This window comes from Labrus bergylta, chromosome 13 (assembly GCF_963930695.1).
Source record: "Labrus bergylta chromosome 13, fLabBer1.1, whole genome shotgun sequence".
Taxonomy (NCBI): Eukaryota; Metazoa; Chordata; class Actinopteri; order Labriformes; family Labridae; genus Labrus; species Labrus bergylta.
In genome coordinates this window covers 17165278-17231185 of record NC_089207.1, presented here as the reverse complement: position 1 = coordinate 17231185, position 65908 = coordinate 17165278, and the positions used below count along the sequence as shown (strand labels likewise).

Here is a 65908-nt window from a genome sequence, read left to right as displayed (position 1 = left end):
AGTAAGCTACTAAAATGCAAAAAGGTTGGTTCTTTTTTTTATTTTTATTAAAATGAAACAAAGCGTTTCACTTCATGGTCATACACGTGGAATATGAACACAAATAGAATGACATTATTAAAATAGCAAATATCCTCTTGTTAAGGTGGCCACAGTGGTCCTTCCATTAATCCTGATGGAAAACAAAGCATTAGTGCATCTGTCCTCAAAAAGTGGACAAAAGGGAAACTGGAACAATAGACATTTAAAGTGATAGTGACATGTTTTTGGTTAGCACTGAATGTTGAGGCAGGAGAAGAGATGAAACAGATCGTTTCAAGCTGGACGGTAAGGAGACTTGTTAGGGAAGTGAGTCCACATGCGCTGATTGACTGTCTACACTTTTATACAATAGTTACAACTCCGCCTGATGGAAGAAAGGGGACTGTACTGTAAACTGGGAATGGTGGGTCAACATTAAAATGTTTTTTGTTTTTTTTACTTCTGTGATGTTGTGTTTTTACTGCTGCTTGTGCTTTTGACAAAAGTATTATTGCGCTCCAGCGTTACAGCTCTCCTCCCCGACGTCTGGTTTAGTTCGCTCATGTCCACTCCTGAATCTAAGCTGGTTTCTCTGCTCTCCGCTGGCCTTCGCCTCCTCTGTTGCTCTGACACAGAATAATGGATCTCAGCCGCAGGTTTACCCTCCAGAGACACAAACCAGGCCCGAGGAGGCTGAAGTGTGGGGATTTTAGAAAGATCTGCAAAGGCATGCATTGAGTGTCTGCTGCCCACCATTTTGCTTAATGTTCCAGGGACTGATGCTGACTCTGGGAGGCTGAAGTGACTCCTGGATGGGCTGCTGGAGGTTGCAGCCTGAGAGTCCTCTAAAACCCCAAGCTGGTCCTCATTTTCTGCAGTTTGGTTCTGGGTGGCAGAGGGACCTTTTGGCAGAGTCTGTGTGAAGCTGTCCTTCCTCGGTGGCTCGGCTGCAGCGCCGTTTGAAGCCCCCGAGCGGGGAAGAGTGGCCGACTTGCTCCATTGGGGTTGCTCTGGCTGCTCCTCCAAATGGAAAAACGCTGGAGCGTGAAGAATGGCAACAGGCTGGTTGTAGAAAAACAAATTCTCTGTCAAGGATGCGGTGTTCAGATCCAGTTCGTTGCACTCCACAGCAATGGCCACAGCACCAGGGTTGGCTATGACATTGCTATTGTGCATAGAAATAACAGCGCCATTGTGCATGTTATCCCCCCTCTCTGTGAAGGATTGGTTCAGTCCGTCCTGTAGATGACAGAGGTCCCCTGAAGATACCTCAATGACATCATCGTCACAAGTGGAGGTGGTTTGGTCTTTTCTTAACACTAGAGGGATCTTCTTTATCTTATTTTCACTGGGTGAACTTCTGTGGATGAGACAGAACAATTGTCTTAAACAGTGCATCTGACTGTTGGTCATTTTAGCTCAAGCTGAGCTCAGAACAAAATTTTAGTAAATCTTTTACTGCAGATGAATAACACGGGCATGTGCAAATTTGCATCTTATTCTTGTATATGTTGTTCCATTAAATTTCATTATTTCACCTTGAGATATAAAATAGTGAGACAAGGTGTTACAAAACCCTTTTACAAAAGATAATCTGCAGATGGAGCCAGATTTTGAATGATCCAAGTCATTTGAATCTCCAGGTTATGTTAGAAATTCAGATACGACAACATGTCACATCCTAGAGTATCAGGAAGTGTAGTATTCTATTAGATTTGTTAACAACACATAAAATAATAAAGTCCCAGAGTCAACTTGTAAATATTTGAGATGAAAATCTGTTTTGCTTTTGGTCTGTTAACTGAATGGTGTTTTACTGATATTAAAGTAAGACATATTTAAGAAGCACTCCTCTGAAAATGAGAAAAAAAACCCTCCTGCCATGAAGCCCTAACTTTTTTTTAGTTTGCTCAGCTCGGCTTTAACCTAAAATCTGTCTCTACAAAACCTCCCGGATTTCTCCTAAAGCACTTTTCTAACTCCCTCAGTAAGCTCTACCGATGAAGCTTCAGGGCTCTGAAAAAGATAAGAGTGTGACCAAGATTTAAAGCCAATATCTCTGTTTTGGAAAAGTGGAAATACTGTACATCAGGGGTGGGCGACTGGCGGCCCGGGGTCCACATGCAGCCCCCCTCCTCTCTCAGTGTGAGTCCATTTCAAACATCAATTAATTTAAAAGATAAAAAAAAAAAAAAAAAAAATCTGCCATGAAGGATTGTACCGGAGCCTCCTATAAGGCTCAAAAAGTCAGAGTAAATTTAAAGGAGTAGCTATCCAAACAACTTTAAATTACTTGAAAAATTACTATGGACCACAGACCATAAATAATATTTATTTATTTATTCACAGTAAGGATGTTTATATGTCTAGGTGTGAGCTGAGGTGAAAATGTGAGTTCATTTGAAATGTTATGAATGTGAACGAGCAGTGAAAACCTCTGTTACCTGCGACAAAGCAATAATCCAACCAGAAGGCAGATGACAATAAAAAGAACTCCTCCAAGAATAACCATCAGGAGAAATGAATGACGCACAATGAAGTCAAGGGGGATGGTAAGTCCAAAGAGACCTAAAGCAGCAGAACAGGTTAGGGTGAAAAATACAAAATACACACACCATTAAAATCATTGCAGACACAACAATGAACAAGGTTCAATATGTATGACAGCATGTTGGCAATGTAAATAATCTTTGATTCCTAAGCTAGTTCCCCGTGCCAAATCCATTTTATTCTTAAAGTTAAACGTCAAAGCTGGCTGAGCACTTGCCTCTGTTGGCCGACAGAGGTGCTGCTATCCAATAACCAAGGTGAGGAGCTGTGAAGGTCCACATCAGTTTCCCTTCCACGGACACCACCGTCCCCAATCCTTTTCTCATCCATCCACCTGCAGTAAACAAACAACAAAATACATCAGTGATGCTCATATGAAATCTTCTTTTTTTTTTAAACAACATCATTCCTTTCTGTTTTGTAACTGTAAATGTGTGCTGTCAGGGAATTTTGGCAAACTTATTTTTATAACAGGAGTAACTAAAAGCAGAAACTCTTCATTTTTCTATGGCCTATCAACTGGTAATTAGCATCTTTTAAGAAAGGTGTGGTTGCCTTCAGGGAGATGTTCTACGGTTGATTGTATGTGGGTGTGGTTGTTTTCTGGAGTGTTTGCTTGGTGTAGTGTTTTTTGTTTTAAATGTTCTTTGATGAATGGAGACAGTAGGAGAGTTTGTCTCTATTTAAAGTCACTCTGAGCTACCTTTCTGGAGAGTACCATGTCTGAGTGAGTGATGAGTCATGTGGGTCTTAAGTCCAGGTGGCGTGAAGTCAAACTTCCCCTGGGTTTGTTGTTCTTAGCCCTGTGTTCACACTGACAGGGCAACGCTTCTTTTAGCGTGTTTATGTTTTACTCAGAGGCTCAAACATGTTTCATACATGTTTCTCTCACATGAACCCCATCCCTTTCTAACCGTTAACCCTTCTTCTTCTAATGATATTCATGCAGGCTGTACACTGTTTGATGATACAGGCCAGTAGTGTTTAAGTATCTAATTAACTGCGCCCCCAACATTTTGAAAGTTTGTGTCCAAAGAAAATATTGACTTCAGGAGAAAGATGAGAGTTCCAGGTCAGATAACTCCCTGGATAACTGTACAGTAAACCCTGCCACCTTGTGGGGGAAAAGACTTGGCTCCGCCCACTCAGGGACGCTGTATGTACTGTAGGGGCGTGATGGTGGTGTTTGGTGGCAAGAGAACAATTCAATGAGAATTAACAGACTTGCCAAACCTGTATGTACTGTTTGACTGGAAGAACAAGAAATTCGACCCACTACAGTGATACTGCTGTTACTTAAAGAGCTTATTATCTTATTCTCGTACCTTTCTTGGAGAGACAGGACAGTTGATAGAAACTGGGCCGTCAGCTTCAAGGACTACAGCCTCTGTACATAAGACAAACTAACCCCTCTGCCACCAAGTCATACATTGGCAACTAATCTTCTTTTGTTAATCTACATTTACAAAATAAGATCAGTCCAAAAAAAAAACAATCTTCACTGTCGCTCAAAGATGAAAACCTGAACCTGAATGTGACCGTCACTCACCAGTGGTGTGGTTAAAGAACCATGCAGGGACACTGTTTGAACTCTGGAGCCCACAGCTGTCAGGAAGGCTGAGGCTGATCTGTATGGGTCCGTTCACATGTAACTCTGTGTCTCCTGAGAAAAGCTGCACACTGACGGCCGCCACCGGACTCAGGTCCACACTGACATATCCTGAAAAAAACCAGGAGAGGGAATGAGAGACAAGACAGTCTGAATCAGTTCATTGCCTTTAATGTTTCTTCTTTCGTCTTAGTAGAAAATTAAACAACACAGTAAAAACTAGTGTAACTAATGAGCACATTAACCTCCTGTTTGATGTCAGCCCGTCTACCACAGTGTCTTTTTTTATATCACCACTAGATGGAACCAGAGTATTCATATTTGACATACACTTCTGTGATCTAAATTCTACAAAGCATTGCAACCTTCAAATGAAATATCGAACCAGGAAATATTGTCTAAAAGGATTTTTCAATTTTGGAGGGAAAAATATCTAAACACCTAAAATAAAATAAGAAATACGTCAAATAAAAAGTGTCAGATAACCATCACTGTACCTGATTTACTGCTCATGACGCCCATAGTATTCAGAAAGGCGTCATCCTGTGATGGCAGCTTGGGGACGGTCAGGTAGGCTTTAAAAGCAGTGACATTACTGCTCTCTGTCAGGTTCAGCAGGCTTTTGGGAAACTGGACAACAGGCTTCAATGAAGCATCTACTTTACATTGTACAAAGAAGGAAAAAATAGTTAACAGCAGAAAATGTGTTTTTTTTAAGATGACTGTATTTTCCATTTAGCTCAGCTCTTTTTACAATGTGTTTCCTTAAGTGTATACTTTGATAATCAGCCATAGGAGCAAAGAGAGAATGAGCAAGGAAGAAAAGAGAAAACCTTAAGTACCAGAGGTTTTTCCAGTGATCAGGACTGACTCATTGAAAAGCCAGATGTTCCCCTGGTTCACCCTTGGTAGAGACAGCGTCAAAGATGAAAATACTGCAGAAATGAATGAAATAGAAAGGGCAGAAATGCACAATTTAAATGAAGTAGTTAACTCAAAAATCTCATGTTTGTCCACTAGAGGGCAGTGCGACAAAGTGTTTTATCATGTCACATCAGGTCAACTGGTCACAGACAGGTGGAATGGGGCCAAAGATTCAGTTGTCTGCTATAATCAGAGATGCAAAACGCTGTTTGGTTACAGCTGTTCAACGATGTCAGAAGAAGAGCCAGACTCCAGATTTGTGTCAAAAAATCATCCTTAACTGTTTTTCTAGATGCTGCACAAACATTGCCCACCTGTGAAAGCCAACTTGTCCTTACAATGACAGCTACAAAGTTAAGAAAAACCCTGACGCCCATGATGGTAATTCTTTTCTCGTCTGTGTTAATACTGTTTATTGTGCCCTGGGATGCAGATCGTGAAGGATTTGATTTCACAGATATTTAAATACACTTTTGTGTCCCACTATCACACAAACAACCACATGATATGCAGCTGATCTTTCAGAGTATATCCTTAAAGAGCCGGACCAATATAGCAGTTGACTGGTTGAAGTTATGGGATTTACAAGGACGAGCAGTATCAGGGTTTTATTTTTCAAAATGGGCATCTATGAAAAGTTGCAACATACGGTGCAGAATTATGATATGGTCATTACATCAAAGTTTGCCCAGCAGAGCAAATAGTTACAATACCATTCTGCAGAGCATGCAGCAGAGCCTCACAGCTGAGCCCCCTGACGACATTTGAACGTCATATAGTTGCAAAATAAAAACATAAAAGGTCTATTTTCATTCCAGAACACACATTTTTGATAATAGCCGCCATCTGGGTAAATTTTCCCCCCTCTAAAAAAAGTATCAGTTAAAAAAAAAGCCATTTAAGCAAAGCTCTGTTAATAATGTCATTGTTTGGCTCAACTCTCCACAGGCCAGAACTGTGAAATAATAGCTCGAGGAGATTTTAATTGGAACTGGTTGCAGCTAGTATCTGATGATTTCCGAGCCTACTGTGACTAACTGAGCCTCTTTCAGGTTGTTGACAGTCCCACACAACCAAACTCTAAAAACCCTAAAAATGTGTTTTGATGTCTGATAATGTATTTTTTTGTATTTGCATGTTTGGCTGCTCGTTGTTTGTGTGGAACTCTGTTGACTGTGCTGCTGCCTCTCTTGGCCAGGATGCTGTTAAAAAAGAGATTTTTAATCTCAACGATTAAGTTACTTTCTTGGTTCAATGGTTAAAGGTTAAATAAAAACCGACAGGGTCACGGAGCAACACCATTTTGAAAGGAAGACTTTCATTCATAAACATGTGGTCACTTAATGAACAAATGAAGAGAAACATCAACTGGGATGTTTCTCTTTATTTGATTCAGCTTCAAATCTGTTGAGATTCAGCAAAACTATCGACATTAACCACATTCACACTCTCTTACATGGCATTCTGCTGGCTTTATATGGCAGCAGTGTGTGCATGTAGCCATCTTTGCTGGCCACGATTGTCAGAGGCATCCCCTCCTGGTACGGTATATAAAGCAAAACGCCCCCATCCTCCCCTGTCAGAGCTGCACTGGTCCTGGTGTAGTTGATGTAGACCTCCACCATAGCCTGCTGCAGGAACTGACGACTCAGCGCACTGTTGACCTGAACCTTCAGGTTAAAGGCAGAGTCTGGCGAGAACATAAAGATGGAGGTAAGACAAAGTTTGCAAAGCTGCTTTTAAGATTTACAAAACAACAGATTTCAGTTTGGCATTTATAAGTTCAATCAAGTTCATTTTTTCCGGGATCTATAAAGAATGGGAAGTTAAAAACATCTCATATAATACATAAAAACACAGAATGTACAACCTCTCAGACACACTCTCGACAACATTATAAAGACTTGTACAAGTACCTGTTATCATGGTCACACACATTTTTGTGCATTACGCTTTAGTGCCTTAACAGAACGGAGTTAGCTAAGTTTTCCAATTAACCCGGACGAGACCTTATTAACAACAAAACAGGAAAAAGTTTTTTTGCAGGATCCCTCCAGAATACCAAAAGTCCAGCACATTTAACAGAGATCCATGCAAGTATGGATGGTTAATTTGGCCAATTAAAATAAGCAAACGGCTGAATTCAAGCCAGAATAATGCTACATTTGTATGCAGAAGGCTAACAGGACATATTTTCCAATGGTGTGACTCACATAAGGGAGCCCAAATCATTTCCTGTTTTTCTTTAAGGTAGCTCAAAGAGAATCCCATTTAGTGCCTAATGATAATGTGACACCTTATCCACAAATCCAATTAGCCACTTTGACAATGTGCAAAAACAACCAGCAGTAAGTTGATGACAACAAAACTTCATTTCTCTGAGTCAGTGCTGCATAGTAATGAGGGACACACGGCATTAAAGCTGCACCAAACAATACTTTTGTTGGACAGTTAATCAAAAGACAATGGTGAATGTGAAAAGTGTCATTCAAAGTGACAATCACAAAGAATTAACAACAACACTGCATGCCCCCTCATCACCACAGAGCATATTGTCTTCATCTAATTGTTGTGTTTTTACATATGAAACTTCATTGTTTGGTTCAGTCTAACACTCTGTTCCTATCAGACCTCATTAGCAACACAAAAAAACTCAAATAAACAAAATACAGCAGACAACCTACAGTGGCAACCTAAATGGAATTCATTGGAATATAATTCTAAATGCTAAAGAGCAACATGCACTGATCAACCATACAATTATGAACACATATGTAATCCAATACAAGAGTTCGACCTTGTACAAAGCTTCTACGATTGTTGTTTTTGTTGAAATGGTCAGAAAGGGGAGAATTATTACAATCTAATATTTTTCTGAGAGAGCAAAATAAAAGGAACATCTTTTATTCTATGGACCATCCACAGTCCACTGCAACTTGATTAATAAAAAAAATAATTAATCCTTTATTAATCCCACGAGGGGAAATTCAGTTTTACACTCTGTTTAATGAACATGCTACACAAACATAGGCTGAATACACACACATGCACAAACAGGATCCTATGCACTAATGGAGAGGTCTTAGAGTGAGGGGGCTGCCCACAGTGAGCGCTACAGAGCAGTTTTGGGGTTAAGTGCCTTGCTCAAGGGCACCTCGGCAGTGCTCAGGATGTGGACTGGCACCTCTCCAGCTACCAGACCAATTTCCAGACTTGGTCCGTGTCAGGACTTGAACCGGCGACCCTCCGATTCCCAACCAAAGTCCCTACAGACTGAGATACTGCTGTCCCAAAAACAGGAAGTAGAATTATAGCCTTTAAAATTACTATTACATTCTGGTTAGTATGACTACTACACAGGCCAATAAAAACACAAAATGTGTAATTTGTGCTAGAGATGTTGAATTGGATTGCTGTAGAGTGTATAAGTCATAATGTTACGGCTGATCGGAGTATTTACCACAGGAGTTGGGGGAAAAAAGGTAGAGTCTGTATTGGACGTGAGCTTGTAAAGTAATGTTCTAGTCTTCTGACAACTCAAAGCACTTTTTACTCTGCAGGTCACACCTTCCAATTCACACCCTGATGGCTGCTATGTAAAGTACCAATCAGTATTAACTAATCCATTCACACACATTCATAGGCAACCAAAGAAGCAGCCAGAGCAACGTGAACCGCCGACCTTCAGGTTGAGAGACGACTGACTTTACCAACTGAGCCACGGCCACCAAATGAAGCTTGCCACAAAGACCTTTATGAAGTGGATGGAAATGGGCCATCTGAACCACTGGGGGCAGATGAGAAAAAGATCCCAGAAATGAATATGAAAATGAATGCCGATGATGAACATAAATGTGATTTAGGTTATAATGTGTGCACACCTGGGGATGACTGTGGAAGTGGCACACAGCATGAGGCTAGAACAGTTTGTAAATGATGTTTGACTGCACAGAAAAGTTGAAAAAGTTTAAGCACAAGTGCTGCCTGAAAACAATAAGTAATGAAGCCACTGAACAGGGCACTGATTTAAAGACACTACTGTACAAAGAGTACTGTGAAGAAGGCGCAAATCTCAGCCATACTGGCAAGTGCCAAGGTATTATCCTTCACCTACTGCCCTGTTACAAATATCCTCTACTGAACTTCACTCCCATCCAGTCTAGGCTAGAAAGGGAGTTTTGGGAGCGATCCATCTCAGCATCCTGGTTATCGTCAGACCTTAAAGTCACACAATAATGAAGTTATTTTCTACGAGGGACCATAACATTTCTTATTAGTTACTAAAAGCTGCAAAAGCAGCAGTCTATCCGGTCATAATGTCTTAAGCATGCTTCTCTAATGGTGACAAATCAGCACTGACTGCTGTGGTGGCTGAGTTTGTTGCTGGTCTCATTGCTTTAATCCTCCTGCTGTAAGATCTGCCAAAGCTTTACCGCAACACATAAAGCCATGCATCATGCCACCAGCTTTCACAACATTAAAGCAAGAGCCAAAACTAGATCATCCCATATTATTGGCCCTTACAATTCCCATTGATCAATAACAGACTAACGCCCGCAGCTGACAGGGATAACTTGCAATTTCAGCCACAATATGAAACAAACATCCACACTTGGCAAAGTTAGAAACGTCCCACAGGGATACTTAAACCACCGCAGAGCGACAAAAGGGTTTTTTTTGGGAGCAGTGTGTTCTGCCTTAGTGGCTGAAGAGAAGGGGGTCACTACGTTGGAAGTGGAGGTGTTTCGTGAGAGATTACTATAATCTCCCCATTTGGAGGACTGACGCTAGCCACAAAGAGGTTTATGAAGTGGATTGAAATGGGCCGTCTGAGCCACTGGGGCAGATGAGAAATAGATCCCATTCTGTGCATGATGATGTGGATAGAGTACTGGTATTATCAGACACATAAAACGACTGGTATCCACTAAAAGAAGTACGATTTCCAATGAGTGAAGCATTTTTTAAATATCTTTAAAATGTATTTGGTGTTTTCTTTATATTTGTATGTATAGCATCCTGAGGGTATTTCAACTGATCAAGCATTAAATAATATGTGGCTGCCTGCCCCAGGAAGGCAGAATTTTTTTTTCGGCCGTTTGCTGACATATAAGTCAGATTCAGCGTTACATTAGCCTCACTTCACCAGAGATTTAGTAACAAATCAACAGTCACAGAGAGGAACACAAACATGTTGACTGGTCAGTTTTGCGAGACCGACAGGCAGCATAAACAGATGGTCCAACAGAGACTTATCTCTGCTGCCGCACCCCCCCCCCCCCCCCCCCCTGCCCCCACACTGCCTCTACACAAAAGTGTGTGTGTTTGTGTGTGTGTGTGTGTGTTGGAATTAGGCCACAAATTCCACCAATTGAGGAAAAACACAAGTGCACCCTCTGACATGTGGGCCAAATCCTCTCTCTAAGTGCGAGTCAGCAGTATCAAGTTTGAAGTGAGACAAAAGATGCTTATAGGGCAGAGCGGCGCGGGGGGGGGGGGGGGGGGTGACTTAAGGACACATGCACTTCAGACCCAAATGACAAATGATTTATTTGTAGTCAAATTAAAGCAGCAGATTTAGAGGTTTAATAACTTTGGCAGGGGAGGATTAAACTTTGCCCATTATTAAGAAACAACAAGAATGTGGTTCCCAGCACGGGACGAATGACCATCTGGTTCGAGAAAAGATGCCACACGAAGATTTAATTTTCTTCCCTTGTTATTAAGGATAACTACAATGATGAAGTAATTCCTCTGTGCGTTTTTTACTCTGTGTACTGAAGGGACAAAAAAGCTAAAGGGGACGTGTTGGTTGGCAAGCGTGCGGGGCTGCGAGAGTCTTAGGGACAACACCATGCTCGAGTGCATTTCCAAGTATTTCAGCCAACAACTGGATCATGTGATGATGGATGGTAATGTACTCCTACAGCAGCATGAATTAGTCATGAATCAGTTGATGAGTGAACAGGGTCACAAATCCCTCTTTCAGCTCCTTTTCATCCCTCTGCTGTAAACAAGGAGGCTGTCATGGAAGTGCGTGCATCTGTGTGTGTGTGTGTGTGTGTGTGTGTATGTGTATGTGTGTGTGTGTGTGTGTGTGTGTGTAGGTGTGTGTGTGTGTGTGTGTGACACAGAGGGATGCACTCTGCAGAAAGGAGATGGAGAACATATTTTTACTGCAACAATTAACACAGCCAACAGGAGACAAAGGCGATCAATTGTCTGCTGTCAACACATGAACTGATTATTGACAGTGGGTGATATTACACACATGTTTTAAGTCTGCCTATTTTGAGTGTAAAGTACGGTGGCCGACAAGTGCAAAGGCTTGGTAATGGCTGAAATTCTTTACACTATGAAAAACATGCAGCATATTCAGAGAGGATACAAATGCAACGACTGAAAAAGCACTGCAAAGGAAACAAACATGCATCGCAATGCAAATGCAATTTTCAGAAAACATCGTCAACTCCAAAACCCAATCTGTTGTAGTCTGAGCTTTAATCATTAGCATCCCTTGTGGTAGACGCTCTACACCACTGGTAAGTGTAGCTTCCCCCAGAAAAGACCTCAGGTAGCCGCACAGCTAGCAGTGCAATGAACTGACACTGCCCAGCTTCAAGATCTGAGTACAGGGGACGTGTTAGCCCCGCAGCTAGCGCTAGCTCCACGGCATCCCGACACTGCCCTGACGAGACCCCTGCTCAGCTGTCTCATACACTCACTTCAGATCTTGTAGTTGCAGCACTCTCCGTCTTCCAACTATGCCACTTTCCTATCTAAACAATCAATTATCTCCCTCGTGTCCCTCACTCTCTCACGACAATAATAAACGGTCCACAGAGCACTCTAACAGGCCTTGAGCACTTCTGATGAAGACAACAATTGCAGCGTTTGTCTTGATGCACACATTTGCACAATATCTGTTTTTGACTTTGCATTTTGTTTGTTTTTAATGCAGTTGTTTTGTCTATTTGCAGCATTTATTGTGCTATTTTTTCTTCATGCAAGTCTTTTGGGCCTCTGCTGAGCCTTTGCACTTGACGGCCACTGTAGTAAAATGATGCTGAAGCAAGCTTTTTGTTCCTGTGTGAAAATACATACCAACTCTAAATATTCAAAATAAATACAGTGCTATCATATAATAGAAAGTGCACACAGAAGCTGATAAATGGGTGCGTTCTTGTGTATTGGTGCAGTAAAAAGGAGACAGATGGAGAAACCGTTCCTCATGAAGTGACAGCAGAGAGCTCACACACCACTTATGACTCATGAACAGATCAGTAGATTTCAGTACAAATCCTCATACAGATGGTCTGGGCTGACTAAATGAGGCCATCTATAATCTGTTAGGGGAAAAAAAAACACTGAAAATGAAGGGTGATTAATGTAAAAAAGGCAACATTTATCTTTATATTCCAGCTACAGTCATCTAGTATTCTGCTTCAGTTTAACACTTAAGGATCACAAACAATAACTCTTAAGAGTTTTAGCACCCATCCAAAGGTAGATTGGGTTTACAGCTACTAACCTGAACCGGGCTCGAGAACTTGTTGTTGGATCTGAATGGACTCTTGTTTCATGTGATCCCGGCCTGAAAAGTTGCCGTCATTGATATGCAGAGAGTGTCCGCTCGGGGTGAACAACTCAGCAGACACTTTCCCATTCTTGCGCAAAAACAGCGACAATAACAGACAGATCAATAAGCGCATGACTTAATGGACCAAAACGAGCTGATCGATCGGTGCCGCTCGTTTCTGATTGGTTCTATGTCCGATTTTTGTTTTGGTCTAGAATTTAAGACAAAAACAGAGATGCCCACAAAAACAGAGATGCCCACAGCACTGCCATCCTAACTCCTCCGCTGTCAGCCGCTCTTCAAACATGGCACTGAAACTCCGCCCCCTTTGTTGTCTTTAAGCCGCCTCGTGAGGCCCGAAGAGCTTTCTATCAATGTATCAATTCATCATCTTTCTATCAATCATAATAAATAAGACAACAAAAAACATGTCAAACGAATGTAGCCAATAGTTGCAGCGAATTCATACAACAGTATAGGCTTAGCAGCCTATAGGCGATAATACTGTTAAATTACATTTTATTATTTGTTTATTCATCTTTTTTTATGTCGGGATAACAAAGCTTGGTTTTCCCATGATAACAACTTTTAGCCGATTTCTCGATATCTTGAGGAAAAAACTTGTTTTTTAGGGGGGAAACCAGCGTTGTTATGCCGAAATAACGACTTAAATAATAATAAGGCAGTGCTTTGTCAATTGATTTATTTAAACATATTGCATGATGTCACTCATGTTCTCATGTCACTTGTCGACAATTAGCCTAATACAACACAAGTGAGTATATTTATTTATTTGTTTCTTGGTTTATTTGTTTGGATCACCACTACCATTAGTTAAATATAGAGCTCAGATATTCCTCCTGGGGTCCACAATAAAATAAAATGTACATTTAAATCATAATTAATCACTAAAGTCCATACAAACCATCACATGTCACAGTTAAGTTTACTTTCTGTAGACTGCTTTGCTATACCACAAAAGATGCACTTAACGATTTCAACCACTAGATGGTAGTAATGTAGCATAGGAACACAAACAGCGACAATAAAGGAATGTATTCAGTGGACTTGTGATTATGAGTCGTGGTGATGTTTACTGTATAATTGGTGGTATTGAGTACCTGCAGCAGTTCACAAGAAGTAGACTAGTAGTCATGATACAGCACACGTGTTAGACACAAATATGTCTGTTTACTGTGTTGTGGTGTAGGCTACAATTGATTTTTAAGGTCCAATGAAAACGAAATACATTCTGCCTCTGTTTTTTCAGTCTGACAAATGATTTAAGTGTTGATTGAATGATTATTCACAGTTTAAACTCCTGCATTGAAGGACAGAACAGAGAAAATGTACGTTCTCCCTCAGGACTTGTTCACTGTCTACTTCTTTCTCATGTTGTCATCCTCATCATCAAGAAAATATTCTAAATTTAAAAGCATTATTTTTTAAACGTCTTCCTCTATACTTTGACCAGAACAGCGAGATAAACTTGACCTGAGGGATGAATACAATTTCAATTAAGCTGCATCATTTCTGATAGGTGTCAGCTGATTTGAGATTTAGTGAGTGAAATTATTTTCATACTAATCAAGCCATGCTGTGACCCCCTGTGCCCCCGGTGGAAACATCTGCATGCATTATCTTTTTTACTCATTTATTCAGCCTTTTTTTTTTCTTCAATTTGTCACCAGTCTGATCATATATTGATTTATCTTGCTCTTGAGCTTCACATTCAGACACACAGTCTGAAACTCTGAAACTAAAACACGAGTTGACTCTTATGGTTTGACACGTGAGGGGGAAATTAGCACCAGGTTTTATTGTCTAACATTTAAGTCCTATTTTCTGTTTGACATTGATCTAAACTGTGATGTCAATAGTTTTATGTTCCATTGTAACTGTATTGGTAGACTGTTAAAGCATTGTGCAGTTTATTTTGTAGTTTGTGTCCTTTTTTTTAAATCTGTAAACAAATACTGACTATTCTAACAGACCCGATGGAATAACAGGCCTTTTTATAGTGGCGTCGATACTTCAACTTGAATATGGCATATTGATCCAGAGATAGCGCAGACAATAGACATACTGTATAACACTCCAGCAGATTGACGTTGTCGATGTCCACAATATTAATTGAAAAAATATTATTATCACAAAAATTGATTCAGAGCATCATAGAGAATACAAACACTGACATGGGTTAGAGATTACAGCAAACACAGCTCTTACCAAAATAAAAGCAAAATCTAGATCCTCTTGAGAGTGTTTCCAAAAGACCTCCAGCAGGTTAGTTTTCTTTTTTTATGATGGAAGAGGAGATGTGGTCAAAGCAAAAGGTTTTTGATGTGGATGGGTTTCTGTTCTGGTTGAACAGATCGTCTTTAGCCATGGAGTTCTGTGTAGTCTATCTGCAAAAAGTAAATTTTTGTTCCGCTAGTCTATAATGCAAGTGTGTTTTTGTTCATCCAGTTCAAAACATCTTGCACTGAAGTCAACCTGGAGACGTGTTAAATTACAGTTTCTTATCTTATCTTAGTTTGGATTCCAGATGTTTTTAATTTAATTTGGAGACATTGAGGGTCAGATGGTAGCTCTTACTTTCTAGCATATGTTAAAGATCAGAAGTCTGTTTTTTTGTTTTTTAGAATTAGGCAAAAAAAGACAGTTAATGTTAGGGAAGACATAAGTGCTTTGTAAGCTTCAGAGTGAAAGGTTGGTCAGGGCTTCAACCCATTCTTTGTGTCATTTTAGTTGTATGTGTGATAATAAACAGTCTGACATGAGTCTACATTTCCTGTCTATTTTTAAATCCTTTGTGTTTTTATATTTGCAAACCACCTCACCAAAAAATTACCTTTCAACACTTCATATCATTCATGGCCGGCTTCACTTTATTTCCTTCACGTTACACCTGAAGGTTGGCTTCCTCACTGATGTCCACCTGCGGAGCTTCCTGTCGCCAGAACCCTGAGTGAATCCTTCCTCGGCCGGGCTTCCTCCACCTCATAGCTCTTCTGTGACAGCGGCCTCAGAGAGGCACTGAGCTGACACATTTGTCCTCCCAGTTCTATTCCCCTCTGACAAAGTATAAATCGGAGACTAAACACACAAGCAGGAGGATGGATGACAGCCTCAGTCTCCAGGATCAATTTGCCACAAATTAGATACAGTAATGGTTCATTTCACCACATAAATAGCTGCATCAACGGGGACTATTTTGGAAATCTGTTCTCTTTCACCCTGGAAATCTGTGCCTGCTCTGAGCTCCATCCCTGGCTGCTTTCTTCAATTAATCTTATCTAAACACGCACACTTCCTCCCTGTTTCTCTTAACACAATGCTGCCTGGTTTATTAGCTTCTGTTAATAAAGCAAAGAGATTTTTCTGTTCTAGTGAGATTAAAAAAAAAAAAAAAAACTTTTTGACTTTTCTTTCCATAATTCACACTGGACATTTTGTTCATGGATAATCATTAAAATGAGCAGCCCATTACCTTAGAAAAATAGCATCAGCTTTGTCTTAAAATCAGAGAGAGAGAGAGAGAGAGAGAGAGAGAGAGTGAGTGGGGAATGACATGCGAGAAAGGAGCCACTGGTAAGATTTGGCCCAGGCTCTACACTTCGATGATTACAGCTAATGCACTTTGGGGTGAGCAAACTAAGCACTCAGTCAAAGGCGCACTGCAAATTATTCACTTTAATAATAATTAATTTCACTTTCCACATACAGCTGGTTGGTTTTTAACCTTGCGTTCGGGTACACAACCAGCTCCATCATGAATGTAATTGTTCATGTACTTCTTGTCTATGCACTTTGTGTGTTACTTAAGAATACCTCTAGAGGGCGCGCCAAAGAGGTCAGGCTGTATCAACATACAGGATGTAAACAACAGACATAAGCTGTCTAATTTCAGGGGTAAGCATCCCTCAGACCCAGCCTACAAAAAATCCAACCTTCATAGCCTGTGTAGACTGCTCAAGCAGATCTGAAATGAGATGGTCTGGTCTATGGAGGATTTACCGTATGCATCACCAGCTGCCCCTGCACTCACCCTTTTAGCGCTGCCCCTGTCGCCGAGCAACCTCGACAGCTGCACTGGAACTAGCAAAGATAACTAAAGTCATGGAACTTAACCTGTTATGTGGGCGATCATTTTTACGTTTCAAGGCCCCTTTTGGTTTGTTTTTAAACATTTGCATTGGTCGCTATTTGACAGAGTTGAAAGCAGTCTGTGGCTGTGTTACTCAGCTTTGGAATTGGCGTGCAATGAATCTGGGGATATGTTTGGCCAGGACGGACCTGTGGAAAGTAGAACGCATTTGAAGAGCCTTCAACGCGCCTCTGTTACGTAATCTGTCTTCAAATGCACCCTCTGAAGGATGTTGCCAACTTTTTTTGTTTATAACTCACCCGTTTTGATTTTATAAAGGATACGACTTGTGCATGGTCAGGTGCGAGGCTGAGCTGACTGACAGACGGATACGATGTAACGGTTAGTCAAGAGACTTAAATCCTACCCTGTCGTTAGGTTGACTGAAAGTTAGGTTGAGACAGGATTTCCAGCATGGAGACTGCCATTGAGGGGCTTCCAAAGCCCCTTGCAATAGCCAATGGGTGACATGATTAAGGTTTCGTCCACTATTATTTACAGTCTATGGATGTAGCCCCTGAATTCAAACACATCTACGACACTGGAGGATATTACTGGTTAAGTTAATTCATTTAGAGATCTGTGAATGACAAATTTCTGTAGCCAGCTCAGACGACTGATGACTGGTGGACAGTTCACACCATTGACAATTACTCACCCCACTCCTTTTGACCAAATGGATGGTTATATGGTAAATGGACTTGAGCTTGTATCGCACTTTTCTAGAGTTCTGGCTACTCAAAGCACTTTTTTTAATGCATTTCACGTCACACGTTTACAGCATTTTACAACAGAGGCTGCTATATAAACTGTCTGTCAGGATACAGTAATCCCATACACTCATCGATGCAGTAGCAAGAGAATCTTGGGGTTCAGGTTCTTGCCAAAGGACACTTTGACATGTGGCTGCAGGAGGATCGAACCCCTGGTCTCTACCACTGAGCCACAGTTGCCCCAAAATAAAATGTATACTGTCGCCAGCATTTTAGATAGGCACGTTTGTTGCAGTGCAGTGGTAATAACACATTGTAAAGACGTGGAAAAATGCAGACTTGGTCTATCAGCTCGTCTTCAAAACATTCTGGCATAGAAGACCCTGGTGCCGCTGTGTTGACCTGCTCCACACAGATGCAGAGTTAATAAAAGAAAGTACATCTCCCGCCTATATCATATCTGTGTCTTCAAACTTGAATAAAAAGGTTCTTAAGAGTATTGAGCGCTTCTATGCTTCATCTAATGGTGTCTATCAATGAGAAGGGTGAAAAGGTCACAAATATCTATATTTTCTTTACATTACAGTTGCACTTGAAGGGCGACTGATGTAAGCCAGAGGGTAAGGCTCTATAAATGGATAAAAGGAGAGAAGCAGGATGAAATAGGATTTTTTTTTTGTCATAAGAGTCGGTGTTAGGCTTCATAAAACACACGTTACTAAACAAACCTTAAGACCTTTAACATCACTTGTGAGTTTTTTTTTGAAGATGTTAACTTGTTTCACACATCTTCTGGTAATATAGCCTATCAAAGCTATGTTTGAGAAAAGGACAGTCTGCCAGGTGACGTCTGCAGCCGCTGGAACAGATTAATGTCCGGCTGTGCAGCTGTGCTCTCTTTAAAATACCAGAGACGGACCAGAGGCAACAAAGTGATGTGAGAGTGTGAAACAGGAAACATGACAGAGTGATAGACTTTGTCACACGGTGAATAAAGCTCTTGCCTGCAGAGACAGGTGCCTCACTTGCCAAGAACAAAAACAAACCACCATTGGGTATAATTCACCTGAGGCTGTTTTTCCAATTGTGTCTAACTTTATGTTAATAACATATTAAAGTCTCTCAGTCTCTCACTTCACTAAAATTTTGTTAAAAAGTAGATAAACAATAGGCGTTGCTATGGCAATGCCTTTTAACTACTGCACAGTCAATCATGAATCTTAAACTAACCTTCAACATGGACACACATGGACAAGAAAGATGTTTATAAATGTAAAGCTGGCATTAGATAAGCTGATGGTGGGGAAGTGATCAAACCTAGGGCCACAACACTTGCCAAGTTTTAACAAAGCTGTATTTTTTTTCCCAGTTTTTTTTATTTTTAACTCAAATAAAACCAAATTCAGAAACATGTTGACATTTTCATCAGTAAGTTTAAGCCACGCTGCCTTTAGCAGAAGGGGACAATTCCATAGTTCAACCAGCCAGCTACCTTCTGTGTATTTTGTCTAAAAATAATGCCAATCGAGGAGGTTTTCTGGCTTTAGTTCAGTACAAATGGAGGAGACAGAGAGGCGATATTGTATATTGTGCATGAACACAACAACACACGTGTGCTTTCAAACAGGTGGAAGGATACAGTTTCAACAAAAAACACAAAACTTTGTACCTGAATGGTTCAGGTAAAGAGTTCTATGTGTCACACTGTATGTACGCCTAAATGTTTGTCTTTTACAATAATACTCTCTACACCTTTAAATACCCTGACAGAGAGAATAGACTTGCATTCAAGAAGTATTCCTGTGTGTACACTGAAAGCTCAAACTGTCCCCTGTCTGTCTGAGGAAAAGGGCAGCCTGACAGCGGCACAAACAGAGAGATAAACTCTTATCTTTTGTCATTATGTTTGTGTCAGTTGCACAGTGCAATTTATTATCATATAATTGATCATTAACCTGTTTATTCACCAAAGATGATTCTCTCTCTTACCTACTGCTGCTACAGATTAAATATTTCTCCGTGGTGTTGGCCTGCAGTAGCGTCTATCAGCTGTCTTTAACTGGATGTCCTGGACTCCATCTCAGACTGTGGACGTGCACGTAGGTAAGTTTTTGCTGACTCTGCAACTAGACTGCTAAGAAAGTGGTGTTTCCCCAAAGTACAAGAGCAGTGCTCCTCCATCAATAACCACCACCACTTCCTGTTCTCTGACACCAGGACGTGACACGACTTTAAACCTGTGGCAGGCTGATGGTAAGGTATGTGAGCTCCAGGGTAAAAAAAAGGGAGGATTTCCTCCTCTGATTTATAATTTATTGACTTAGTGCAGCATGGATTGAAGCATTTTTTGTTCCGGAAAGTTAAATCGTGCATGCCGAGTGTACTGCAACAAAGTTTAGGATAAAAGTGTATGCTGGGTGAAGGGATTTGACCAGCAAAGCAGAAATGATTGAATGTCTCTTCCCTGAAGAATATCGCAAATTCAGTGCACAAACTTCATTACAGGCACTCAGCATCCCTTCTTATATTAACTAATAATCTCCCTGCAGGCTCCAAGAGATGGTAAATTTGCACTGATTCTCAGTAGAGATGTATGTATTAAGATTGTCCCAGCCTGAGAAATGAAAGCCCTCCCCCAGAGGCCTCTGCTGATTAAAACTCCTGTTGATTGTTTGTTAAACTGCTCATTTTCAGTCTTGAGGAAACAAATACTAAATCTTTTGCAAATTGTGTTTGTTTTTCTGAAATGAACTGCATTGGGAGATAAGCAGGGAAGGAGACAAGCTGAGCATAATGTTTATTGTTGGTGTTTTTTTTTCTTGTATTGTCAATGCCTCTGCTCAAGCAACTACCTCGCTGCAGAGCTGATATGCTCTCTGAATGATTGATAGAGTTGGTGAGGAGAGCATCAGCTCCAGATTGGTATGGATGCAGAAGCAAATCTAGGAAAACTGCGTTCCCAAGAGCTGCATGCAGAATCTCATTCTATTGCATTCTCAAAAACAGCTATTTCATTTCCATAAAGCCTTTGAGAAGAAGTCAGGGCCTGTTTCCTCACTTATTTAATTTAATCTGTAACCAGCCAAGACCTCAAACAGTTACCAGAAGCCTTTTTCTTATGCCACAGCAGTAAAGTTTTGCTTTAGCCCTGTTGTTATATTTCCAACAAATAAATATTAAAGAATATTTTGTATACTTTAAGTAATTAAAAGAAGTTATTTGAAAAAAAAAAAAACACTTTCAATGTTTAATTGAATGCTTTGCTTGAGGTGAAATATCACTTTTCAAAACATAAATGAAGTACCATACAAGCTGTAATATATCAAGACATTTAATAATATTTTTTCTTTTCCAAGTTTGCACACGTACCTATTTCTTAGGAAATTATTATTTAAATAAAATTAGGGGTCGGTTGGCCTTAATTCAGGCAACATCCATCCACTTAAAGATACTATATTATACTTATTTCCACCTTTCATGTTGTCAGTCTGTGAGACCTATAGAGTAGCTTTTGCATGATTTGCAGCTTTAACAAGCTCTGTATTTATCTTATAGGCTACTGGCGTCAGAAAAACTTGGGACTTCGGCCACCACCCTCACATGCCCTCTTTCTTCTGATTGGGTAGCTCTCAGGTGGGGGGCAGAATGCTGCAGGGCTGCCAGGAGAGGGCTGCTCACCAGTGAGAACAGCCTATGTAAATGTCTGAAACAAAAGTCTGAAACAATACATTTTAATAGATATAGGATTGGGTTAAATGTCTGCAATGTTCTGGAGTCTGAAAGGATTGCTGATCCGGCTGAAACTTAATTTGGAGCTTTCAGTTCTTGTCAGTGGATGGACTCTGCTCTACGTTGTTGAGTCTCACTTCTTCTTAGCAAGTCTGCAGTATAAATTCCATGGGCAACTTTCCAGCACACGAGGTCACACAAGCTAAATGCTTACAACTGGAATGCTCACTTATAGTTGCCAATGGCAGCGAGATGAAATAAAAGGTTAGCTGAAGAGGGATAATTTGATTGGCTTCCCTAAAAGATTATGTAAGGTCATATTATTTACAAAGATCCACCCAACACTAATCCATCATGAGCACAGTGCTAAGCAACATTGAGCAAAGTTACAGTGGCAATGAGAAAAATCTCCTTACTGATGTTAACAGCCATCTGCTGTGGCTGTGTTGGGGTTGCAGAAGGAGAGAGATATTAATTAATTAATTATATTAATTGTTTTGAACAAATGACCAAGTTGCAGGCAGGGGTAGCCTAGAGGAGCCGGTAGACTAGCAGTTAGGGCACGAGTCCCATGTGCAGAGGCTTTAGGCCTTGAGAGGGGGCGTCCTGGGTTTGAATCCGACCTGTGGCTCCTTTACCGCATGTCGTTCACCACTCTCTCTCCCTGGTTTCTGACTCTATCAACTTTCCTATCTACCAAACTGAGAGACATTTGGAGGAATAATATCTTTTAAGTAATTATTTTAACTTCCTATGAGCCTAAAAAATGGTTGAACATTTCCATCCATCCATCCATCATTATCTATACTGCCTTTCCCGTTCGGGGTCGCGGGGGGGGCTGGAGCCAATCCCAGCTGTCAGTGGGCAAGAGGCGGAGTACATCCTGGACTGTTTGCCAGTCATTCACAGGACTAACATACTCACATTCACACCTAGAGGCAATTTAGAGTCACCTATTAACATAACCAGCATGTATTTGGACTGTAGGAGGAAGCCCGAGTACCTGGAGAGAACCCACGCATGCACAGGGGGAACTTGCAAACTCCACACAGAGAGGCTCATGTCTGATGGGATTCGAACCAGGAACCTCCTTGCTAACCCTAACCCAACAGCGCTAACCCGTGCAGCCCTGGTTAACATTTCATATCTTAAATTCAAAGGCAATTAGAGTGCATTGTCACATGAGCTGAAGTTATATTTCGGACATTCATGACTACAGTCCGACCCAACTACTGTGCACATGAAACATATACACAGAAGTAGTATTTTAACATTGATTTGGAAAAAACATTTTTTGGAAAAATCTATGAGGTATCCAAAGCACAAGTTCTCGTGGCTTTGGAATGGATATTGGCAGATGAGTTTTATGAAACATCCATTGTGTCTTGAAGACTACTTTCCAAGCACATTTGGAGTTTTGATTTTTGTGGTTTATTGCAATGCTCCACTGTTATTGTCAGGATGTTAAAATCCTGCTCCACCTTTCTGTGAGAATATTCCTTCTACTCAGCTGTTTCTCTGCTCTATCCAATCTTTCCAATTGGCCTCTCTCCTAGTGCCATCGTGACAACCAAAAGATGAAAAAAGCTATCAACAAAGACAAACGATTCAACCTCTTTTTTTTTTTTTCATCAGACATATATGTTTTTAATGACTCCTACTTCGCAATCACACTGTCGCAATTGCTCTCCCATTGATACCATGGTTATTCCACTTTAAACCTCTCATCCGTGCTGATGTAATCCTAATGGGTCATGCAGCTACCCTTCAGAAGTAGTAAGATGCAATGAGATATATAATCCCCAAGGTAAAATGGTGCTGAAAACAGCAGGGGTAACTACTATACATAACTACAAATGGTGTATGATAGCTCAAATTGTCCCACTGACAAATTGCATACAACAAAACAGAAAAAGAATATCTATTATACGACAAAACCCCTGTGTGAACAGCAAGGCCGCCCAGAAGGGGGGTAAAGGGAAAGCTTTCTGGGGCCCAATCACATGGGGAGGGTCCATGGAGGTAGCAAAAAAAAAAACATGGTCCATCTAAATACACCTAAATACTCACCATGACCTCTTAAAGCAACAAAACACACGTTATGTATTGTTGCTTCAGTCAAAATGTTGCCTGTTTCAAAATGTAAACCCCCCCCACTTCTTAAAATGATATGATATATGAGAGTTACTGACATCAGCAGGCCCAGTGAACTTTACTGTTATGCGAGTTATGTTGCCATTTGAGGACCTGCACAAAGTTAGGAGGCAAGAAAAGAAAGAAGAAAGGAGCTGGATAGAACATTTCACCCGAACAAGAACTTATTTCAGTCAGCTCCAAAGGCTGATAGGAGCCAGGCAGAGGGAGGGAGCTAATGTTAGCCAGGAGGCTAGCACCAACAGTACTGATCGAATGTGCATACGTTGATTTAAATCATATCCTGGGAGGGCCCATTCACTGGGTCGTTCAGGGGTCAGCCATTTATGCGGGCTGGCCTGGTGATCAGAGGTATAAATACATAGACATTATCAAATGAAAGAATACAAATGCATGAGAAAGGTCTGAAAACGTAAACCTGACTAAAAACAGAAGCATAGTGCAATCCAAAGCACCAATCGGAACAAATAACAAATACTTGTGAAGACCAAAATTTGGCAAGGGAGTAAAATATTACTTAGGGAAAGTCCAGAGAGCAGGTCTGCTTATTGATAAAAGGAATTAAAAATATAAACAATGTTCATTTGTGAGGCAAGGCTGTGAACAAACCAAAATTTAGGTAATTAACTCAACTGTAAATAATCACAAAATCATAAAATGCTCTGAAATACGAAGTGTAAAAACAGAAAAACATCCAAAGAATTGAATATTCTGCTGGAGATGGAGTCTCGTTGAGTGACCTGGCACAAACACACTAGTTTTGGGCACAGGCCAACGTACCATTTGGCCTTTCCATTTTCCATTCACAGGAATCTGTCAGCCTGTCAACAATCTGTCCTGGAAAGACAAACCCTGCCGAGTCCGAGATCAGCAGCACACCCAGGACTAGCTTTGAGCCAAAATGTCAAAGTGATCAACAAGAGATGAGAAGAAAACAAGGATTTAATTACAGTGTTGTTGTTTTTCAAAGGTTTATTTTGGGGGCTTTTTATGACTTTATTAAGTGACAGGACAGTGGATAGAGTCAGGAAGCGGGTGGAGAGAGAGAGTGGGGAATGATGCGCGGGGAAAGGAGCTACAGGTCAGATTCGAACCCGGGCCTCCTACCTTGAGGACCATCCTCCATACATGGGGCGCGCGCTAACCACTAGTCTACCTGTGCGTTGATTGTAATAAGCAGTGTTTATTATAGCTAGGAAGGTTTCCTAGACTGACAAAGTGTAAGTTTCAGAGTGTCATATTGAAGATCCCATACAAATAGAGTTACAAGGCAGAAGAAAGGTGTCCCATTGTTTGATATCCTCAAACAGCTGATTGACTTTTTCCTCATGCTCCAAAATCGTTTCTAAACAGCTCTTAAATGTTAAATGTTGTGTCTGAAAGCATTAATTGTCTCATATTTTTAGTGACGTGTGAACTGAACATATTTTGTCAAATCTGTTTGTTAGCCCTAAAGTAAAATGGGTGAGTTATAGAAAAATAAATCACCTGTGGCTATCATTTATGAGGGAATCAGCTACAGAGACCAACACCTTTTTTCCTACCAAGCTTTGTTTCTACCGATAAGTTGGTTATTATATCACAAACCATAAGTGACGTCACCCATCTGTTACGGCAGGGGGCTCCAGAGGCTCATCAGCAGCAGTCGCCATGCTGGAAATCTCAACCTAACGACAGACTTAGAGCTGGAGCTGAGGCGGGTTATACTGTTAAACTGCACTCACCCGTCAATCAGGTCAGCTACACCCCTAACTATGGATAACAGGTATCGTGCATGAAATCGAAACAGATTTGTGTGCCCATGAGTACAATTACTAATCAGACCAATATCGTTTTTGTACCACGCTGCAGACATGTTCATTTACCTGCAAAAACTGGCTTTTTTTGAATGTGGTTTGTACTGTCTGTGACTTCCGGTGCTCTTGGAGGCGGCCTCAGGCAGACCTTCGGCAAACTGCAGGATTTTGCACTTCCGCATTGGCCACACAAGGAAGTGGTTTCATTCTTCAGTCCAAGAGTATGTAGCTTGGTTTTATTTCACTTAATTCTGCTTTCTTCCAACAAAAATTAAGACTACAGTAGGCAGCAATGGAGTTTAGTCGTGGAGACATTTCCATTGAGTTGTTTGCTTGATCAGGCCATTAGACAACATGGAGTGAGCGGAGCCAGCAGTATAAGCTTTATAAATAATTCCACTTGGAGATTGGACTTTTAATGCCTTCAACTCCACAGTTCAGTAACCAGGACAAGTGTCTGTACGTGTTTTTCCAGGGCAGATAAAAAAAAAGAAGCAAAATAAGCTCCCTGGATTTTGTTGAGTCGCAGTTAATAGCATTACCAATATTCACCTAATTCGGAAATACATTTAAATGAATGTCACAATGCATTGTATGATCCCCAGTAAACCAGAGACACTCATGTGTTGTTTTCCTCTTTGCTATAAGTGCATGGTGTAAAGAGGCTTACCCATGGCAAAAATAACGGCTTATTAATGCGGAACATCCTGAAAGGTTCCCTGTGCTTCTTCTTTCAGACAGTTAGTGAAATGAGAGAGATAGCTTTCTTTATTTTTGGTCTCTCCTGACCTGAAATAGAGTCACTAGGTGTGATTAATTCCACTCTGTGATGAACAATCTCCACAGACCCAGCGGGGGTCGATGGCTGGCCTGTGTAGGTATCACAAGCTGCTCAACTTCCCAGAGGGAAAACAGGGCAGAACAGAGAAATCTCCTCTTTCCTGCTTCATTTCTTTATTGGTCAGAATTTGGCACCAGGTAAGCGTTCTTCCCTCTGTTTATCTCTTCAAGGCTGAGGGGCCAAATCAATAAATCCTTCCGTGTGTATTATAAGGTTGGACCCTTTCTTTTTTTTTTTTTTTTCAGGAAACACCACAGCAGTTTTGTTGTGATACATATCTCGTAGTTTCATTCCCTGGAAATGATAGGCGACATGCCAAATAGGGCAGAGAAACGGGTCAGCATCAGGTGCGGCTCAGGATGGAAATGTTCCAAACTGCCGAGCCGCTCGCCATGCATCACAGGCTTTAATGGAGTGCAAAATTAATGTGCATGATGTTATTAAAATATGTGTTTTCACGCCTGTTGTGGCTAACATGGGATCATATTAAATCAATATGAGGCAGCTGACAGCTATGGAGCAGTGAATGGATACACAAGCAGAGCCCCAAATGGCCCTTTTGTTTCAGCCTTTCAATGCAGACTCTCCACACAGCACGTCTGATATTAAGACTTTTGCAAATATTTTTTTAAATATATACGCTTCTAACTCTAAGAAGCAGTTAATGGGACAGTGAGAGCTTTACAAACAATGAATATAAGTCATTTACTCACTCTTTTTAAAGCTCCGTTTTGTTGTCCACCATCTCCAGGGTAAAATGTAAACAGCCATTTCAGAGACTCTACACTGTGTTGGCAAGCAAGTATCTGCTTTTATAGTCTGCCATTCGGAGCTGTGCAGATAGCATACATGTACAATCAGTCAGAAGACTGAGAGCAAGAGCAGCTTCCATGTTTTATTAATCCCCGAGGGGAAATTCAATTTATGAACTCTGTTTTCGAACATGCTACACAACACATAACCAGCATTACACACACACACACACACACACTTAAACAGGAACCTATGAATGGCACTAATGGAGAGTGAATGTCTGCACACAAAAGAGCTTCAGAGCAGTTTGGGGTTTAGTGCTTTGCTCAAGGGCATCTCAGCAGTGCTTGGGAAGTGAGCTGGTACCTCTCCAGAAACCAAATCTAAGTCCATACTTTCACCTAACACTTGAACCGGCGAACCCCCCGTTTCCCAGCCCAAGTCCCTACAGAAAGAGTGAACTAGATAGAAAACAAGAAATGAGGTTGTGGTCTATAAAACACAAAATAAATGAGCTGACAGACAGCGAAAATACTCTTTTGGAAACTGCAAAATCTGTTAACAATAATAATAGTTTGGATTTATATAGTGCCTTTCAAGAAACCTAAGGACGCTTTACAATAGTAAGAGACAAAAAAAAAAAAAACTCAACCTCAATTTGACTGCCCAAGGCCTTCAAAGGACTTCTATCTTTTGTGGTCTTCAACAATAAAAGGCTCTTCAGTCCAGCAGACAATTGTTTATTATTTTCTTTTGGTTCTTGACAATGAGGGATCCTTCTACCTTTTACATGCAGTCATTTAATCCATTGTTTTTGAAGATCAATAAATACAGCTTCAAGTGATATTTTTTTTAGGAAACAATGTCTGGGTATATTTCAGCTCATGTCCTTGAATCAAATTCAATGATTAAAACCCATTTTTGGTGATTAAAAACTACAGTGTCTGTGTCAAGGAAAAAACAATGTGAGGTTTGACTTTTCATCGGGTTGTTTTTTTGGAAGAAAAATATTCATATCAAGGCCTTATTCTTGAAAAACATTCATTCTTAGAGGTATTGAAGCCCTTAGAAGTTAAAAAAAAAAGTTTCATATTTTTAACAACAGTAACTTTCTTAAAAGAGACTCAACGTGTCCTTTTTTTCTGATAAAGAAATAATCTAGTCAGTACTTGATATCCTTGCAGCTATGTGCCCTGATTATTACTCCTGCTGGAACCATGTCTCATTACATGTACATGTACACTGCACTATTCGCTAGATTTTTTTGCACCCAGTGTGATGATGGCAACACGCCTTTTACATCCGTATTCCAGATGAGCTCCAATGAGACGTGTTACCCGAGTTGAAATGACAAATAGTAGCCTTTCAGATTGAATCGATATTGCAAGAGCGCTCCTTCCAGGTAATATGATTTCAAGCATCCGGGAGTATCATCTTCTTCAGAGCATAGGATCAAGTCATCAGCCGCGATGCATGCAATAAAGTACTGAAGGTTTGAAGAAATGAGGATTCACAGCCACATCATTTCTTTTTCTTTTTTGTGGTCATTCGCCCACCTAAGTCTGTATTGCAACCACTGCATCCAATGTGACAAACACTAGAGTTGATTTACCTTTAAGCTTGTGCTTTGTTGTACTACATGTCTCATTTATAGATTTCTGTTTGCAATTTTTCACAGAGTACAGCATTTTGCTGTTGAAATATTTCCATAGTAAGTGGTCATTAGAAAGATTTGTGGCATCAATTGAACATTTCTGAATTTATTTCCTGAAAAAAAATGTTGCATTTTGCTGCACTTGCATCTAATGGTGCGCTTTGCTTTTCAATTTCCAGTGGTATGAAGTCTTGTTGCTGCAGAAATAATTCTTAGGGAAGTGTTCAATAGGAGAATCACATCCAGTTACATAGACTTATGTGAGCATATTTAATGAAAAAAAAAATAGAAAATTCAAAATGATAGAAATGACAGAAATTGGATAAACATGTTTTTAAAAGGGGCTTTATGTCCTGTAGATGCCCTTTTGCTGTGCGAGCAGGACATCTAAAAATAGCCTGCTCCCTGCTTTGTTAACGTTCTTGAAAGGGGATGAGCTGGTCAGATTGCATGAAGCAAAGAAGTGATTGGATGATGAATATCTGGGTAAATCAATACCGATGTCACAGCATCACTTAGGAGTAATCACTGTGGTCACTGAGAAGAGGCAAGACCAATCATGATCATTTTTGCTTTGGATTTTTGGCGTCTTATCCAACCTGTGGTTCAATAAGTGAAAAATTGGAGCAGGCATATAGATACCACACTGGGTTGTGATTTTTTTTGGTGATTAAGAAACAAAGAGAGGGTGTCATAATAGATGGTAAGGATCTTAGACTGGATAGAGAGTAAAGGAGATGGCCAGTCCATGTGAAAAATGGTATTTGTCACAAACAAAAATCTATTTATGACCAGAGAAAGTACTGCCGGTCTATTTTCCTTTTTGTTTACAAATCCCATCCTAAGCTTTGCTGTTGGCTCTAAACTTGTAACATTATTTTTTGCCAAACACGATCACTACTAACTCATAGATCAGCTTCTGCTGGAATAATAAGCAACATTTTAATCTCTCTGTGGCAATTTCCCATGGAGTACCGCAAGGCTCTGTTCCTATTTTATTTTCCCTGTATATGTGTTTTTTTGGGTCTTTTGGGTCCATTGTTATGTAATTGACTCCCGGCTGTACCTCAGAAAACAACCTTGTGATCCATGCTGATGTATCTCCTCTCTGAGCTGTATATAGAAAGTAGAAGTGACGGCAAACAGCCTCATCTTCGGTCAGAACGATAGCTAAGTTAGCTAGAGCTGAATTAGAAGAGTCTTTCATCAAGGAGTAGCAAACTTTTGTTTGTTTACTGTGGTAGACTCACCTGCCAACAGACTAGCATTTCCAACCGAACACTCACATTAATTTGACAAAAAAAAAAATAATGAACTCTTGGAAAAGGTTTGCATCCGGCTTGAGATTGTGATCGTGTTTATATTCTGAAACTTCTCGTATAATTAACACTGGAGACACTTGAGTTAGGAGAGATTATCTTATTTAGTGCTTTAAGAAATACTCTCACATGCTCTGTTGAACACAGCAGTCAGAACAATTGAATGCCATTCTATTCAGCTGTCTTCCATTTTCCAATTTGCATACAGACACACAGATAATCTAATGCTGCAATCACGTCTTTAAAATATTGCGCCGTACTGGAATGCACTGAAGCGAAAGCTCAAATCAATTCTCTGTCACAAAGAGTGTCTATGGTCAGCCATATCATAATAGAATATGAATATGGAGCACACTGATAGCAGATGACCTGCCTTCCCCTCAAATGCAATTTCCAGATCCTTGTGCTCTGATCTGCCACTAACAGAGTGTGTTGAGAGAGAGAGGGAGAGTGGGATTGGTTTCTGCTGTGGCCTTAATTTGATGGACATTGGCGTGATTCAAAGCAGGCACAGTGCCTTCAAATCCTCAAGGCCACCTCTTAGAGGCCAACAGCTGTTGGATGGATTGCAATCTGATAATAGTTTGATTATAAAACAGAACGTTGTCTGGCCAAGGTTACACACCCAACCAAATTAGCATCACTGAAGTGTCACAACCTTTGCTGGCAAAAAAAAAAAGACATGAAAAATATGTTTTTTCAAAAGGGTCAGTATGCTTAAACTGCAACACAAGAATCATATTTTCTCCCTTACCTCAAGCGATACGGATGTGGACATGCCCATTTGGGTTGTTTTTTTTCTCAGACTTTGTGTTGAAAACTAAGTGTTTCACTCCAAAGCTTATGTGATATGTTTTAAATATTCTTTACTAAATGTAAACACTTTGGGGAAAGTTCAAATCTTTGGTTTAAGTTGCAGTGTCGTTTTAAATTTAGTGATGATGCTCATTTGTCTGTCAACCTGTCCATCCATCAAAAACTTCACTCTGAAATGGCAATATATAATATGAGCAATGTTTAAATCAAAAAGAAGATTGAACATCATATAACTTTATAAAGCATTCAACATTGACACAAACCCTTCTCTCAGGAACAAATGATGGTTTTAAAGTACAATCATAACGATGTTATCAAAACAATGTAAACATGAAATCCATTGAGTATTTTTACAAACTTATTTTACAGGGACAGGGCTGCCTGTCGACCTGACCTTCAGCTTGATCCATGGGGTGATGCTCGACTGCCTTACCCCTTTGGATAAGTTGTCCTGTCCAGATTGTTTCTCCAATTCTGACCTTTGCCTGTCACATGATTTTGTAAGCTCATGTCTCTTCAAACTTTGGCAACAAAAAAAACAAACCTTGGCCCTGCCTGTCCATCTGCATTTGGGTCTATTCAACTCCCCCACAGAGTTACTTCCTGCCTTTGGGAGTGTGTGCCCCACCCTGATCGTCTTCACTTGTGTCTTTAGCTCCACCTGTGGTCTGATTACCTCAGTTAGGAAATGCAAAACCGGACATCAAAAACAGATGTAATTACCTGGCAGAGTGGCGGAGTCTTGACCTGTCTTTTATGGAGCAGCTGATTACTGGGTGATTGAGAACAGGTGTGCCTCTGCTGCAGCTCCAGAGGAGAGACAGTGAATCAGCCACGCCTCCTGCCACATACACACACTGACTGAAAGAAAGAGAGATAAACACAAAACATTTGCTTAAAATTCCAGTTGTAACAGTTGTTTACATTTGAAAGCTAGGATTGACACATGGTCTGTCCTTATGGCTAATCTAATGATATTTTAAAATACTGCAGTTGAATTGTGTGCACTATTCGACACATTTCAAACATAGTTGTAGGGCAGGGGTGGGCAACTGGCGGCCCCCACAATTTTGACATATCAATTAATTGGAAACATGACAGAATCTGCCATGAAATCATGACAACCAGAAATATGTCCATAATAATATTTGATCCCTGGTACATGTTAAGTTACATTTGAGACATAATTGACAGTAATCGTTTTTGTATTCTACAATTTGGTCCCCTGGCAGTGAGAATTAAGTTTGGCCCTTGCTGTGACCAAAGTTGTCCATCCCTGTTGTAGGACATTGGATTTTGGATTTTTGTTGCATCCGTATTTATTCTGGATGAGTTTGTGTATTATTAAACATACCTTATTCTTTTCTTTGCTGACTACATATATAATGAAAGAGTTCAATTGAATGGTACAAGAAGTGATGGTAATGCTGTTTATCTCTCTACATCATGTATTCCATACATAAAGCTAGACTTGGAAAACTCACTCATAGAAGGCTCAAAATGACCCTGAAAGGTAATAACCTAGTGTAATTTCTACATTTATGATATACACAAGGATGCACCAAAGCTCTAAATAGAAAATGACACCAAAGAGACAACTGAGGTTAACACTGAATCAAAAATTCCTGCCATGCTGAAACCTCAAGGCTATGAATTTAACCGTTGTTATGATGTTATTTCTCTTGAGCAATCTGCAGCAAAACATCAGAAAACTCCACCAGGCCTTTATTAAAGTTGAACTGCTCTACCCTGGAATTTCAAAAAATGCATTTAGAACAGGGATGGGCAACTTTGGTCACAGCAAGGGCCACATTCATTTAATTCTCACTGCCAGAGGGCCAAATAGTAGAATACAAAAACGATTACAGTCAATTATGTCTCAAATTTAACTCAACATATACCAGTGATCAAATATTATTATGGACATATTTCTGGTTTTCATGATTTCATGGCAGATTTTGTCATGTTTTCTTCATGTTTCCAATTAATTGATGTGTAAAAAATTGATCTGAGGGCCACCTTGAGGGTTGATGGGGGCCGCATGTGGCCCCCGGGCCGCCAGTTGCCCACCCCTGATTTAGAATGTCAATGTATCAACTTCGAGTAAACTCGCCCACTCACTCCTTCGCACCGCGATCAGCCGCAGCATGATACAATGTTTGCCCCACACACACAAGTTGGCAGCAACGTCTGGCACTCAATCCACTACACTTGACTCCCCACAGTTCGCCGAGTCGGGTGGCGAGGCTTTTATAGGTTTGGTGACGTAGGCATTCACTCCACACAGCCGTTAGACTTTTTCAAACAGAAGGGCAGACACTATGCACATTTCTAACACAATATTTAGAATTTCAATACTTTGTACTCAAATGTCGAGATTTGGACTTGGATTGATCCATAACACTACTTAATACTCAAATACAGAGGTTTATAGTTGAAAAAAGTGGTTTTAGGGTTTAGTTACTCTTAATGGGGCGTAATGTGTTTTACTTTATGTGCTGCTTTACTTTTCTTTGCTGCGATTCAGTTAATCAGCTTCCCAATTTACAGTATAGTGCAGATGTTTTTTTTCGAACAAGGACACTTCCACAGAGAAAGAATGTGTTTGTCATGACAGGTCGAGTGACCTTGTTTGTTGTAAGAAATCAGAGGCATCTTCAGCCTTGTTCGCATTATTTGTGTGTGTAGTATGCTGAACTGAAAGCATTCTAGTGACCAGATTCTTTTGTCCGCCATACCAAAGATGGCATGGAGGCCTTGATTGGGTGCGATGACATTTAAGATGGGAGAGAATGGCATTTCATGTCAGACAGACTTTTACATCCTTTGAACATCTCATACTCTCTCCACTGCTAATCATAGGTCTAAACATGCTAAAGCTAATGGCTAATACATGGTAGATGTATGCAGTTACATGTAGCCATGGTGCAAAGGTGACAGTGTTCAGAGGATACAAGCTTTGCATATTGGATCAATAAAGGTGAATATATTTTGATCACCTATAGGGAAAACCAGTATGAGACAACTGAGGGTGAGAGTATCATACAGATAACATCACAGTCTTCTTTAAACCATTGATGCATGCTTCTTATGGCGAAAAAATAGACTCAGAAATCTACTCTGTGCAGGTCTATCAGAACTGAAATACCCCTTGAATGCACAAACAATCACACATTTCAGGAGCTAGGGTGCAACAAACAGTACATTTCTTTAATTTTCTATATGCATGGTCAGGACACAGATGTTGCAGTGTCTTAATGATGACGATGCATTATGGAAAAGAGAGAATCCTGTGATACACCATTTCTCATTTATAGTCAGACACAGGGGAAGGGGTCTCAAAAGAATGTTCGAATGCGATCGCTGTGCATTTCAATAGTTTAGTTTGTGTTATAGAAAAGGTGTTCTTCTACAGGAACAGCCATAGCTTTAAGGTTAAAACACAAAGTCTGTGATATATGACTGAGACATACAAACACGCCATGCACACATGATTCTCAAACAGCTTTGGGGTGTACAGAAATACATAATGCAGGAAGAGAAAACACTTTTGTGTCGTAAATGAGATGGTACAATGTCATCCCAAGAATAACAAGAGTGTGCCTTGAGCAACTTAACCCTGGTAAGGTGCAATGTTATCTGTCCGCCTGGATCTTGTCTATCAAGCTGAGCGTTGTATTAACACCAATTAAATGTGTTGTAATGTGACAGTAAAACATCAAACTGATGAATTGATTCAATGTTAGGGTAAAAATAGCTGCAAGATATTATTAATTTACTAAATCTGTTGCCTTTTCCTCTCAGCTTATATTTAAGTCATACAGAGGAGGGCATTTTCCCTGATCACCGGAAAGTTTTGGGTGTCATCTCTTGTACTGCGGCACAATCACCACCTAGTCTCAACAGATGGTTTTTGCTCTTCTATCTGTGTGTAGCTGTTAGCGTCAGAAGTTTTGAATGAGGTGCTTTTTGCAACAGGGCTTATTATTAAGCGTAGAAAGGGCCAGTTTCTTACCAATGAGTGCATAATAATGGCTAATTTCTATTTGCATTAACAACACTGGTACACAGAGACAGTGTCTGCTCTGCAGCACAGTTAGGGGAGAATTTAACCCTTTGTGCATGTTCTGTGAATTAGAAGGTGTTTTTTTTTTTATCTCACTTGCAAGGTTTTAGCAGGCGCAAAAGCTGCGCAATCCTTTCATGACTCAGGCTCTGAGTGTTTAATCTAATTTAGTTATTAATCTAATTGTAACACTTATGCAAACCACTGTTTACTCTCTGCTGTGTAAGAAAATCTAATTTCTGTTATATGAACAAAATGTTGCCTGTGAACACAAAGCATTTGTAATCTTCCATTTAGAACAAGTTTGATTGCATTGTAAAATAGATGCTCTGTAGAAGAGAGTGCAGCTGAACTGTCCGGTGATTGATGCTCCTTCAGTTGCTCTGATGTCACCACACGTCTGCTGGTACTGCCTCCACCACTGCTCTGCACATCCCCGTTTTAAAAATCCATTAATTAAATATTGCACTGAGGCAGGTCACCTCCTTTATTGGCTACACTGAAAATCCGATTTACTACGCTGCACTGCCTGTCTCTTTGTGGCATCATGTTATTGAAAGTCTGGTATTGATTTAGGTCCAGTGTCCTCCAAAATCTGGACTCATGTATGGCTAACATTTACACGTTTTTAACAGCCTGCCGTTCATCTCTGCAGTAAGGAAAGTGACTCTGCTCCGGAGCCTTTTTAGACTGCAAGAGTAAATCATTTGTGTTTAATTATATTTCATTTCTGTGCATTGGTGTGGGGATTGCAGGCTGTGAGCAAAAGATCATGCTTCTCTGAGAATAAGAATCAATAACCATCATGCTACTGGAAACAAACACACACTACTAAAAAGTCATTATTAGACAAAAACAGGAATATCAGCTCCCGTAGTTTCAGATTTAACTGAATCAGAGACACGATATCAGGGCACCAATTACCTTACAGCTACACACAAAGAAGTGGAAATGATGGTGAGTGAGGGTGACTTGAACCAAAGCAGGAAGTGTTCACCATGCCGTCGGTGCTGGTGAGATCTGGTGGGGGGTTAATTGAACATGTTCTCCTACCAGCAGCCGTCGAGTTGAGATGACGCTTGTAGTTTTCAGAGATGCCTGTAATGACAAACTGCTGATCCCGAGGGAAAGCACAGTGCCTTGTCTTCAAAATAAAATAACACAGAAACGACCAGCTGTTTAACAGGTTACCTGTGGATAAATGATGTTTCATCAGACCTTGGACTTTAGGTTGTCACAGTAACAGTCAAATAATCAAATAAAAAAAAGTTTGTTGTTTGATACCATGGCAACAAAAGTAGAAGTCTGTGGCAACCAATACTTGATAATCATTGGTTTTACCAAAAATGCAGCAATACTGCCTAAATTGCAAAAATACATTTCCAATGTAATTGTGCAGTTTAGACAGTGTTCTCTCTCTCTTAAAAAACACAACTGAAGATCTGTTTTTGCTCAAAAAATGTTGACAACGTTACTTGGACAACAGGAGTTTTGAGCCAATTAATACCCGATTTGCCACTTCCACTGATAACAGGAGGAATCTGGTTTGGGATCTTGATCTTTTCTGATGACTGGCTTATTTAATGCAAGGACTCCAACAGCTCAAAGATCCATCAGAACCACCCTGATCATGCCAAATTTGATTTAGTTATTTCAAGATTTGAAATTTGGATTATTGCTGATAAGGAACACAACATCCATGTTAAAGCTTAGGAGAAAACACATAGGAGCAGCTAATGGTTTTTCACAGCAACAATTAGCACTGAGGCTAACATTTGCTAGCATTCTACTGTAGACAGAAATGAATCGGTTAAATCTGAATAAGACAGCAATTGTTGTTTTCTTATCAGGACTTTTAGTTTCATCATTTCACACCAGACTAAATGGTAAATGGTAAATGGACTTCAGCTTGTATACTGCTTTTTTTTGTCTTCTCCTACTTAAAGTGCTTTTACACTGCAGGTCACACCCCAACCCTCGGTTGAGAGACAACTGAATCTACCACAGAGCCACCACTGTCCCTACTACTAGTTCTCTGCTGTTTATGAACATCACATCATATTTCTGTTATATGAAAAAAATGTTGCAAGAAACACAAAACATTTCATTATTATTCCATAAGAAGAAAGAAGTTTGAATTCCATTCATGAAAAAGATGCTCAGCCTGTGGCTCCTTTCCTGCATGTCATTCCCTACTCTCTCTCTCTGGTCTCCACTCTATCCAGGAAAGGCAAAAAGGCCCAATAATATATCTTTAGAAAATAGATGCTCAGTAGAAGAGAGTGCAGCTGATTGATGCTCCTTCAGTTAAAGTTAAAGTCAGTCTCTGTTTTGTTTTCACCTGCTCCCCTGTAAGGTTTAACAGGACCATATCATGTAAGCTGTTGTGTTGCTCCCTCTGGCACACAATATAATCTTAACAGCATCCTGCAGAGTGTTATTCACCTTTATTTTATCCTGTACAGTGTGGATTGATTTAAGTTACAGAGAAGAACACCTGTGAAGTATTTCTCTAATGCAACCCAATAATTAAAGTGATTTGGATTTTTTTTTTTTTTTTTAAACTCCTGTACAGTCCGAGCCTGGCTCAAGGAAAACTGCTGATATGATGCTGCATGGAGAGTCTGTATATCTCAATATGATGCATTGTTCCATTAAATGTGTTGCTTAATTATCCAATCATACACACTAACCATGATGGAATGTCCTTTCCAAGAACACAGATTATGCTTGGCATTTAGGCAGTGTGGTTGTCTGAAATGATTCAGCATGAACCGTACATATCCCTGAAGGAAGGGAGATTTTGGCATGTGTCTGGTTATCGCCTTGTTCAAGGACACTTTGATGCAGCTTGCCATATTCGTCATTACAGGGATTCAAACTGTGACCCTCCTTGGCAGACTCTCTGCCACCTGCTGCCTGTGCCCTCCAAACAGCCCACACTGTTCAAACCAGAGACCTGAGAGTTTTAGGTTGATGAACTGCAGGAGGGGTTACTGCTACCGATGATTCAGGATGACCAGAACTGTCATACGTAATGGATGGTGTTTACATTTAAGGTCAGTGTTAGGGTCTGTCCCGTAACAATAAGGGGAAATTGGGAAAGTTGCATCAAAGTTTTCTTATTTTTCAAGTGCAAACCTGAAAGAAGCCAATAACCATGATAAGTTAAAAGTGACGTTTGCAGGAGTAGCTTAGGATCAGTTTAATGCCGCCTATTATATTGACAATTTCCCCAAAAGGATCAAAATATTTCTAACGACATCTTCAAAAAAAAAAATTGTAAAACTAAAAGGGGAACTCAAGATCACAAAGAGAAAAATTAGACAGCTCCAAGGGTGACAAGACTGAGGGGACACATAAGCATTAAATAATGTTTTTCATTTCAATGGCTTTGTGCAAATTTAAGGTGAATAAGGTGAATGAAAATTTAAGAGGGGATGGACAAGTATAATTTATTAATTCAAATTAGAAATGGCTGGTACTGTCTGCAGGAAGATTCAATTATATAAGATGGAATCATTTTCATCCCTGAGTAGCGGCATGGTGTGCTAATTACATGCTAACACACTGAGGTGATTCAGGGAGCACAGAGTGTCATTTTAAGTGTCCCTCTGTAACCAAACACATCACTGCACTGAATATAAATCCAATAATACGAAAGGGTGGTGCTTCTTCGACCAAAGGGAGCAAGAGTGAGAGAGAGAATACATGAATATGGACGCAAGTTCAGAGCGAAATAAAAACTGGTCATGTCATCGTGAAGTCTGATGTGAATTTAAATTACCCAGTGAAGTATATGAACTTAACTGCAGACTGTAGTCTTTGCTTGCATTGACAGAGTGGCAGCAATCATGTCCCCAAGCAGACCACAAAAACACAACTGAAACCATAAAAGCTGAAACTCAGCACTGAACTCTGGCTTTAACTCATTAGACACAGATTCCAGGTAGGTTCAAGAAGGACCTAAATACTTGTTTGACTTCCGTTCCGTTAGAAGACCTTTGCCTGCAATGATACACAGCTGACTTTGCAATGTACTGAAGCTTTAGATGAGTCAGATTCTAGTTACACAAAGTTTTAGTCACCATCGATCCCAAAGTAAAATAGCTGCTCTCACTCACTTATACTTCAAGTATGTTCAAAATCCATCCATCCATTATCGTACTGCTTTTTTCTGTCAGGGCGTCGTGAGGCCTGGAGCAGATCCAAGCTGTCATCGGGCAAGAGGCGGGGTACACCATGGACTGTTCACCAGTCAATCACAGGGCTGAAATGTAGAGCCAGTAAACCAGCCCCATAGTCACCATTTTTTCAGTCACCAACTTACCCAACCAGCATGTCTTTGGACTGTGGGAGGAAGCCCCGACATTCACAGGGAGAACATGCCAACTCCACACAGCTCCTGTCCGACAGGGAACAAGGAACCGTTTCGCTGTGAGGCAACAGCGCTAACCACTGCACCTCTGTGCAGCCGCATGTTCAAAATCATTTGTTTCAATCAATCAATTAATCCATCAATCTTTATGTGTCGCGCTGATTCATAACGAATGTTATCTCGAGACACTAACAGAAGCTATGCTAAGGCTCTTGTTTTTTCTTTTTTTTTAATCATGCTTTTGTGCTGTATAATACCAGAATTATCTACAATAATTAAAATAATTGTTATTGTCATGTGCAATACATATTCCACCTGGCAGCTCAGAACAACTCAAAACATTTCACACATTTGGACCGTGTCCTGACATGACACTAGAGGGGCACACAAGTATCTTAATTAGAAGCTTAGGACCAAAAGTGAGAACAGGTAAATGGTTGTTAAATTGAAAACACTTTTTTTCTAGACTTCAGACCTCCCAAAGTGCTTTGATCCAAGTGCCAGGTACAAATTGCTTTCCCAGCAGTGATCCTGTGAAGGTCTGGTCAGGTCAACTGAAAAACAAAAAACAAACTTCCCATTAAACTTTGAAGAGTTATCTAATATCAGGCATAGTTTCATCTCCATGCTTTCTCAAAGACTTTTGCCTCCGCTTCATTATAGAGGTGATAAATTCTATTTTGGTACTCGTGATCATAGCACTGAAAATAGCTTGAACAGCAGTTAAACTTCCCCAAAACTTTGTTACCGGTGATAATTGCACTCAGTTTGAAGAATTTCCATGCAGGCAATTACTTTTTTTCTTTTATAATAAGTTTTGTTTTTCTTCAGATGGAGACTAACATGCTGCTCTAAATGCAGCTCAGTTTAAAGCAAACATTATTGAATGGTTGTGTTATTTCATCCCTTAGCATAAAGTTCCACTTTAAACCTAATGTGGGAAGTTTTCAACTGCTCATTAACCCGACTGAAATCTATGCTGACGTCTCTATATGACCCACAACAGCAAAATAGACCATCAGGGACAAGAGTGTGTGTTTAAAAATAGGTATTTTTAATGCGTCACTGCCACTGGGCCAATGTCAAACCAAACAATTAACAGCGCACACACCAGAACGACAAAAGGATTCATCTCTGTGATACATACAATAGCTGTTTTTAAAGTCCAGTTACTTAAATATTTTAATGACAACAGGTTTGTTCAGTGGATAAGCACTCAAATAATCTGAATCATGACCATACTGACCTGATAGAGGGATTCAAGCATTGATATAAGTGGAATGAAGGATCCATAAGAACACACTGAATTGTTAACTAGATTGTTAAATGTCACTTCAGCTTCGTCCCTCCAATCCAACAGGGCTCCATAAAGACGTTGGCTGTATTGGCAGCTACACATAAACAGGAATAACTTTACACTTTTTCTTGTGTTCCTCATGAGAAGAGTTGGGGGGGTCTTTCATTAACATGTAAATGATATTCCAATGGACAGATGGTGCAGAGAGCAAACAACCTGTATAAATAAACACAGGATGGTCAATGAACAGGTCACATTGTAGACATGTGTGTGGGTCTACATGTTAAACAGCAGAGGAGAATAATACATTGTGTTCTCATTGGAGGCGAGAATATCGATGTAGAACATTGGTTCCCAACTTGTCACGCCTCAGGACCCACCACAAACTCCTCCCTGAAAAATCGTGACCCAAATCTATATATTTTTCAGCCAATCAGATTGATTTAATGAAAAATTGTGCGGTTGCAGCTTCCATCATCTGTTTTGTGCCTCAGACACTGCAAAACATCTGACTGAAGCAAGAAACTGACCCGTCTGAGACCAGGTTTTTTTTCCAGGCACACGCTTGCGACTCACTGAAAACAGCTCCGGGACCCACTTTTGGTTCCCGACCCACCAGTTAAAAACCACTGATGTAGAAGGCCACAAAATGATTAGGTAAGTCTGTTGATAAAAAAAAAAAAAAACATGACAAAAGTCTGAATGGCACTTAATGAATCTTAACCCTGCAGCCCATGTGTCCTCTTCTGGGGCATTCAGCATGATTATTAGTCTTATTAATGTCAATGATGACAATTTTAATCTTCACAAGTTTTTTATGTACATAAAAATTCCATCCATGGTCAATTAATCAAATAAAGTTTCTTTGGTAGCATGAGCTCCTGCTACCTGGGGTTCAATAGAGCCGCTGAGTGGTTCACAGTGCAGCAAAATAGACTTGTATTATAATGAAGTCAGTCAATAATAAGCTTTTTCCTGTTGGAGGAGTCGTGGAAGAATGATCAGTGTCACAGCTAACAACAGTAACAAATACATTGTTTTCCTAAGGTAAGGTTTATATCGCAATCCTTATGTGGGCAATGTAGCAGAAATGGAAGTCTCTCTTTTCATACAAACACCTTCAGGATCTGAGTGAGACGCAACAGGATTTCAACTGACACTAATGTAAAACGATCTGTGTCATCATTAGACACAACGAGAAACTTCACATTGCTACAGAGTAGAAAGACTTACAACCCGTTTAGTGTGGGGGTCTAGGGTGACTGAAAACAGAGTTTGTGTAACCCAACCCCCGATTTCTTTCCTACCTTTTCCTTAAGTTTTTTGTGTCTTAACATAATCAAAATGACGGTTTGACATCGACCTAACAGACGCTACAATGTGCTTGTTAAAAAGACACTAATTGGCATGTGACAAAACAACTGAATTTTACTTTCCGAAGTTAAAGTGACAGTTTGTAGAAAAATGGACCATTAACTTACATCATTAAAAACATAAGGAATTCAACCTAAACATGTTGATGATACATTAACAATAATTAGATCAACCCTTTTTCCCAGGCCTTAACCATACCTTAGTCACCCTGTGTAGATCTTGTAGAAGACAAAACATTGCAGGCTGCACGGTCCAGGACATTCCTGAATCATCCATGCCAACATGTTGTATGGTATTTAAAAAAGCTACATGTCAGCTACTATAACTGAAGAGGAAGATAAGTAAAGGAAATAGGATGAATGTTTGAGTGGGGGATCTTCAACTTTAAATGTTAGACTACATTTTCAGCAAGCTCACTTTGGTTGTGTCTCTGCAAACAGAGCGTTGCTGAAGGTTCAGGAAACACCAATTGCAATAATTGCTACAGTAGGTCACAGAGCTTTAGTCGCAGTGGCCTTTAAAAGCAATTCAACAGGCACAAGTTGTCTTCGGTAATGAGTCTTTTATCGATCTCCACGCTGTACACTCAAACTGCTGGCTGGAAAAGCCAAAAGCTTGCCCACTCATTAGAGCACAAGCTCCTCCGGACCCCTGCAATGTGGAGATGCAATTGCATGGAGGAGCAGTTATTAGTCATCATGGTGATGCCAGCTCACTCGGTTCTGTCATGAAATCTCCTAGTAACTGAAACTTGAGCCAAAAAATCCCTGAATATCCATTCGTTTTTTGCACATTTTAATGATTGTTAATGGCTTTAAAAAGAGTGGAGGTTTCATCAGTGACATTTTACATGAACAAGAATTCATATTTAGCTTTTAAAAACATGTAATAGATCTGTTTTTGTTTCTTCTGCAGCTAAATCGTTAGCTGAACCAAAAGTGATAAGCTATTATTTAAAGGCAGGGTTGGTCATTTTTGAAAACTAGCATGATTTTGAAAGTAGCATTCCCCTCTGTGCTCCCTCGCCCCTCACTTACATGCACGAGCGTCGTTGCTTGAGAAGCGGCCCTCAGCTCATTGCTTGCATTGTGTAGAAACTATGTCGTCTCATGTCTCAGTCAGCGGGAAGTAAACACTAAACTCTACCATAATACATGCAAAAAAAAAAAACATGACTATTTTACTACTCCAACAGCCAACGACAAACTCACAGTATAAACTCTGTCAGCAGTGACGTGCTTTGAGTGTGGGCTTGTTCATGCATGGGGTAGAGAGTGAGCAGGGAGGCGTGATTGGTTCATCAGATTGGTACCTCATGGCAGACATCAGTTAAAGGTTTTACAGGCTTTTTTTTTTACAACTGCTACAGATGATGGATCTTCCTTGTTTCTTGTTCCTTTTTTCAGAGCACAAGTTATTAATGTCTGTCAGGACCAAAAGACAATTTCAACCAAAATCTTAAAAAGTGTATCTGGACAAAATGACCAACCATGCCTTTAAGGGCAAGGCTGCAGAAGAATCAGACTAACGGAGGGTAAAACTGTTAAACTTTACTTCACGTCTAAAGTATTTGGCTCTTCATTGATGTTGAGGTCAAAGTGCAAGAACAGATGAAGGAGGCCGAACTTGGAAAATATTTTTTTTTTATTTTCAAATGCTGGTAAGGTTTCTATAGAAATCCAAAAAACAAAAGGACACAATTTATTTTCACAAACGTAATTATTTGAGCCCTTTAATTTCCATCACAGAAACAGACAGCTCAGAGACCAGATCTTCTACCGACGAAGAAAAGACACTACAGCTCTTAAAGACGTCCAGAAACGTGGAGATGTGTTGAGCTTAATAACATGACTAACAAAATAAAACACGTATGGTATGTTCATTCTTTTAGATTGCAAAAGTTGTTTACACGGCGGTCAGCACAAACATCATTTATGACAGGTCAAAACTACAAGGAGACAAATCTATCCTGCAACAAATAAAGCTACAATACTTCAAACGAGATAGTAAAGACGACTCTCCTCCACGATTAGGTGATTTGTGTTTATTTGAACCTGCTTGGTCTGATAGATGAGTGTGAATTACCACATTAACACCCGTACTGTCGTAGCTGTCAGTCACATCAAAATATGTAACAGCAACTTAAAAAAAAAAAAAAAGTTTCTTGTGCTGTCTCTTGGCCCTCATTTTTCTTCTTTTGGAATAATCCATCCACCCAGGGAATCCGTCTTTAACACCTCAATGACTCCGGTCATTCAGACAAACTGGCTACACATGTGCTGTAAGTGAATCTGAGATGGTGAGACTGGTGGGTGGTGGGCTTGTGACACAGTTGTCCATCTTAGCGCACTCTCCCAAAGATGAGGCACTTAAAATGAACTGGTATACAATTAAAAGTAATTTAGTTTCCGGCAAACAAACATTGTTTCGTTACAATCAAACAAAAACCTGTCATTTTTATGACATCATAATTCAGCAATTCGTGGTTTGTTAATGTTTCACAAATAAACTTTTGTTGATGTTTGACATTTCTGATTGTTGACGAGCCCACGTTTCTAACTCTGACATTTGAGCGTATACAAAGCTGTATTTACCTGTACTCTTCCTTTAAAGTTCATGACAATGGCTTTTTCTTACCTTTGCAGTAACTGCCTATGATGTACTGTTAGTCCTACACATGAAATGCTGAGTTATTGGTTCATAATAACCAACAATAACTCGTGAAAAATCTACCACATTGTTACAGGATGTGTTCTTGAATACATGTGATTTATAAAACACCCAATGCCAGCCCTACACAGGCGTTAACTCGACATGGGATACAAATTGAGATCTACAAGGACAAGGCAGATAGTTTGTGAATCAGTTATAAAAACAAAATACAATTACTTTTCAATACCAATCTGCACAAATGTTGAAGTCAGTTCGGAGTGCCATGTGTGCTGACTTGAGAACCAGTTTCTTGGAATAGCTCTAGGGTTCAATTGATTAATCAAACAAACAGCTCACCATTTCCAAAGACAGCCATTCGAGTCCTGTGCAGAACTAAAAGTCAAAGTCAGATTATTATAATTGATGACACATATTATCCTTTCTTTACATCCTATTGTAAAGTTTTACATTTCTGTTAAACAACCAAATAGTTTTTTGCCTAAAAGAAATACAATTATAACCATATTTTGTTCCTTTTGTTTAAGTAGCAACGTCCTGGGTGACTATCAAAGGGCTTCCTAGAACATTGGTAAGGGGGTCTCACCCCCTTGGGGGAGAGAATTTATTTAGCATATACTCAATAAAATCTTGTTAAAACATTACTGGGAAATGTATAAAAAAGGTATTTTGGTAGAACAAGTGTGTAGACATATTCTGAGAGGAAAATGTATTAAATTAATGTACATTTTTTAAAGCAATGTATCAGGGGGATCCAAGATTAGGTTAGGAACCACTGTTCTAGAAGAAAGACTTAAGAACCTCAAACACAAACAGCTTTCATGTTGACATCTCACACCTCCAACACATCTCGTTGCAGTATGTGCTGAATGAAACACATTTCTACACGTGTTTCTTAAACTTTGTCCCAAACTGCCATGAGGTGTAGTTGTGCTCCTGTGAAAATGACAACAGGCAGCAGATAGGTTAGCGCTACTGTTACAGGCTATTAAATGAAGATAGAGCTTTAATAATGAATGTGTTGAATAAAAGGGGTGACGAAGGGTTTTAAACTTGGAGTTTTTCCATTCTTTTCTGCCTTGAGAAGATTATTTTCCACTGAATTGGTTTCAGTTTGATAATATCAGACTTAACTGTCGTCAGGTGGTCACAATTTAAATATGATAATCTTGCTCAGTTTCTGCTGCTGTAAATAAGGCATTGTTGATTCCCATTACAGATGTATAATGCATAAATATCTTGATTTTTGCAGAATTAGATGAGTCCACTCAATGAGAGATGTGTTCATTTTTAGAATGCCAAACTAAAAAACAAGAGGTAACTTTATTAACTTAACAAGTTCATTCATATCCCTCTCTACCATTACATATCTCTGTCAGTCAAATATTTTACCTCGAGCCATCAATGCCTTAATTAAGCCCACATGCTAACAACACTCATTCTTACCTTGCCATTGGGTGCTGAAAGGCTTGTATAGCTTCTTTCTAAATGTGTTTCTTTCTAAACATTTTGTCTTTTACTTGCCAGGATACAGAGTTTCCAGGGTCAGAAGTTTACTCTGAGGCAGCGCTATCAGTTACACAAACTGAATGTTAACACTGTGACCTGTGTCATATATTCACCAACGTCTTGTAAAAATGCCAGTTACCTTGGCAGGGTGACATGAAGAACATAAATAAATCAATCAATACAAAGTAACTGTGTGACACAGAAGCTGTCCTCGTTCGTCTCTGTCTAAATTCAATCACACTGTTGGATCGACACCACAGTGGGAACATTTATCTCACAAGTGTAGATCTATCATCTGTCATGGAAATGTAACTTTTGGGAGTGTTACTGTTTATTTGTGCCATCACTAATGCCCTGTCCCGCAGTAGAGAAACATTTACTCCTTGAAAGAAAATCAAAATTAATGTTTGAAACAATGCAAACACATTGTGCAGACATCACCCGAATCTGTATCGTCTTCACACTGATCTGATACTGTAATTCATTTAATTAGAATAAAATTAACTTTTTTTTTCACTATAGGATTGTCACCAGAATTTTAAACTTTGATGACACTAGTAAAAATCAAACAATTACGACACCTGTTTCAATGCCGTTGCTACAAAATACAAGTCCTAGGACCCCAAAATTTCAAGAAAACTATTATAGTCTAAAATGCACAAAACATTGGCAATGTACTGAGACGTTGCCAAAGTATTTGTGCTAACACGGCAGTGTGCAGGAGTGTGTTTGCAGTTTTTTGATGGATTCATCCCTCTCCTAAGCACCTTATGAAATACAGTGTCTTTTGAAATAGATGGAGTACAGTGTAATGTTAATCTGAGATTCTCTTCAATAAGTTTGATGCTAAAAGTCTGCCTTTCTCTGACGCTTCAAGGGACACAACATAACAGAATGGGACATAACACAGAAATGGGCTGCCAGCACAGTTACTGCTCACGTTAACTCAGCTCATTTGTAGGTACTCTGTTTGTTTTATGGTTAAGCGTTGATTTTTACGGGGGCTTAAATCAAGACCAGTGAAAGTCAGAATTCTCTGTTATACATTTTCTGAGCCAGACAAGGCAAAGATCAATGCAATTAAATAACATCCTACAGGGCTAATTGTATGCAGCTGTTCACTTTAAATCTTCAGTGGTACTGGTACGGTTTTCATTATTTGCCAGAAAACAAACCAACTTATCAGAAACGTTATGAGAAGAAAAAATGGTATTGGAAAATCTCTGATGATTATGTCTTGCAATCGATTTTTCTATTTTTTACAGAACTATGCATTTACTCACATAAATACACCCACTCACACGGATCACATGAATAAGTTAGCCCTGCTAGAGAACAGTGCTGATGGTGTCAAAGTCCTTGCTAATCTGAGAGCTGCTGGGCAATGACTTTAGGTACTCCAGGTGCCTCCTGGCATCCTCCTGATTGTGTCTCACATAGTAGATCACGTACGCAATCACCATGGTGAACCACCCGAACATGGTGACAAACATAGCTACATCTGTGGTCTTGTGGTGAAAGTTGCAGAAGTTGATCCCTGAGTCGAGCACCTGGATTACCGGTTTTCCCGCATATTCCTCCTGCACCGCCGTGTGGCAGATCACCTCGTTCACCGTCTCTGGGTCCAGACGCAGCTCCCTCAGGACCTCCTGCAGCATGCATTCGCAGTGCCACGGGTTGTTCGAGAAGCTGATTTTTGCTCGTAGACGAGCAAATGCCTCTTTAGGGACACTTTGGATTCGATTGTTTGATAGATCCAGGACAAGGAGGCTGTCAGAAACACCTTGAAAAGCTCCAACGTCCACCGTTTCTATGTCATTGTTGGACAGGTCCAGCTCCTGAAGGTAGTGCAGGTCTTTGAAGGCGTGGTTCGGGATGTGGGTGATGTGGTTGGAGGCCAATAGTAGGACAACTGTATCCCTCGGAAGATCGGATGGGATTTTCTCCAAGTTGCGAGACATACATTGAACCACAGTCATGCCGTTCTTCTCTATACAGTGACATGTGGTGGGACAAGCCTTCACTTGAACACTTTTCATGAATAAAACAAAGGTCAAGCCCCAGAAGAGGGCAAAGCCATGACAGAGGGGTGGCTTCCTGGGCGTATCATGCCCCGCAAAGATCCGCATATTCAGCAGCAACCTCCCTGAAGTCCTGTCAGGCAAAAAGAATCATAGTTTTCCCTGTTCCTTCGCATTAAATGCTGATGGTTGCAGCTTCATTAGCTTTCAAAATTCCCAAATCATCCGTTCATTCAAACGAATATAAAGGGCTTATCTTGAGAGAATCCTTCCTATTTGATTTCAGAGTTTCATATAATCTTTCGAAAAAGATTTCAAAAGAGGTCATCCGAAATCCGAGCTGCTCACTGAGCATATTCCAGCAGGGGAAAAATAATCCCAGGTTTATTTTGAGAACATTGTAAGCCTCAGAGAGTAATGCACGGTGCAAGCGACACTGGAGTCAGCATGGCATGTTGTGCCCTGAAAGAAAAGAAAAGTGTTATATTTCAACAGAAAACACAATAATGAACGTTTTAAAGGGCAGCAGGAGATGGAAATGGATGTATCAAACTTTCTCCAGTGACTCCTGCTAAATAAGTCATTTTCTAAGTGAACAGGCAATTGCCTTTGTCTTATATAATTGAGCTGAGTAAATGCTATTCCCACAATGTTTACAAATGCATAAAGTGATTATTGAGAAAAATCCATTTCACTTTTTGCAAATCTCATAAACCGGCAGTGCAGCCTTCTCTCATTCAATTAGGACCAGGTAATGCTGTTCTGCATTGTTTACTATGAACGTTACATGGAATTATCCTCTGATGCTTGTGCACTGTAGTGAATATCAATCATATTTAGCCTGCATTATTCCATACGTGGACAAAGACAGAGAAAAACACAAAACTATGGCAACGATTCATCATCTTTGGCTCCAGCAATGAGGAAAAGCTTCTCTCTGCACAGCTCCCTCACTTTAAGGACTGCTGTATCTCATTCAGTGGCACCTGATAAGAATAGCTGCAGGCTCCAAATTTACTCCATCTGTCCTGAAGGAGGATCATCACTTTAGCACTGCGCACCCTCTGCTGGGCTCAACTGAACACACAATGAGACCCTCGCTGTGTTTGAGGTCACCCACCCCACGGAGCCCGTGTCTTCATCTCATTTTCACTCCTTTTACTATTTGTCTGGGCTTCATTGCTTAAAGCCATGCACAAACACAAACTCAAACACAGAAGTCTTAAATAAGCCTCTCACGTTCACATTAGTCTTAGCACAGTATGAGGTGTAAACAAGATGTGGCACCTTCACATCTACACACACAAGGGCGTTTCAAACACCCTGCAGTTATGCTATGGCAACACTATCATTAAATTATTACTATTCATTTTGCACTTATTTTATTGTACCCTGTTTGGGATTGAATATAAATACATTGTAATATTCCTTCTCTATTTTTTTTAATAAGGTGAGAAATAAGGCTCTTAATTGGCAACATCGACATGGCTTTTTCTTTAGTTTAGTAACGAAATACTTTATTTCAGTAAAAACTAAATTCTTTACCAAAGTATAAGACAATAAACCTTTCGTATCCTTAAAAAAAAATGAAGAAATAAAGATTTAAAAAATAAAGGCTATTTAAACGAAAAAAGGGTTTTTAAAAAAGTTGTGGAAAGATATTATGTATCAGGCTAATGATTCACTCATTTCAATTAACAATTTCAAGGCGTCTTGAATACCCTATATAAATCGCATGGTTCTATTTGTATCAAAAAGAACATGTACACATGAGCTTTTGACTTGATTCCAATAATAGTAGCGTATCTGAATGGTAACTTACCAGAAAAGACTTTGCAGGGCATGAATGAAAATCATAAGCTTCTTTTTTTTAATTCCTCCTCGTGCCAAGAAAAGATGGTGTTTCCTGCCAAAGCGGGTAAAAGGTTGGTGGTCCTGTAGTTTGCTCTTTTCACACCTGTAATATCCTGAAAAGACGGTGGGATCTCTTAAAATAAGTCATTTATTTACATAGAAAAGTACAATCAGCTCGTGCAGGAAAGAAGATGAAATAATCAAAAGGTAAAGTTCCAAAGCGGCACGCGGGGAAGTTAACAAATCTCGCTCCAGATGCGGTTCTTTCTATGTCCTCTCATAACACACAACACAATTGTCACACTTGTTGGTGCTGATGTTGGTCGCGTTGGTCTTCTGGCAACGTCTCGAGGAGCCGCACCTGTCCGACTCATCACGCGCCTCTCTCTCTCCGCACCGGGGCGCGCGTGGCGCCAGAAGGAGTCCCGGCTGCGCGTGGAATGGTACTGCTTCTCTGCTGGCAGCTCTCCTCGTCCTCCCGTTCCCCCGCCTGGCTGTCACACGGTCTGACTGCCTGTTTGTCCTCCTCCCTCGGCTGCCCTGTCTGCACCTCCTCTCTCCCCAGAGTCTTCTTCTCTCTAAAACAATTAACCTGACAAATATGAGCATTAAGTCTGAAAACTGTTCTTGGGTGCAAAACAATAGATGGCAGCTGCTTTGGTAATGACTGTTTAGTTGTAAATCAGGCGAACAAGTCCTTAAGATGTTCAGAAAAATGTTCTTTTCATTTCCTTTTTTTTTTTTAACAGCATGTTAATCTATTCCTAAACATGGCAATGAAAAGTCAATGATATCAATTCTAATGTAAAACAGCCCACCTCATGGCCTTGCCCATGTCAGACTGAACAGTGATGTATTGATTACTTTAATCACCCCAAGTGCTGAATCCAACAGACGATCGAAGAGCCAACATGTTAGGGATTTATCCGCACAGCAGTGGATCAAGATGTCATCTTTTACTTCTGCATTGTATTCTGCTGCTAATTGCCCTAATCAAACTGTGAAGGCTGATTCCACAGACACATGCCGAATGCAAACAAGACTAAATGTTTTGGGATTGTCTCTCACTTAATGCTTTGTGACTTTCAATGACAGTGAGAGCGAGCACAATACAAGAGTGTGTCATTAAAAGCTAATGCATACACGGTTTATAACAAAGTCATTGTGGCTGTTTTGTTAAAGAAAATACCTGAAATTGTACCCACAGAAAAGTGTTTTTCCTCACAATTATGCATTTGCTCACTATGAGACAATTCAGACTCATAATATCATAAAGGATTTATTCTACAACTACAAGTAGCATACATTTCCTTGATTTAGTACTATAAAAATAAAACTGTCAACACACCACATGAGTATAATTTGCAACAGTTCGGTAAACAAGGTCACATCCCAAGTCACCTTGTCAGATTGACTAAACATGAACGCACATTTGTGGAGGAACATTGTTGTTTTAATTTCATTGGAAGAACTTGACGATCAAAAGCTAATCTAAACTGTTGAGGCAAGTTACATTGTTATGAAATGTTTTTGTTCGGGAAAGTGCTCTGACTCATTTCCTCATAACTCTTGTTTAAGTGTAAAACCAATTATAAGAAACCGAGTCAAGTCAATCTTCCAGATAACCTTGAAAAGAGCACAAAAAATATATATCTGAAAAAGTATGGGCTTATAGAAAGTCTAAGCGATAGCTTCAATTCCATTTACTTCCTCCCCCTTGTGATTCATATGTAGGTCAGCTGGTCCCAATGTTCCAGGTGTCATTTGAGCTACGGAGGAGTGCGACTTGTTCATGGGGCCAGTCCTGCCACAGACTCCAACGCACAGTGAGCCAGCTGGTGTGATTAATTGGGTTATATGTGGCACTGGAGCTTAATGTTGGTTAGTACACAATCATGGATTTGAGTGTGGGGTTACCATGGGGCTGTTGGTCGTATGATCTATTTACCGGGACATTCTATCAGTCTCATGAAGATGCATTTAATTACATTATATTTGTAATTAGCTGTGAAATGGTGTCATAATGAGCTCACAGTCACACTTAAAGCAAAAAGGGAGTCATGGGAATTAACAATAGACTACTTTAATTTCACAGCAAACTGCTTGCATGAGAAAGCCCCGGAGAATTATCAAACAACTCTGCAGTTTCCCTCAGTTTAACGTTGAGTTTCAGTATCGAACATTTAGCAAATTGTTTTCTTAGGGGGGTTTCCACATCTTTACTGATTTGTTTAAGTCTCACAGGAAGCATAAACCTTCCTTTGAACCATAGCATAAAGCTGTTGGCAGCAAAAAGAAGCTCTTACACCCAGGGGTTGGTACAGATTTTTTTGATTGGGGTGACCCAGCTGAAGCACTGACTTAGCTGCAAGAGTAACTTCTGAACACACAATCATCTAAATAAAATAAAAACATTTGCATCTCTTTGTCTCTTCAGTATATATATAATAGAATTGTTAACATAAGAACATTCATACAGTTATGTACTATGTAAATTGAGATTTTACAGACAGGTTAAAAACAGAAGAACGTGCTACTTTGAAATACAACTACTAGTAACTTGTTGCAACACAGCCTAGTAAGTTAGTTTGAGCTTTTGTCTGTATAACTCACTGCACCAACCGCCTGCCTGTCCACCATGGGGTCCAGGACCTTCAGCCGCTCTGCCCCTCACCTCTGGAACCACCTCCCACCACAAATCCGTAATATAGACTTTCTCCATTTTTTTTTATCACATCTCAAAACATATTTTAAATTGGCATATTCAGTCTGATCATTCTCCATCCGGTCTCATAAATCCTCCACCTCCTGTACATTTGCGTTTTTAATGTTAATTCTATCGATTTTACTTTGTTGTTTTTAATCTCTGCTTTGTTAGGTGACCTTGAGAGTTTTGTAAGGCGCCTTTAAATAAATGTATTATTATTATTATTATTATTATTATTATTATCATAAAACATGGAAGTCGTCTCAGTGATGTCACCCATTGGTTTCTGAAGCCGAACAATGGTGGTGGCCATATTGGAAAAGCTGACTACCTAATTCTCAGTTAACCTAGCAACAGGCAAAGGGTAGGAGCTGAGGCGGGCCTTAATCCTTGTGGCAAACAGCTACGATGCGTGCACCTGTAAGTCAACATGGCCATGCCTGTAATTGTGCAATATTATGCAAAATTTCACATAAGAATAACAAATGGGTTATAAAAAAAAAAAAAAACACCCACCATACGTACGTATGCATCACTAAATAAATTAGCTATTGATACCAAATTAATATTTTTTATCCAGGCTGTAACCATGTTTATTTCTGCTGTCAAAATGGACATTGTGATATGGGAACGAACGGGGATTCCTCAGTTTTTGCCTCCAGCCTCAAGTGGACACTGGAGGAACTGCAGTTTTTTGCTCTTCCAAATTACTTCGTTTTTCACCACCAGAGGGTTGGCTTTTGTTTTTTTTTCTTTTTGCCAGACTTTGTTGTTTTTCTTTTTTTATTTGCACTCTGTGGACTTTGGACACATGAAGTGTCCCCTTTCTGTTTGCACTAATAAACATCCTTGACTGAATTATTATGATCTTCATCCCTTGTGATTTACCGACCTTGATAATCATAGGGTACATCAGAAAATATCATCATCATATTGTGAAAAAATTAAGCTTTGAATCCCAATTTTCTCCTTGCCTTTGCCATAGTGCAGACGTATTGGCCCTAAATAATTTGCTGCTTGGTCATAGATGGGTTCTTCTAAAAAAAGAAAAATCTTTTTAAGAAAGACTAGCTAAGATTTGATGGATACTACAGTCTATTTTCTGCGTACACCCTTATTGTTCTGTGATAAATAAGCAGAAAAGAGAGTCAGGTTTCAACAGCTCCATGATTCACTGCCTTCACCAGGGAAATTCCATTAGCTCAGGCAGGTGAAAAAAAATGTGTCAGTAGACGGTAAAAACACACCAATCTCGTATCAAGGTCTCAGATGTTATCTCGGAAGGACTAAAGAATCAGTTCTGTGCAAATGACGCCAAGACGTAAACAAACTTGCAGAGAAAAGACAGATAATTGAAAATATGTAGATCCAAATTAAGATATAGGATCTAAAGTTGATATCAGCCCTTTACCATATTTTTTGTGTTTTTTCTATTTGTCTTAAAGTTTCCAGACCACATGCAGGACACATAAATGAAGCGACCAGCTGCTGATAAAGAGGAGTCAGTCTGTGGCAGTATCAAGTGAGTGATCTGCTGATAGTGTAGCTGAGGGAAGGTCTATCCTGGTCACTTTCTTCTTGGCATGCTATAGTGGAAGTCATGTTGTTGGAGGGAGAAAGTAAGAGACGATGCTTACTTTACCTATCTGCTCTTTGCAGCTGAGGTGCTCCCTGAATGTCATGCTGTGTGAAAAATGAATTTCCCTGTTGGATAATGAATTTTCCCAAGATTCATGTGATGTCTCACTGACATTTTATGCAAAGGAAATTCATTTTCACCACTCAGGTAGTCTGACATCGGAGCAACATTGAGACTTAAAACACCAATGTATTATTATTTTAACTACAGGCATAATTGCTGTAACTGTGGGGAGTCAAAGAGGATAAAACATATCAGGTATGGGGTCCATAAAAATAGACTGCACACATGTTTGTCCCCACTTGGAAACACTGTTTCCATACAAAATCTCAGTTGTCCGCATGCATATTTTAGCAACATCTAATAAACAAATCAATGTAAACAGGTTCTGAATGTCCATTTGAAATTAGTAGCACACTAAATACAACTAGTAACACTGGAGGACGAGGCAATCGCTTGAGTAACTCATGTAGGCAGTGGTGGCACAATAAAAGCAAACGAGCTGGCTGACTCTCAAGTGGCTGAGTAATACTTTATTAAATGTGAGTAATGATTTCTACTGATTTAGCTATCAAGACTAATATTTAAAGAAACAAAAGGGGCCTAGAAACTTCAAATTACCTTTAAAATGATAGGTCCAGTTACAGGACGTTACTGTAGGTAGTTCTGGTGCAGCTGTTGAGGGTTTTAGGTGACAGGGGTAATGCTTAGAAATGAAAGGGTAAGGGTGGCGACAGCCGGGTTCCTTTGACCAGTTTGTCATTTCAGTTCAGCCATAGCGGTCTACTGTATGCAGAATACAAAGGTTGGATCCTTTACAGCTCTTCTGAAGTCTCTGTTTTTGCCTGTTCACACAAAAGTGCAACCAAAGAGTTTTCATCATAAAACAAAGTCTTTACTTATTCTGCGAGTCTCTATTTAAGTGGTTTAGAGGGAAGGCCAGGTAACTGTAACCAAAGTTCTCGGTTGTAAGCTGAAAACGTTTTAGTCTGGATGAATGTGAAATAAACACAAGATACTTGTGGACTTATAGATGAATCCATAGGTGATGCTGTGAAACCACTTGAGCAGCTGCCTACCCCAAAAACCCCACACCCACAGACTGTGGCGAACTAAACTGGGAGTCATCATGCTGGGAGGCAGAGAGAGCAGAGCCAAACTGGCTGAATCTATCATTTGGTTAATCCAAATAAAGGACAACTCCAGCTGCTATAAATGTGCTAAACTGGAAATAGGCCCAAAGCTGTTTAAGTTGAATAGAAAAGCGTGACTCGGGGACAATACAAATGGCTGGAGGACGGACCGACTCTATCTCAAGATATATCTGCTGAGCTTGATTATTCTCTCACAATGGAACACACACAAATTCACTCCTTTGTCTGACTAGATAAAGGGTCATAACAGGGCTTGCTGCTGGTTTCATTCTGCCAAAAACACACCCTAACTAAGAGAGAAAAGGAAGGACTGTGGCAGTCGGATAAAAGACAGCCAAGGTCAGGAATTTGGAGCACAGCTGTGACGGCGGCTGCAAAAATATCACGCATTTACTGCCAGAGGGATGCAGCATCGTTTTTTTTCTACACGTCAGCTACTTGTGCTCACCTTCCTCAATCAATTTAACCCGCTAGGCAAAGAAACTTGCTATCTAGCTCGATGAACACCAGCACTTGGTTTACCCTTGTATCGATTTATCCTCGTGAATGTAGCCACAGTAGAGTTTCCACTTTGTCAGGATTTTTTTTTTTTGTTGTTGTTGAGAAAAGCAACAGGCCTTTTGATTCTGTGAGGTTGGATGTTTGTATCCTGTGAATAAGATGGCCCTATTCCACTATTTGTTCCATGATTAGTACTTTGCTGATGTGCTTCGAATGATCATCATCAATTTATATTAAAGTGTGGGTAAATTATGACTTGTGCCTGGCTGTAATTGCCCCTTGGACAGCTAATAACAGCTCCGGCTGCAAAACACATTCATCCAACACTGCCAAAAAAGCAGGGGAAAAGGCCTGATGATGTATGACCACTTGTTTCGGACTCTCAAAATAAAGTACTGATGTGTGCTTTGGTGTGTGTTATGGTACAAAGTACTCAGGAGGCCAAAACCACAGGTCCTGTTGTATCCAGGAGGCCTTTCACCTCATCATCCCATCCACCTGTCCGCTAATGAATCTCCAAATGCTCCAGAGGAGACAGATTACCCATGTCTGCTGCCCCTGCTGAGTTCAACCCTCTGTCGCCTACTTACTTATCCATGTGTATCACTCTGGATTTCCTCTGACAAAGTGAATTCATCTCTGTTGAAAGGGGGGGTTCAAAAAACTGGTGAGTAGAGTCTTTTGTTTGAAACGATCCATCACAATTAAGTAGCTACAGAAGCAGCGAGTGAGCAGTGGCAGCTCACAGCGTCCACACACAGAGAGGTGGGGTGTATCTGTCTGATCAGCTGATGTAATACATCCAGAGCCGTTTGTGTGTGACAGGAAGACCGCTAATAAAACACAGATTGGGTTGATGCATGGCATGAGGTAAATCGGAAGAGCATGAATAATCATCAGACAGAGTGCTGTGTTATTTGTCAGTATGATGTGAATAATGCTGAACATGTGCACCAATATAAATGACCCAATCAAGCACCTTATTCAAAGCTTACATATTACTGTAGAACTGTCTTACACTGCAGCATGTGAGCAAACTAAATGAGCATTAGTATTAGTGCAGATGTAAGCTGCCTTTCAATACCCTGTTTTACATTGACATTTATTTACTGAATTTGGAGGCTGGTGATAATCAATAGTGTGGGTTAATCAGCTGGTATGTTTGAGAGTTTATAGGTCACGGGTGAACAGGAAGTCGGATGTCATAGGTGGTGGGAACATACGCTTCTTACAGTAAACGAACGTATATATAATCTCTGCAACAATCTTTCATCATGGTCAGTCTGCTTCATCTTTTACAATAAATAAGTACATCACCCAAAGTAATCAAGACCTTTCCATACACCTATGCAAGTGAATAAAAGTTAGGACATTGGAGCATTAGATAGTCACCACAGGGGGAAACAATGTTGCATCAAAATACAAATATACATATATATGCTGTATGTGGTACGTGATAGCCTAGTGGTTATGTTGCACGCCCCATGTACAGAAACTGCAGCCCTCTTTGCAGCAGTTTTGGGTCTGAATCTGACCTTTGCTGAAGGGTAGTCTCCAACCTTCTCCTCACAATGTTCCCTGTCCCATCCAAAAAAAGGCACAAAAGTAAACTTGAAAAAATAATTTGCAGCTTAAAAAAAATAAGAAAAAAAACTTATCTAAATACAGTTAATAAAGTTTTCCCAACTGGCCTTTATTGGTTTGCATTGACATAAAAATAAAGCAATTCATTTGTATGAGTGCAATAAAGTTGATCCAAATTGGTAAAATGTTAAAGTAATATCTTGCAGGATTCAGGCCACAGGCTAAAATAAGATAAATGAAGTATTCAGGCAGTCCAATATTTTTCTAGAAGAGCTGCTCAGCACTCTGCTAATGACCTGTGTACCTTTAGAATCATTTCCTGCACCTATATGGACATCTTCCTCGTGGCAAAGTCCATTTTGACAACAATTTCATGGCTGAAAAAATCCCAATTTTAAGGTATGGCTGATGATATTTTCGAAGAGACCAAAACTAATAACTAAATTAATCCTGCAGACAGGTGTTTTGGATATGGCTCCAGCATTATATAGCTTGTGTTTCTGTGCTACTAAACATCCTTTATTCATTTTATATTGTATACTTTAGTTATTGCATTTATGCAGAATCATGCAAAGGCTGCCATTATTTAATCTCCTCAGAGTGTCTCAGCAGAAGGCAGCTAAAGAAGAGTTTCATTTAAAGACTTAAGTTCTTTCTATTAAAGGAAAACATAATATCTGTCTGTCAAATGTGCGTCTGCAAACATTATGTAGACTAATAACACTTTCAACAAACTCAGCCAATTAGAAGGACTCCCGTTGCACTGGTGATCTGACAGATATTCCTGTTTGTTACATAAAGTAAGAAGTTATTTTTAAACATTGAAAACACATTTTTTTTTGTTTTAAGACAGTGTCCCCAAAGATAGACCGGAAGCACAACAAGGATGAGTAACAGAAGCTGACGTAGGCACCGAGATGCCCAGACAATCGTCGAAATTAGAGCATTGTTTGTGTGGGCTGAAAGAGTTGCCAATCAAAATGACTCCCACATAGATGTCCAGTCTCTCTGAACACTGAATAGCAGCTTTAGGATTGAGAATCATTTTGTTAGATAAAACTTAACAATCAAACTGAGCCATGAGGATGAGCACCATCTTAAATGTTTAACACATTTTAAGGAATACAGGTTCAACTCCCCTTGAAGCACTGATTAACCCTAATATGATTACTGTCACAATGTGTAAAAAGAAAAAAAAAACAACAAGGATGTGGACTCAGTTGCCAATCCAACCAAATTATAATTTATTTAGTAAAAGAGGCTGTGCGCCTCCAGATCAAAATGAACGAGGATGAAAAAAAACCAAAAAAAAACAGGATTGATGCGGCTGGTTCAGGTAACATGCCTTTCAAATGTTAAGTTGTTAAATTGTTTCCAGGCAATGTGAAGTTTTCTACTGAGCCATCGAGCATATCACATCTGAGTGGGAGTGTCACTAACATGAGGCGGGCTGATGACGCCACTTTTACACTGAATGAATCAGAAGAAGTAGAAACAAATATCTGCTTACTGAACAGTAGGTCCTAACAGGATACACCACGACTAGAAGGGCCTGTCTACTGTCAGACTGTGTAGGCACTTTGCAATTCAGGAGCACCCACAGACTAAATACAGGGAGTAATTAAACACAGGTGTGAGAGAGAGGACACAGGTGAAACTAATTGGGGCAATCATAGTGGAGAGTAAACCAGACAAAGGGAGGAAGGAACACTAGATATGACACACACTGGCAAAAACTACAAAATAAAACAGGAAACACTGCAGACTACACTTGGAAATAAGGCACAAAACAGGGAAGAATTAGACTAAATTAAAATAATAAAGGAAATGTAAACACTGCAATAAACTAAATACAAACTAAACAAGAACAAATCATGACAGATTTCTACATTAAAATGTGGGCTCCAGATGCCAATCTGGGTTTAGATCTCCCGATTCTTGGAAAGTATTGGAAATGATTTGACCTTAATTTAGACTTAGAATCAAGTTGTTTCTTATTCCTCTTTAGGACAGACCTGACAATCTTTTTGCGTCTCAGCTGAAAAAAAACAAAAAACAGAGAGAAGCCTCTGTGTAACTTAATATTTACAGTTAAGACTCACAAAAAACTGATAAACAGGCGCTCCTCTGGGGGGGGTATTATAAACCAAGGAGGGCAGCGTTTACATTGCAGAAATATGAAGAAGGGCACATTTAGTTAACATGGTTCATTTGGTCAGCAGTAAGGCCAACATAAATAAAAGGAGCTGCCTGTATTATAGAAGTGTGCACCTTGACCTCTGTGGACTGAACACAGGAAACGCATTATAATCAGGAAACGGAATGAATACATTTCAGCTTCCAACCAAGGATGACTCATGTTTGTGTCCATGTTCTATCTCGGTCCATTTATCCGGTCAATTCTCTGATTTATGTCTCTTTGCTGATCCTACCATGAACATGTGTGGGTAGTGTTCTCTAATGATGAAATCCTCCTGCTTCCCCTTAACTGACTAACACACTGCTCACTGCAGAACTTGAAAATAATTAAGTGTCAATCTTCTTCATCTCCATTTTGCTGATGCTCATGTGTGCTTCTGTAGGTCATATAGAAGTACCATCATTCTGAAATGGAGACATCATCTCTATAGGTTCATACTTTTATCTACCGTGTATGTGAAATAGGGTCATCACAGAGATAGTGGTAAAAAAAAAAAAAAAAATAGGACGATTTTTGGTTAATTATTGTTAATATTTGTTTTTTCACTTATTTTAAAACATGAATGAAAGATGCCAATTATATGTTTGGAAATGTTTTAAATAATTACTGTTTTAATGAACTAATGAAAATATGTTTATTTGGAGAGAAGTGTCTCTTTTAAGGGACAGCAGGCATTCGCAAAGAAAAATAGTAAGGCCATAATTTCTCTCTTAATGAGATGATTCACAGTTTGACCCTGACTCGTTCACTCCCATAATGCATCACATCAGATTTAAGACACTGAGATGCATTTTTTTTTGTTTGCATCGACAAAGAAAAATGAATGACACACACACAGCTTTTGTCTGTTGACAGGCTTATCTTGTCATTATCTCTGACCTGCTGTTGACCCGCCACTGATGCTGATTCCACCAGCAGGTCCAGTTAAAGGCTTTTAAGCAGAGCGAGGTGGGGGTATTGATTTCAGTTTGTGTGTTTAATTATAAAGGGGTCGAAAGAAGCCCCCGAAAAAACTAAGTAGGAAGTAGAGCTTTTGTTAGTGAAACATTTCTTTAAGGGACATATCTGGATCTAGTCAGTTGGAAAGTACTAAAAAGTTCAAATTTCTATGAATTAGGGGCGCCAATAGCCTAGTGGTTAGTGCGCCCACCTCATGTACGGAGGCTGCAGTCCTTGAAGCAGGCGGCCAGGGTTCAAATCTGACCACTCTCTTTCTCTCCCCTGACTCTAGCCACTGTCCTCAATCATCGTCATCTCTAAATAAAGACAGAAAAAGCCCCCCCAAAAAATGTGTACACAATATTTAAGTGACATGATGCTTGTAGTCCAAGTAGTTTTGTCTACTTGAGTTTCAGTCTGTATTTGTTGTATGCAGCTATCAGTATGTGAGGTCGCCTCTGTGTAACTTGTAAAATGGTGTTGCACGCTGTCAGAAGGTTCTTGGACGTTGGTGACAACACTGAGAGAAGGACTCTCAGTGTCTGTGTGTGAGTAATAAAATGGTCAATTCAATGGGATAAATTTGGGTGGACTGTGTCAATGTATTTCAAAGTCAAACTAATTTTTTTACAACACAGTCGGTGGCTGTAATGTAACTATTATGAATGGGCATGCTCTTCAAGACATGACACTGACAACTGGCTACAACCAGAATGCCTGAAAGTTGGTCATTGTTCCAGGAGGTACAAATATTTTGATCGGATGATTGCAGGTGGGAATCTGAGATTGATCATTTGCTAATAAACCTTTCAAAGCTAAAGTTGCCATATTTGCTGGTTTAAACAGATCTCTGCCAACAGGTTTGCAGTTATTACATTCTCTTATCTCTGTTTTAATTGCTGAGTCAAAAATCGTTTGGCATGTTTCTTCAGGCTTAATAAGTTCTTAACTGGTGTTGATTATTCTCAGCTGTTTTATAACTATACACTTCACTCCATTGTCCCATTTGTGTACGTTTCTGCAGCTCGACTCATCCCCTGGTATAAAGAGTCATGATCACATTACCCCTGCGTTGGCCTCCCTTTACTGGCTCCCTGTTTGATTTTAATGTTTTTGTTGCTCACTTTTAAGGCTTCAAACAGCCTTGCTCTGTAAGACTTTTCCAATAACCAATCTGGTATGTTCCCCTCTCAGCCGTTAACGTCTGCTAATGGATCCCTGCTGGTTCCCTTCCCATCACGACCTGTGACAGAGGATGATCACACTTCTTCTCTGAAGAAATCTCTACTCCTACTCATCTCAGACAAACAAATCTTCTTGAAACTTTAAAATGTTTCTTTCTATTAAAGCTTTTGGAAATGTTAACCCCGAGACCATATCACCCCCATCCTTCATAACTTCCACAGGCTCCCCATCCCCCAGGATATCCACTTCAAACTCCTCATCCTCACCTACAAAGTCCTCCATAACCTGGCTCCCCCCCTACCTGTATGAGCACCTCCACCGACACACTGCCCCCTCAGGTCTGCTGAAGCAAACTTTTAGAAACCAGTGAGTGTTGTCTAAAGATGTGAGACCATCATAAGTATTCAAACTTTAAAAGAAATCCAATTTCTCCAATAAACAGACTGAACAACAGATGAACTTCATTCAAGACAGCATACACTGTACTGGCATGACCCCGACAGGCAGAGCAACAATAATGAGTCAATCAGTCAGGTCTCAAAGCTGCACTTCATACTTCAGATGAACACCATGGCCCATATTCACAAACATTTTGAGAATTCCTAACTTAGCTTTCAAAATCCTTGCAAGAATTTGTTTATCTTAGGAGTGATTTAGGAACACTCTCAGGGCAACTCTGAGCGAGGAAGAGACAGAAACTTTTATCTTCGTGAGGAGGCGTGGTCGACCCCATTGCTAGGTATGACACTTTTTTCCCGGAAGCTGTGATTGGTTCATCCAAAAGATTTAGAAAAAAACTCAATCATAGAATCTTAAAATTAGTAGGTATTAGAAGGTCCTATTGTCTCGCTCCATTATAATAAAATAAATGACAAAAGACTCATGATAGAGTTATTGAATGTTGTAAAGTCACAATGATCATCCTACGTATAATTTCTAGTCATCTTTGCCCTGAAAGATTGTCGGTTGTTTAGCTTGGGGATTATCTCTCCTTGTAAAGACGTGTGAATGTGCTACTAAATGCAATTAGGGACTCTGGGAGCGTAATCAGCAGCTGTTTGAAAGCCGACATGTCTAACAGCCATGAAAGACGTGGTGTGGACGGATGGTCGAGCTGCGTACAAGGTGACCTCATGTCGCCCCTTAGGAGCGCCGATGTTAATTTGCAACATGCCTGTGGACAAAAGGTCCCCTGTGGCTCGGTCTCTTGTGCACACACTCCGGCTGAATGTCAGACCTGACATGGCTTCATCCATTTAACAGCACTAACTCTTTTAGAGGAAACTAATGCTTACAGTAGGAGACACTTTTGACCCTTTCTTTATCCTAATCCCATTATACATATTTGGTGCATCAAGAGAAATACGCTTGGCTCCAATTAGTGAATCGTAGACTTGAGGCATCTGTCAAAAAGCCGAGGAAGAAAGCAGAGAAAATGAACTCTGTTGTACATTTTTCCTTTTCAAAGCTGTTATCACTCCGAGGATTGGAGGACAGTTCATAATGTTTTATTTTCTGTCAGAGTGGAGGGGTAGAGGAGAAGGCAAGATTAACATGTGCAAGTGAAACAACGAGTCAGACGAGGTGAGAAGTAAGTAAGTAGTGTTGTAGTACTGGAAATCGTTCGAAATGCGGGACCACTTTATGAAGGTCTCGGTCTTGTCTCAGAATTGAAAGCGTTTTTACTCAGTCTTGTCTTTGTCTCAGACTGGGCGGACTCTGGATTTTAAATCAAAAATGTTTTTCCACGTCATTACTGTGATTAGAAGGAAAATGCCCCTTTCTAAAACAACTAATAACTTCAATTTATTTGTAGTTACATTTTTATCCCCCAGTTACGTCCGCAACCTGAGTGAGTGACATACCTGCTGCACATTTGATCATGATTTCATCCTCTCTCGGTCTCGTCCTGCCTTGGTCCTGGTCTTGACTTGGTCTTGATCCCCAAATGTCTTGGTCTTGTCTTGGTCTCGGTGCACTCTGGCCTCGGGTATGTCTTGGTCTTCGTTAGTGTAATCCAACAAGTAAGTAAGTAGGGAAGTAGAACAAAATCTTTAACAGAACTTTTACTCTTACTTTATGTTCTTTCATTTTTGATTTTTTTGCACTTTTTAAATTCCACACAACCGATCCTTTTCACCCAAATTTCAACAACACCTGTGCATTGCCTATGACCTACATTTGGGTTATTAATGCGACGAGTGGATGCACACACATCAATGGACACTCAACAAATGTGCATCAGTCTGTTTACAGAACCTGCAGTCTGCAGTGTTGTTCACACGCCTCACTGCTGAACTCAGTTACATTGGAACAGATGATCAAATTTAGTTTCCTTGGCCCTCCACGTCTGTGCATAATGCCATGCTTCCTCACTGTTGCTCGTTCCATATGAGCTCTCTCTCTCTACATTTACTGCTCAGTCTGACAGGTGGATCAGACAACTTTGGTTACTTTAATGTTGATACACCACAATGTGTACACAACTGAGCTGAGAGTTGTATCAGGTAACAGGAAGTATTATCAACTAGTAAGACACTGCTAAAGTAAACAGACAAAAAATACTATCACAAAAATCAGACTACTACTTCTACATACCCCATAAGAAGGTATACACGAGATTAAATGTCTTAACCAGCTGATTGTTTTTATTTGTGCGTCATTTCCGGGGTGCTGCAGCACTCCTGCGCCCCTATACATCCTGTTCCTATATCATTCTCTGTTATGAAATGATCCTCAGGTAGCTTCACACAGAAACAGAAACAGCAGAAATGTCTCTCAGAGGGCAATGTTTGAATTTTATATCGAAAGGATATCAGAGCCCGTACTTTTGAATTTGGACTTTAGTTAAGAAGTAGAAGTTCTTCTACTTTTAATGTCATTTTAAACACACATATGTACTTGTATTTGAGTCAATTATTTGGATAGTAACACCGCAACTCTGCATCTCACTGACATCTCAATGACAGCCAAGAAAACACTGACTTGAGACATGATGGATTCTTTGCAGGGATGTTGCTGACGATTGCACCATATTGTATCATTTCAGCTATGTCTCCCTCACCTGCATGTTCCTGATTATTGTTTTAGATACACCCAAATCTTGATTATAAATTATAAATCAATCTCTAACTTTACATTACATGAGTAGAATGTGATCTCGCTGTTTTAACAAGACAATATTCTGCCCATGCAATCAGCCCTTTTAAAGAGAGAATACATCCAAAATATCCACAGAGCAACTATGTAATCATTACATACAGCCAGCAGTGTCTGTAATCCTGTGTTTTCAGATCCAGGAAAAAGTGTTCGGGTTGAAGCCTGAAGATAAAAATATGACAATGAGAAGAAATGAAAAACTTTCCCGTCCGCTTTGAGTAACTTTCACTGTGAGAAAGTCTGTGAATGTGTGGCTCTGTGGGAGACCCCTGCCTGTGTGTACGAGTCAATCACAGATAATTTTAGGGAAATGAAGCCAAAGTCTGTTACCATCCTAATTGCAATAAAGCTTGTCTGTAAATTGCATTTCAGAAAGGTAGTGCTGCTATTTTCTCCACTTTATGGTCATTAGGTTCCGTGTAAGTAGACACTAATGGACCTCCTGCAGGGTTATCTTGGGTTTTTTTGAAATCAGGTACATCAGATATTTCTGTTAAGGGCAGGGTGGATGGATAACAACAAGATACATTTAAACAGATAATTGTCTTTGCAGCAAATATGATGCCCCCCTGCTGTCCTCTTGAGAAATGTACCTCTCTGTGGCAGGGGTTCAGAACAGCAGAGAGAATTACATTAAATCAGTTTAATGAATTATATGTGTTGATTTCAATGTTACTCAGTCAAATTGTTGATCTCTCTCTCTCTCGCTCTTTCTGTAAGCCATCTGTTGTGAATGCAATCCCAAGCTTAATTATTTATTTTCTTCCTATTTTATCTTCAAAAAGACACCAAAGTCCTTGAAAAAACCTTTATACTTACTTTATACTTACTTTTATACACTTTTCTCTGGCATATCCCTGACAGCAACAATCCTTTGGTCAAAATGAAAGCTCCCAGAGCACCACTGATGTTTGGGTTAGTTGCGGATTGGACGAAGTTTGGCTTCAACGGGTGTGTAAGCTCGTGTTCACTGAGATCAAAGGTAAACATATCGAGACATTTCAACCTTGGAGAAGATGGATGTGAAAACTGACCTGTAGTGCAAAAACTCTGTACACACAGT

The 65908-nt window shown here is 39.9% G+C and overlaps 2 protein-coding genes across 3 annotated transcripts; both read right to left on the bottom strand.

Annotated features, from left to right (window-relative positions):
• Positions 1-432: 432 nt before the first annotated feature.
• LOC109986034 (protein FAM171B-like) lies at positions 433-12969 on the bottom strand. Of its 2 annotated transcripts, none has more exons than XM_065962483.1 (8): positions 12636-12969; positions 6561-6794; positions 5023-5115; positions 4678-4839; positions 4121-4291; positions 2789-2905; positions 2466-2589; positions 433-1381 (listed from the first exon to the last, which is right to left on the bottom strand). In XM_065962483.1, exons 1-8 carry the CDS (start codon positions 12814-12816, stop codon positions 478-480), a joined length of 1986 nt encoding a protein of 661 aa, XP_065818555.1. In that variant the 5' UTR covers positions 12817-12969; the 3' UTR covers positions 433-477. The 2 variants fall into 2 exon arrangements, with proteins under 2 accessions (XP_065818555.1, XP_020492204.3); XM_020636548.3 differs by having other exon boundaries at positions 4678-4836.
• Positions 12970-43360: 30391 nt separating this feature from the next.
• On the bottom strand, positions 43361-48491 carry lrrc3 (leucine rich repeat containing 3). The gene has a single exon (XM_029277848.2). It carries the CDS (start codon positions 48029-48031, stop codon positions 47231-47233), a length of 801 nt encoding a protein of 266 aa, XP_029133681.1. The 5' UTR covers positions 48032-48491; the 3' UTR covers positions 43361-47230.
• Positions 48492-65908: the final 17417 nt, after the last annotated feature.

Coding starts and splice junctions, on each gene's coding strand:
- lrrc3 (XM_029277848.2), bottom strand. CDS start 48,031: ATGCGGATCTTTGCGGGGCATGATACGCCCAGGAAGCCACCCCTCTGT.
- LOC109986034 (XM_065962483.1), bottom strand. CDS start 12,816: ATGCGCTTATTGATCTGTCTGTTATTGTCGCTGTTTTTGCGCAAGAAT. Junction 6,795..12,635: donor AGTTCTCGAGCCCGGTTCAG/GTTAGTAGCTGT, acceptor TGTTCTCGCCAG/ACTCTGCCTTTAACCTGAAG. Junction 1,382..2,465: donor GGATTATTGCTTTGTCGCAG/GTAACAGAGGTT, acceptor TCTCATCCACAG/AAGTTCACCCAGTGAAAATA.